Here is a 72089-nt window from a genome sequence, read left to right as displayed (position 1 = left end):
GTATTCATCACATTTTGATGAGAAAAAATCTCAGCAGTACCCATCATTTGTTTGGCACTCATCATGCTTCCTAGAACTTGTATGAATTGAGCTGCTGTGACACCATATCATGCATGCCCCTTTCAGGATAAACAAAGGACTATGTGTTAGTCTCGGCGTAGCTCTCACTCAGTGCAGAACCCTGCTTGGTCTGCTGTTCACTTTCTTGTGTGTGTGTGTTTTTTTTTTCTCTATTGGTCATAACAGTGAACAGAAAATAAAATTAGTTAGAACCACAATAGAGCAGAAAAAGGAGATAATAGAAAAATACGAGAGTGGTATCCGTGAGTCTGATTCTCGCAACAAAGTACCAAATGGCAAGCACAACCATCTCTACAACTGTGAAAATTAAAAGGGCCATCAAAGTAGCTGATGTTGCTAAAGGAGTGAAAGCTGGGATGAGCACTTATTCATGGAGCGGATGATCAAAGTGTTTGGCCCATCTGTGAAGACATATTTACAGAAAAAGATTTCTCTCTGAAGGCTCTGCTTGTTTTGGACAATGCTGTTGCTCACCCTCCAGGCTTGGAGGACGACTTGTTGGAGGCATTTAACTTCATCACTTTGAGGTTCTTGAACTCTAACACAACTTCTCTAATGCAGCCCATGGACCATCAGGTCATCTCTGATTTAAAAAAAACTGTACACTAAGGCACTTTTCCAGAAGTGCTTTGAAGTGACCTTAGATACAGAGTTGACCTTGTGAGAATTCTGGAAGAGCCACTTTCATACCCTACATGGCATAAATATTATTGATAAGGCCTGGAAGGATATGTTTTACAGGACCATGAACTGTGCCTGGAAGAATTTGTGGCCAGAAGCTGTTACTCAGAGGGACCTTGTAGGCTTTGAGACTAAGTTTATAGGCCTACAAGTATTGTAGAAGATATTGTGACTCATGGGCAGTTTATGGACCTGGAGGTCAATGCTGATGTTGTGGAGGAGTTAATTGAGGAGCATAAAAAGGAGCTCAGCAAGGATGTGCTGCAGGAGTTTCAGAGGGAGCAGCAACAGATAGTGGCTGAGAAACTGTCTTCAATGAGGAGGAGGTACCTGTAAGAGAGGATGTTGTGAGTCTCAAGCAGGGTTCAGTGGTAATAAGAGACAGAAAACAGAAAGAGAAAGATATCCTGAAGGGTAGTTGCCCAAAGCTTTTATGGAAGGAGACTCTCCTTCCAAACAATAACATTTCTCCTCTTCAACACCTACCTCACCACCATCTGTTTAGGCCATCAACTCCTCTCAGTACAGGTAACGTTAAGTTAAATTTATTTACTTTAACCTAATTATTGCTTTTTTATTTATGTTTATTAAATTATACTGTTTACTAGTAAAATACAACTCCATTAATGCACATAAAGTCTTATAAAATGTGGATTTTCTGGGGGTCTGGAACAGATTAATTCATGTTACATTTTTCCACTCATCATGCCTTCTACAATGAATTGATGACAAGTATATCAGTATCTGATAACATTTGGGATATGTACAGTATATATATATTTCCTAAATCTCACTTTTTTAAATCCCTAACAATAAATAATACCTCATGATGAAATTGTTCATTTTTCTTAATTATACTAAGTAGTTATCAAAGCACAATGCTGGTGTTTGTTTGATTATTGTGTGATGCAGAGAAAGATCTGGAAAATTTTGGAGATCTTATCTTGCTACTTAAAATGGAAGATGTTTGATCATAAAACACTTCAGATCAGGAGAACAAACCCTTTCAGATGATTTCTTGCAACTGTGCACCATGCATTATTTAAATATGCTGTCTTCTCTGCCTTGAATGCCCAGAGGGGGCTGGGCGGTCTCGTGGCCTGGAACCCCTGCAGATTTTATTTTTTCTCTCCAGCCGTCTGGAGTTTTTTTTTTTTGTGTTTTCTGTCCTCCCTGGCCATCGGACCTTACTCTTATTCTATGCTAGTTAGTGTTGTCTTATTCTAATTCTTACTTTGTGTTTTATTTCTCTTTTCTTCATTATGTAAAGCACTTTGAGCTACATTATTTGCATGAAAATGTGCTATATAAATAAATGTTGTTGTTGTTGTTGTTGTTTTCCTACCAATTCAGCCCATTCCATATAGTAGAGGGGGAAGGCATGTAACTGGATTACATAGTCCAAAGTCATAGGACTCATCCATGTTTCTGAGAAACACAAAATGCAGCTGTTCCTGACGGCTTTCACTAAAATCATCAAGTTGTTTATACTGTGGCTAAATATTGGCTAGGATAAACATTGGTTGGAAGTTTTTCTTCACCTTGACGTGTCTCCATTGTCCCCATTTCATATTTTTCTTCATCCAGTTATTTCCAGTTGAGTTATATCAGTTGGGTTAGCTTAATATTCCTGGATCCTGAATACTTGTACTAATATTTTAAATGTTTTGGAAAACATATAATAGCTGTGCAAACTGACTGCACAAACCATGTAAACAGCAAGATTTTATATAAGGACCAACACCGAATATGTTGCATCTGAGGTAGATAGATAGATCTTTATTGTCATTGTCACTTTTACAAAGGAACAACGAAATTGAAGTGGATGATGGCAAGATAAACTCACTAGTGTAACGATATGAAAAAGTGAGAAATTCTCTAATCTAGACCCCACTGAAGATTTTTGCTGTGACAGAATCTATATCTATACAAAAAAAAAAACAATAAAGAGGAAAAGTCTGTTTTTCTCCTGTGTTTATTTGAGAAGCTGAACAGACAAAGGAAAATGAAGCCATAACCTCAGTTCCTCTAATTGACATTTTGATAGCCAGGAACTCCCAGCTGCCCACTCTATAATTCTGATCAATGGGTGAAAGCCTACAGAGAATTTAATTGAACATCTTCTGGGGGTCCAAATACAAAGAAAATACCCATCAGAAGAATCCATGTTAACTGAAAAATTAGCTCATGATTAGATTATGCTAAACAAGGAACTCACATGAGGAAGCCTTGAAGACAACTAAAGATACTGTATATTGGCTTTATTGCAGTAGAGATTTTATGATAGATAGATAGACAGACAGACAGACAGACAGACAGACAGACAGACAGACAGACAGACAGACAGACAGATAGATAGATAGATAGATAGATAGATAGATAGATAGATAGATAGATAGATAGATAGATAGATAGATAGATAGATAGATAGATAGATACTTTATTAATCCCAAGGGGAAATTCACAAAAGAAAAGAAGCCTTTTTTCAAAGAAGGAGGCTAAATGTTTAGCGAGCAATAACTAATAACAATAATAATAAGCCTATGAACCGTCCTATTTATTTCTGTAATGTGGAAACCCACTAGGATGTTACTGCTGTTACATTTTTTTTGACCAATAGGGAGCTCGTAGGGCAAACATCATAAATAAGACTGAGCTCTCACAAAACTTACATTTTCTATACTTTGTATAACAAAAATTATATTGAAAATTACTAAGTATTTTAATATTAGGGCAAATTTTTGTTTAATGATTTAAAAAACAATCCAAATATAATTGATGTGATTTTTTATTTCATATGTATTAAAACATAGCCGGGCAGCACGGTGGCATAGTGGGTAGCACTGCTGCCTCACAGTTAGGAGACCCGGGTTCGCTTCCCAGGTCCTCCCTGTGTGGAGTTTGCATGTTCTCCCCGTGTCTGCATGGGTTTCCTCCGGGTACTCCAGTTCCCCACCCCCCACAGTCCAAAGACATGCAGGTTAGGTGCATTGGTGATTCTAAATTGTCCATAGTGTGTGCTTGGTGTGTGTGTGCGCGCCCTGCAGTGGGCTGCACCCTGCCCAGGGTTTGTTTCCTGCCTTGCACCCAGTGTTAGCTGGGATTGGCTCCAGCAGACCCCCGTGACCCTGTAGTTAGGATATAGCGGGTTGGATAATGGATGGATGGATGGATAAAACATAGCCAATTTCAGGTGTGTACATTGACCACAATAATTAATGAAAATTCTTAAATATTTAAGCATTTTGAAATATTTACTTTTGCCAAGAATTCTTTAATGGTTGATCACATCAAAAATCTGTTCCCTATTTTCTGAATGTTCATTTTATGACAAACATAAAAGGTCCAATTCAATTTTTGCCTCAGACAAACAATATTTGAGAAAATGACCCATTTGTGATGACATCCTTGCTTGAGCTGGAGTCACAAAAGTCTTGGCAGGAGTGGGACGGGCTAGATACTTCATGGAGCTTCCAGGAGCGCTGCTTAGGAAGGAGAAGGGTGTGTGTGCCACTCAACCTTCATTATGAATGTGGTACATTCTGTACAGTATCAAAATTACTACTGAACTATTGAGATCATTGTTTTTACTGTTCTACAAATTGTTTTTCTCTGCAAAACTACTTCTGTTTCTCATTTCACTAATTTTTTGAAGGCTTAATAAGCTCAGAAGCACTGGATGCTAAATACTAAAAAATGCATATCTTTCTGCCACAATAAGGAAGTCACAAGTGTCAGATCTGATTTTTATTTATTTTATGATTTTACACGCATACCAAACATTTTACCAAAAAGACAGCTTTAAATATATATATGTAAATATGAAACTTTTTTACTCATTCAATGGGCATCTATTTTATAAAAGGCTTGATTTATGGCTGTTCATAATTTATGTGTGCACTACTACAATTACTTAGGATTACTGTCATTACTAATTCATTTTAAACAATTAAAATATTTGTATTTGATACTGGTTGATATTTATTAACCATGTAAAAGTGTAACTCAACAATTTTTAATGGAAGTGGTTGTTTTTGTCATGATTAGTACAGTATTATTAAGTGAACAAAGTTTGGTGAAATAACATTTAAAGGAGGTAATGTTTCATTAATAATGCACTGTTTATATAAAGCCTTTGGATAGATAGATAGATAGATAGATAGATAGATAGATAGATAGATAGATAGATAGATAGATAGATAGATAGATAGATAGATAGATAATTATTTTAAGAAAAATGTAAGTGTTACAGCAGCTTACAGTACACACAAACTTACACAAAATGTGCTCAAGATTAAAGTGTTCACATGTAATCAAAATGGCAGAAAAAATACTCTAGAGGTTTTACAGTGAATGGGATTATTTTGCTTTTGATCTTTCTTTTCTTTCTTCTTTGTTCTTTATATAGTTGCTTCCATTTAGTAGCTATCTTTGAATGGCTGCAGCCATGTTATTTACAATTACTATGTCCACTGCCACTAATGTGACATTGCTTTTCCTGCCCACCACTTGCACACTCCATAACTGTTGAATCGTCCTAGAACATTTGCTGGTGGCATGTCTCAGGAATACACATTTGATGAGTGTAGGGCTTCTGTTGCTGACTATCTGTATCCTCACAAACTTTATTATCAGCAAGACATTAAGGGAAAAGACGCCATAATTGACCTTAGTTTCTCTCCGATCACTAAGGGCTGTGTGGTGATGATGGCTTTGGAGAAGTTAAAAAATAGGATCCTCATATAGCTGGCTGCCCTATTTAGATGCATCAGATAAATAATGAAATCATCTATTTCATAGATAATTGCGTGGGATCTAATGCTGTGTTCACTGTCACATACGTGCGAATAGGAGGCAGCTGGAGGGCGTAAAGAATAATGGTAACACATCTGCCCAGGGGGTGGCAGGGTACACTAACTCTCTTTCTAAGTCCCCTGCAGACCTTTCCCGGGAAATCCCACAAGGAACCACTGCCTCAGCTCAGGACACGTCATGTCCGGCCCCGAGGACGACATCACTTCCGGTCCTGGACCCGAAGACAACATCACTTCCCCCAGACATCCTATAAAGCCTCACTCTCTTCCTCTGGAATTCAGTTCTGTTTTGGATTCAGTCTTGTAAACTACTCTGGTCTTACAATTCTTTACTTTTGCAGCCAGGAATATATTATACGCGTGGCTGCCCCAAACCTTTCCATTGTCTGAAGTCTCGTCTTGTTACATCACCTTTGGTCTGATATGGTTGAGAACTAGTCTTCCAGTGTTTCCATAATATTTAATATTAAGACTAAGTCTACAATCATTCAGAATTCTGGAGCTGCAGATGGGGTATAGAGATTAGACATTAACAAGTAAGCCCGCGATTCGCTAGCGAATCAGAAATCCTAGAATGGCAATAAGTTTCTGTTCCGTCCGATATGTGGATGGATGACATATCATGGAGGGCGGGTGCGTCTGGGGAAATGTCATTTAATCCAATAAGCATCTGTACTAAAGCGGTTTCGTTATGTGGAGACGTGAGTCTGTTGCCTTCGCTGACACCGGCTGATTGAACAGGTTGTGTTGTTTGGGGGCCACCTACTGATTCTGGGAAGCCGCTGCGTCTGACTGTGGGGCGAGCGCCACAGCGCAATATGCACCTTGGTGGGAAGCCGCTGCGTGAAGACATATCATGGAGGGTATGTGCGGTGGTGTGGGCGGTCGCATCCGGGCGGCTGTACAACCTGGTGTGCACGCTTTACCTCAGGTGTAGTTCACAGGTCGTAGTCTCGTTTCTGTGTTTTCTTTGGTTTGAGCCGCGACTCCTTTCGCAAGCGCGTTGTAGGCCCGCGCGTTGTCACAGTTGGTTTGAGCCGTGACTCCTTTCGCAAGCACGTTGTAGGCGCGCGCGTTGTCACAGCATGGACCTTTGGTTTGAGCCGTGACTCCTTTCGCAAGCGCATTGTAGGCACGCGCGTTGTCACAGTTGGTGTGTGCCGTGACTCCTTTCGCAAGCGCGTTGTCACAGCATGGACCTTTGGGGTTTCCGTACATCCGGTGAGCCCTGTGCCCTGCGCCCATCCGGTTTACAACCTTCGGTTAGTAATATGGATGACACTGCAGTGTGGGTTGATCAGCTAGAAGTGTTGCAGAACTGAGAAAAAGCTGATACATGTAGCTCTGAGAAAACAGTGATGACTAGCATGATCCTGATGGAGAGAAGTAAAGAAGACTTTGTCGAAAATATTTTTCAACACATTAGATTGTCAAGGTTTACATTAGCAAATGGTTGAAAATCATTTTCAACACATTAGCCTGTCAAGATTTTCATTTGTAGATGATCTACCCTGGTGCTTATAGCCAGATTAAATTAAATTAATTCCATACACCTACTTCTGTACATACTTTAACCTCTCATCATCAATCTCCTAATTGTCCTAGTATTCAGCGTCTAGCTGCCCTGTTAGTTTTATAATGGAACAAGCTGTGCTCTGACCCTCCTTAGGGTGGTACTACTGTTGAACACTGTGCGTCCTTAACATTAGCATGCAACAGGACTAAAGTTTAATTACCTTTACTTGAGTGCTTAACAATATGAAAAAGAGAGAGGCTGTTATTTGCTATGTCTGCAACATGTAGAGGTGACAATAACTGAATACTGTATATAACATTACATATGACGAAACTTGAAGCTCCATGGATCTTGGAGAGAGCATATCCTTGAACTCTTCTAAAGGAATCAAGAAAGAGTGAAGCATTACAGAGGCGTGAAGACGTAGTGTAGTATGATTTTTGTGTGGAGAAAACACAGTAATGTACTCAATGGGGTTTTTGATATGGAAAATATGCAGCATACCCCATTTTTGCACTTCTACATGGTGATAAGTGGCATACATACAGTAGAATTGAGGCATACATAGAATTAACTTTACAAATGTGACACAAATTACGTGCATCATTCAGCAGAAGAAATCCATCCATCCATTGTCCAACCTGCTGAATCTGAACACAGGGTCACGGGGGTCTGCTGGAGCCAATCCCAGCCAACATAGGGCGCAAGGCAGGGAACCAATCCCGGGCAGGGCGCCAACCCACCGCAGGACAAACACACACAAACACCCACACACCAAGCACACACTAGGGCCAATTTAGAATCGCCAATCAACCTAACCTGCATGTCTTTGGACTGTGGGAGGAAACCAGAGTGCCCGGAAGAAACCCACGCAAACTCCACGCAGGGAAAACCTGGGAAGCGAACCTGGGTCTCCTAACTGCGAGGCAGCAGCGCTACCACTGCGCCACCGTGCCGCCCGCAGAAGAAATGAACAGAGTTAATCATGAAAGTTTTAAAGAGGCATTAGGAAGTATTATTCTTTGTTTTCAACAGCAAAAAAAAAAACAAACTCAAAACGTTTCTATACTCATATTAGTAAGTTTCATATTTCGCAAATGGGGAATTGCCAGCAAAATGTATTTTAGTGTCAGTTTCATTAAACACTATGCAAATTGAAGCTCATATGAAAATCATGTGCATTGTAATGCTTCAATATGAAGTGTCAGGAAACACATAATGGCCACAACTATTCAACAAAATAGGGTGCAAAGGAAAAAAAAGAAACAGAAAACAAGCAAAAATTCTAAAATCATGACAGAGGCAAGGTTTATATCTTGTCTTCTGTACTCCAAGTTTCACTCTGTATGTGTGGTTTTTAATTCACCGAGAATTGCAGTTTTTTTTCAAATACAAATACACCTTCAGTTTTCTGTAACAAGATCAAATGTTCCATTGCGTAAGCAGAACATTTGTTGCCACAGAGATAAAACTAACTAATGAACAAATAATGAGCAGACCACCATGGCCAGATAAAATAAAACTCTCTACAGAGTTCCACTGCATCAAGCAACCACTAAACACAGAATGGTAGTCAATAATTTTTCTTTAAGTTATAATATGAGAATTCGTTAGACAAAAATCCGTCATGCCATGTTTGATTAATATTAACTGGCTATGTGAACAGTATTGATAGTCTTTGCCTATTAAAATTATTAGAGTGGCTTTGGTAGGCAGGAGTTCATTTCTTTTGTTATTTCAGAGTAAAACAGAGGTACAGTCATGGGCTGATGGGGTTCTTTTAACTAGCTGAAGGGTATCTAAAAACAGAATTCTCAAGAATAAAGCACACATCACGTCTCACCCAAATAAGATTACCCAGCTAAAAAAGGGCCTGTTCAATAGGAAAATCTAAATTTGTGACCAGATTAAATCTTTTTTTCAGAGAGCCACCTGTAAATCACAGTCATTAATGACTATAGGTTTCAGGCTGAGTGTGCAATTCAAAATCATACTAACCAACTCAGCAAAAACTGCGCTGTATATAAGAAGTGATAAGAATCCAGAAAAGGAATGAGTCATTTTGTGGAGGATGGCATAAAGAGTGAGCTGGAATCCACTATGCATTTCTAAAGTGAAAGCACTGCTTGGTAAAATGGAAACTATCATACTGTGGGTTGTGGGTAGTGGTGTTCTTTTTGAAATTGAACTATTCTGTCATACTACCCATATGCTATTGACCGTTGAGGATTAGGTATTACACACACGTTTGGTCTAAATGCATAACCAGCAAATATCCAGCAAGACAGTCTGACAAGACTGTCTGGTCAAGAGTGGTAACCATGTCTATCAACCAAAATATTTGTGAAAGAATTCTAGAAAAATAGAACACTTTACAAGTCTGAGAAAAACTAGATAGATAGATAGATAGATAGATAGATAGATAGATAGATAGATAGATAGATAGATAGATAGATAGATAGATAGATAGATAGATAGATAGATAGATACTTTATTAATCCCAATGGGAAATTCACAGTGAATAATGATTCACAAATTTCTACTTGAGTTACTCAAAATAGCCTAACAAATTACTGAATAGGCTATAAATGAATGTGTTATAATTTCTACTACCAAACAGGAAACAGTTCCCTGAGGAAGTTATGACAATGGACATGCACAGGAGCAACATTTGCCAGTACCCTCCTCTGAAGACGTGATCTCCTGACTTCCTGCCTGTTAATGAAATTTTCAGCTAGTAAGGATCCAGACAGCAAGCTGGGGGTCCAACTGCATTAAAAAAATCTCAAAATAAATGTTCCTTTTAATATAACAAGAAACATGCAAAACAGGAGTCACTTTTAATTAACGTTTTAGTCAATTAAAGATCTGGTTCTGCTATGGGGATTCATATTGGGGATTTTAGTATGGTTTCTGCTGAACTGAAAAATGTAATAAAGGAATATGGTAAGTTTAACAGGGTAAATTGTGTGCCCCCAACTGTTCTCTAGTAAACGACAGAAAGTAACTCTTGTAACTAAGGGCATATCTTGTTAAATGTATTATATTCTATTCATGCAATAGGAAAACAGTAAAAATTTCTTGGTCTTCAGTTATGTTTGGATTGAAGCTTCCCTCTGTCATTAAGGCCAGTACTGTTACATTCCATTGTATTATCATGCCACAAGGTGTTGAAGCTGAACACGCGACATAGTCTAACACATTATGAAATGCTTTCTCTCTCCCTCTCTCCTTCGCACAAGGTGTACTGGAGGCCATGTCTTTTCTCGGCCTCCCTGCTTCAATACTAAACATCTCCTTCCATGTGAATCCAATGACCATTTCTATACCACGTCTATTGTCTGCACATTCATGTTGCTGGCTCCGTCTTACATGACTCACTCATGCTCAGAGGACACACCATCTGGACTCACTTTCTCCAGCACTGTGAACCGGTGCAAGCGAGGAACCATCCCAAGACTTGCCAGTGGCGTATGCTCAGGTTGATGGATTTAAGCAGAGGAGCAGGGCTCATAAGCTCTGTTCTTTAAATTACCTCTTTCTTTTTCTCACCCATCTACACACACACACACACACCCTCAGTATGACTTCTCAAGATGGCTGTGTCCCTTCTGACAGCAGGTATAGAAGGACCCTTCTCCTAGGATCCCACCATATTCTTTATGCTAAAAACAACAATTTTTTAAAACAAATGTTGTTGCAGTAATAGAACTGTGCTTTTCTCTGGAACCAGACTGACAAATACTCAGGACAGAGTAAACTGAAAGAAATAATTTAAGCTGATTATTCACTAAAGATTCTAGAATTCCCGATAGACATGACAATTTGGAAATTGCCTTTATAATTATAGAGCTCACATGTTCCACCTTCTTTATGTAGAGTAGTCATGTCAACATACGTATTAATTTTAGGAAATATACCAGCTTATGTTAATAAAGTGCAACACAGGATGATTGGTTCCTTACCCAGTTGGGAGGCTCCACGTGAACAGACAAGCAACCCGGCCAAGAGAGAGAGAGAAAGGTGCCACACCAGAATGAGACTCTGCTGGTGGATGAACGGAAATCCCAGCCAAAGTAGAAGATTTCTTACCTAGATGGGATGCCTCAGGCAGATGGACAGACATCCTCTCCAGACATATTTGTAGTACCTTCCTTACGCAGGAAGAAAGGGAAGAACAGGGAGGGACTGGCTTTAAGGGATTTTTGTTCCCCCAGGACACTAGATGGTAGCAGCACTGGGTATCGGTACCCATTCGGACAACAGCAGGGACTGCTGGGAATTGTAGTCTGATAACACAGCCCTGCTGAGGTCCGTGGGTGCCACAAGAGGGCACTGCAGGGAGATGCATTGCCTGTTATTTGTGAAGTGCTTCCAACGGGCAAAAGCCCTGGCACCAGAAATACTCCTGGTTCCTCAGTAAAAGGACAGGTGATTTGTAGCTGGGAGGCAGGAAGGCAACACTTGACTGGAGGAGAGCAGTGCAATAGAGAGATAAGGAGGAGAAAGAGAAGAAGAAATGACTTGGTTTGTGCTTGTTATTACAGGATATTTGTAATAAACACCTTTTATTTGAACCCGGGACTGGAACCCCCTAGCCATCACAATAGAAAGAATACATATATGCTGTAAGATATTAGACAGACTACAATAAAGATGGGGCACCCAGTGACCCTGTATAATGAAAAAGCCAGAAAATAAGCAATAATTGCTAGGAATGTCTTTTCAGAAGGGCGTTAGATATCAAGACATTACTGAGCTTGTATTGGGCTATAAATTGGTGTTTTAAAGGACAGGAGATTTCCGTGAGTTGCTTTTAGGAAAAACACATGTAAATAATAAATGTACAGTAAAAGCCAAGAGTTGAATGGCCAAAAGGCACCCTTTGTTTGAGACTGGAATGATAAGTGGACAGGCACATTTCCTGAATAATTCTGTTACAGGTTATTGTTGATGGCTATCTACAAGACATAAATATTTGCCTGTCCTGCAAATGAGTCATTTATTTTGAAGATCAGACCGCTTTTATTGGTATCTCATCAATATACAATATTGTGATACAGAACGGCCTGCTTCCTTTCTGGGAACATTGGTTTCGAATCAGCATACAGTTGTATATGTACTTCTTGATAGCTGACAACAATGCTATTGTTTAATCAAAGAAAATGTGTTTCACTATTTTTCAGCATAGGAAATTGGTATGTACAATTGTTTAACTGATTGTTGTGTTGCTCTAGGCAGAGACTGAAGCAGTTACTGTATATACTGTACCTCTAGGTAAATCAGAATAAAGTGAAGTATGGTCAGAGATTCCTAGCTGGTGCCTGCTTCTTTTATGCTTTTGGCACCATATCACTGTGGCTACTTCCTATAGCTATATTGGCTTGCATGTAGCCCAGGTTCCCCTAGGCCTGAGGCCAGTAACAAGTTCAGTATGAAGAGGAAATAATGATAGAAGACTTGTGGTTAATAGTATTAACTGCCTTCCACATTCGGACAATTCTGGATGGACCACCCTTCCATCATGGGAACGCTCACACTTTACTCATTCACACTTATGACAATTTAAAAATGCATGAATATGGGTTATTCACAGGAACAGATTATTCTCCTTACACCAACGTCTTAAAATGAAATCCTTTTAGGTTATTTTAAAAGGGCAGAATGATGTGGCCGGAATTTACATGGTTACCTCATGGTACTAAGGACCCATTTTATAATCATCTTCTGGTCACCTTCTCCATGTTCTCTTTCTGTATGCATTGTTGTCCTTAGGAGGCCTCTTACGTCACTCTGTCACAAAATGGGAAACCACCTTAAATAGAGCATCAGTTCATCTTATGGCACAAATGGGCATGCATACACATTTAACCTAAGAAATAAATCTATGGGACGTGGAGAAAAATGGGAGTACCCAAAGGAAAAGATCTATGTACAGAGAGGGAGCATGGGAAAAAAAACACTTGCGGTATAACCATGCTGCCTCCTGACAGCCTAGAGGAATCACCAATATTCTAAAGCTTCTCTTTTTCATTGCTTCCTACTGGCAAATTGAACCAGGACATGTTGCCCTATACCTCCCTATGCCTTACCACAATGGCATACTGAGGTGCACTGATTACCAGTTTCTCAATCACTGTGTGACATTGAATTAATTACTTAACCAGTCTCTGCTCCAAGTGAACCACAGTTGTGCACTTGTAAACCACCTTGAGATGATGTTTACTATAGAAAGGAGCAATACAAAATTGTAGTTGTTTATATCTAATTTACAATGGTGCAGTGTGATAGTGCTGCTACCTCACAGTCACAGAGTCCTGGTTTCAAATCAGTGGTTGGACTCTCTTATCTTAAAGACATGTATGTTATGTTGATCAATAACTCTAAAATGGTTCAATCTGGATTTGTCCATCAGTGTGCCTTTTAATAGCCTGTTACCCCAGCTAGTCTTGTAATCAATGCTTCCAGGATGGGCAACTCAACTGGATCTAGAAAGAGGCAGGTCTGGGTAATGCCCATCCAAATTTATGCTCTGCCACCCAATGGGTTCAAAATATTCTGCAGCATTTGAAAATGCCAAACACATTTATTTATGTTCTTGTCACAGTTTCCTAATTTCTGATTGTCTGAATGAACAGAATAAATAACGGTGCTGCCTTGACCCTCCAACGTCATTTTGTGGAGCATTTGTTGGGGCCTGCTATTTGGAGGAGAATATTTGTGCATTCTTAATAAAGCTTTTTTTTCTTAAAATGTCTGTTAATGTTGCTGTAATTCGTTTTTGTGTTCGGCTGAATATTTACTTCAAGTTTTAATGTTATTGTAGCTCACTAGGCCACTATTTAAAATTACACATTTACAAAAGTTATTAGTGCTCAGTTTAAACAAAATTACCTGATTTGAGTCCATGCTGGGCATCCCTTAAAGAAGCCATAAACACCATGCACTGATTTTTGGTTCCCAAATCAAAGCTTGTTACCAGCAATTCAGGAACTGCTGCTGTTAGCTCTAACATCCAGGCTTCAGGACCAATGCCTTCATGTCAAGCGGACAGTTCAAGCAGTAATGTTACACCTTCCCTGCCCATTTTGCACCAACACAGTGCAGGCAATGGTGTACCTCTTGTAACTGGAAATTATGTAAGTGATCTGAATAATAGCGAACCATCCCAACCAATACTATCAGTCACTCTCTGGTCACAAGCTGTTACTGTGCTGTTGTATAGTCAATTGTATGCAAAGGTGCCCACTCAAAATCTCTTATTGCCCCCAACCCCTTCCCATCTCCCATCGTGAGCAGTCTAGATCCAGGCTTGATGGGCGACAGTTTCCTTTGACACTGAAGTAAGCAGGTTAAAAGATTGTCAAGGCATGTGTGGAGGTTGCCTATTCTTCTTATGTATACATAAGGTTTTTCTGGTTTACTTTCCACAAGCATTTGGTTGACAACTCTAAACTTCTCTGACATTAAGAGCACGGGGACACAGTTGGAAACTTGTTATGGGCAAATTTTGAAAAAACATTAAAGTTTTTTCTTCACACAGAGAACCACAGACACCTGGCATAAGCTAACAAGTAGTGTGGTAGACAGTAGGACTTGATGTTAAGCCGAATTAAATGTTCCTATCTCGATTGTTCTAGTCTTCTAATTTGTTTTGTTAAAAGCTCCACCAAATTAGTTAAGGTGGACAGGCTGGTAGGAGGCTTAATCCTAATGCCAATTTGGTTAAGAATATGTATTATTAAATTATAGAATTTGTTTTCCTGCACAGTCGACTAATACAAAAAGACCCAAATATTAATATACAAGACACAATGTCAAAAGAGCTGCTTTATTCAAAAATTGTAACTTTAACTATAATACAAATTTTGTTGCATTATTTACAAGACAAAAAAATAGTTTTCTATTTTGTATGAGCTTAAAGCGACATTTGATGTTTAACTTTTGAAGCAGATATTCGTTGTTACACAAATGCTTTTAAACAGTTGTGTAACTTTCACAATTTCTGTTTCACACTCCACTTAGTACATTCAGCCATGGCGACAACATACATGCTAATATATTGTTCTGCTTATTAGGACAGCTTGCCAACAGGAACTTTTTCTTCCTTCTAAAACAGATCAAATGAAGTGCCACTTAGTTCCTGTTTTTAACAAAGTAACTGAAGTCAGAATGATAAAAGCAAAAGAGTACTTGAAGTAATGCAAAAACAAGAATTTTCATTTTGCACATATGGGTACACAAAGTCTCACATTGTTCTCCACAAATGCTCCATCCAACTAGATGGCACTTTCCAGTCCTTTCACATTTTTTTAAAAGTACAGTTCGCACTGCTCTGCTCCCCAACTGAAGACGTCGAGCTCCTAAATGGTGGATTCTTTTTTTTTTAATGTTGGAGATAATCCATTCTGTTCCTCATCTGCTTCTGCTTGGGAAAGAGATCTCGCTGAGAACAGGCTTTCTCGAAAGTGTTGTGTTGTGATGAGGTCACTATTTGAAACTGGAAGTCCAAATAATTTTCTGAACTTCCTTCTGAAATCCTTTGATGCAAAATAGTAAATAAAGGGATCGAGGCAACTGTTCACACAGCTGAACGAGAGTGATAATTTGTAAGCTGCATAGTAGGACTTCTCATAGTAAATTTTGTTAATAATATGAAGAAAAAAAATGATATTATTAGGAGCAAAACAGGTAACAAAAACTAAAACCACCAATATTGCTAGCGAAATGGCTCTTCTTTTATGTATAGAGCGTGTGTCCCTTTCTTTAAGCAGACAGACTATAATTGCTATGTAGCAGGATACTGTTATAATGAAAGGAATCAGAAAGAGGATAAAAACTAACACAAACAGGAAAGCTGCCCAGTGTTGCATTGTTGGTAACATATCTTTTTTGAGTACATCAAAGCAGGTGGTAATATTAAGTTCTTTAACCCTGTATGTCAAATCAGTGCTTTCCATAGGATACAGAACTCCCAAGACTAAGGCCCACATCGCAAGGCATGCCCCTATTGCATAGTGCTTTCTTCTGCAGTCATATTTCATCGGATGTACAATGCCAAAATAGCGCTCAGCACTGATAGCCATCATGGTCAAAATGGAGCAGTACATATTGGAGTAAAACATTACTGATACTACACTGCACAGTGTCTCCCCATAATTCCAGTCATAGCCTTTTATATGATAGATAACTTGGAATGGTAGGAATGAGCCAAGTGCCAAATCAGTGATGCTCAGGTTGATCATAAAGATGATGGTTGGAGTTTTGGGTTTGGTATAAAACACCAGTAAAACCATTGACAGGATATTGCCAGGAAAGCTTATCAGTATAACCAGAATATAGATGACAGAAAGAGTGTTGCTGAGAGTTCTGTTGGTGAACATTTCCAAAGTTGCGTTATCCAGTTGTGTGACATTGGAAATCATGGTGGAATGGTGAGGCAACTGAAAATACAGAAAAGGGCATGATGTTAGTAATCTTGACAGATTTTGGTTTATTTTAAAAGGTCTGCTATGAATAAGACATACAAGCTGAACTAAGTGAAAATACAGTTCCAAGTTCACAGTTTTATGAAGAGAAAAGAAAAATAAACATTTGATGTTAGTGCCTTGCAACCAAAATCCTAAAATTCTAAAATCTAATCTAATTTTTTTTTTTTTACTAGTTATTTAAATATAACAAAACACAACCCGATAAAGTGAAAATAAGATAGCAAGGAAAAGGAGTTGTTTACAAATCACTCAACACTGAACAGACTGAGATAATCAGTCCTCTTAAAACTGCATTCACTGCTTTCCCATAGAAATCTCTGGGGAAGAATTTGAATCTAAGAATGTATCAATTTATGTGTAAATTAATTTATAAAGTTTAAACCAGCTAGCATTAATGGATTAAGTGGCCAATTGTAAGTTGCTTTTATTTAGAAAATGACAACGTAAAAAAATGTAAGATAATAACGAGCAATAAAACTCAAAAAAGTTTGCCAATCCTATCCACCTAATTTCCCCCAAAATAATATAATGTTGATTTCTGAAGTATTATGGATAGTGTTACTGTCTGACAGCACCAGGAAGCATCACACTGACTGATGGCATGTTCTCTCCGCATTCCAGAATTATTGAAATTGTTGCCTTAAAATTGGCCTAGGATTGGTAAGTGTCCATGTCTATACACTCCATAATGGACTGGCATTTGGTGCTTTCACATTAATGTTGAAAAAAAACGGATTGAGGAAACAACTGGAATGATTATGGCTATCTTACAGTGTTAATATATTGGCACTTGTTTTACTGGTATCAGTCAGAAATAGACAGGTTTTGCCAGCAAATAAGACGTTCAGGAAGTATACAAGCAAGAGAAGGTCATTCACTCCATTTGGCTTCTGGCTGGCCCCAGAGTTTCATTCATGTAATTATTGAAAAGTTGCATGAACAGCATAGCAAGGTGTTTGTAAAGCATGTATTTTATGTTTTACTAACATGCAACTCTACACATTTTCTATCTTAAGTGCAAATGTAAGCAATGGGTACCACATTAGAAGATTTCCAGTCGGAGGAATATCAGACTTGACAAATGCAGATCTAGCTGCCCGAGTTTGCCAGATTACACAACTGGAAAGAGCAGAGAATAACAAACTAGGTGACTCCATGACATTCCCAAAGTATCACAAGCTCATCCCTTTTTCTGACAGCCAGTAAGATGCTGCTCGACAGAACTGGTAGTGTACAAATGCTTTCCAGATACTGTGAGTTCAACGACAAATTTTGCTATTTTTTCATCTTTTCCATTCTGTCGTGGTATTTAAGACTTGACACATTAAACAGATAAGCAACTCTTCTATTTGTGAGATCCAAAATACCTGCATTCCCTTATATGATTTGTGGTTCCTGCTGAGTGCCCATTGATTCTTAACTCTCACCATACACACAGCATGCCCCAGAATTTGGGGAGAATCTCAGACTTGTTGGATTGAGTAATGGATGTCAGACTACATGACTGTTACTAACAGGAGTGGGCCGCAACTGCCCTTGACTCTCATGATTTATGTCTGCGACTAAAAATTGCTGGAAAAATCATAAAATGTAAGAATTAAGAATTTCGGTACGGTACTGTACTTTGAACATGTGACAATGAAGAACCTATAAACTAGGTTGGTTATTACTGGTATTCTCCAGTATAGTCACTAAATGAGCTTAAAACATAGATGCCATAGAACAATCTGTACAGTTTGCTTAAAGTGACTTTGCGCTTTATTTTTTAACCTTAAAGAGCACCCTAAAGAGACACAGTAAATGATAGAAAAGCACTTGGTATGATTTGCATGGTAGGGTCCCTTTAACAAACAAGTCAGTTTTAGAAATCTTTTAATTTGCTGGTCAGCCACATTATGTGTCAGCAATGGTTGGTATGAGATGACTGTTAGAGGAAACAAGGCCAACGGCAGGTCAGAACAGTCAAATCTAGAAACTAGAAACTGCACCATGGTACATGCACTTAGTTGGGTGCATGTGGGTACATTTTTGGCATTGAGAACTGACACAGTAATCATTAAAGCATAAAACAGCACTGAATGAGACATTTGCTGGTTTAGAAGGGATGGGCTGCAAATTGCAAATGGTTGCACACAAAACACCACAAGAATTTTTCCCTGAACAAATCATAGCTTTTACACTAATAAGAGACATGGCATGGTGGTACAGTGGCTAGCAAGGCTGGCTCATAGCTCCATTATGGTTTAAGCTTTTTGACATGGGGTTTCTCCTGATATGTGTCAGTTTCCTTCAACATTCCAAAGGCAAGCTGGGTGGCATCTGTAAGCAGGCCTGAATGAGTGAAATGTCAGAGTGTTCTGCCATGAGTGTCTAATTATGATTAACTCGATTCAGATGAACTGTCTGAATAGGAGTAACTGTCTTCTGAAAATTACTTCATGTAGAGAATTAATTTAACAAAACACTTTCAATAATAATGTAAATGAAAACAATGGGTGAACACAGGCTGGTCTTAAATGTAAAATTCAACAAAATGTCTGATTTGATTATTTGGAAAAATAGAGGTTGGGAACATGCACTGATACAGTGCGTTGCCATACCCACCACACGATGAACCACCTCAGGATCTCAAATTAAGACAACTGTGTAATGGGTGACACCTCAGCACCACACTAGTTTGGATGAAATGGAACTGCAGTGTGAGGTTTTTTACAGTGGCTGGAGTGCCTATCCCGCCACCAACCCCCCCAAATTTTCCCTGCAAGTTGGAGGACCTGCTTGTGGGGCTGGATGTGGGTTAATGTCATACTGAGGGCTGAGCAATTGCAGTTTAAGGGCCCTTTTGAAGGGCCCAACAGAGTGGAATCACTTCTGGCATTTACGGGATTCAAACCTGCAACCTTTCCGATTGCCAGGGCAGAATCCTAGCCTCAGAGCCACCATTCTGCTAAGTGGAAAGATAACAGAGGTGTTATTTTTTTTTATATGTATTGTTCTCAATTTTAAACTTTTTTTGCAATCTAAACAAGAATATATTACAGAAGTACAGAGCAAACCATGTGTGAAGGAAAATATTGCATAACTGTGCCCAAAAGTGTGACTGTGAAACTGTTCCCTGTTGTCAGGTACAGTTCAAATAAAATCACTGGGTTAAATGCCAAGCATGCGTAGCTTGAATCTCTTAATACAGGGAGGTAGCATGACCTTTCTCTTTAATATCCTAGATACCCTATGTGAAAATGATTTGCCTTTGACAAATAAAGGTGACCACGCAATAACACAGTGTGTATTTACAGTTAGATCAGGCTGCATGGCAAGCATTTATTGGCAATGTTTTGGCATCTCTAATCATTAAACAGCCTTCTTGTAAAATGTAATGAAATAGAGATACTTCCCCAGAGGTGGTAGTAGGTAGAAAGTATATGATGGGCTGAGAGGCTTGGGAAGTCTTTGTGAACAGTAAAAATATACCATAAAAGGCTTGTAGTTATCAGTTTTCTGATATACAGGATCTAGCAGTGGCCATCCTAGATAAGACACTAGAGTGTTAAAAAAGTTCCAATAGTGATACTGTCAATAAACATACTTATAGATAGATAGATAGATAGATAGATAGATAGATAGATAGATAGATAGATAGATAGATAGATAGATAGATAGATAGATAGATAGATAGATAGATAGATAGATAGATAGATAGATAGATAGATAGATAGATAGATAGATACTTTTATGGTGCCGAAGGAGAAAAACTAACTCTTAATTAAATATTATCTATCTTACCCTCATTATAAGTTTAGGAAACAGATAGCTGTAAGTGAGAGATTTTGAGGCACCATTATTGGTCAGGTAAAGCTGGGTTAATTCACAGAAATTACTGATCATGCAACACATACTGAGTCAAAGATGCCTAAAGCTGTACCCTTACAACATCTGTTGGAGCTCATTCAAATAAAATATCATTATGAGAATGCAACAGAACATCAAAAACCATCATTTGTCAGTACTATCCAAAGACCCATCCCAGTAAAAACACATGTTCAATTACCAGATATCCCTTTGAAATTATTTAGCAAATAACAATGCTGAAAAACTACAATATGTCCAATGACTAAATAAATCAAAACAAGGACTAAAAGACAGTGTAGGGTATGGACACCATATTAATGCATCTAACTACATCTGTTAGTTCTGATCCATACAAAAAGAAAGTGAACAAAACATGGGCAGCATGTGATGACAGACATAAGGCATTTAGGGCTTTGTGCTTTCTTTGGACAGTGGCAGCCCATGATTTTCATACGAGTGCACATCACTTACTAGAGTTTGTTCTTGGCATGGGCAGAGATATTTATTTAATAATCACAAAGCAGAAACTTCAATAACTCAAATACTGATCATATCCATGAATGCATGACTGGATTAAGCAATTTTGGAATTGCCTAGAAATGAAGCACACAAAGTGGCACAAAGGTTAGCACCTGTTGTCTTATAGCCCTTGGAAATGAAGTCACATGCCAGACTTCTTCTTATTTGTGTGAAGTTAACTTATTCTTTGTGTGGATTATTTTCAGGGTACTTGGTTGTCCTGCAATACATCTCAAAGATGTTAATGTAAATAGTATCTCTAAATTGTTCCATTGCATTTTAGTATGGTGTGCTTTCTGTGATGGACTAGCATCCAGTCCAGGGTTTGTTCCTCTCTTGTGCCTCTATACTGCTGGACAAGATACAGTGCCCCCTCACCATGTGACCCTGAATTTAAATAAATAGTTTTGAAAACTGATGAATTATTGGATACAGAGGGTGTAATTACAATGGCAAGGTGAATCAGTACTCCATAATACAGAGTATCGCTAAATAAACATGCCATTTATTGTGTTAATTTACATCAATGTTGTCATATAAGTATTATCAATGATCTCAGTCTTGATCTGTTCATAGCCCTTTAGCCTGTCAGATTATACCACATCATAAGGAGACAGAACAAGTGAATCAGTAAGTATTTTTTAATGTCAGGTTGTATTTATTCACATACTTACCTTTATTTTGTCCTACTGCTTTTTGCAGGCAGCACTTAAAATTGCTGTTATTATGGCATTTCTGTTTATAATTGCTTTCTATTATAAGCATTCATAAGTGCATAAAATACATTGTTCTTAAGGCAGAAGAAAGTAAAGTAAAAAATAAAATAAATTTTAATGCTGTGTCCTCTCATATTCCAATGACCACTCTGCTATTGTCCCTTATTAAGTTACTATGGTTCAGGGACAATCTTTCCATCAAATAGTATTATTTTTTCTTCAAACACATACTTTAGCTGTTAGCTATAGTACAACTATTTAGTATAATAAATATGTGAATAATAAAAGCTTGCATTCTGCAAGCCATTTTGTTTTCCTTCTGGAATAGATAACCCAGTTATCACATTAGTAATGTAGGAAAAAGAGAAATTTATAAAATACTAATAGCATACTGCTCTTATGAATGAATATAATCAATTTAAACTGTCAGCTAAATAATGCTGCAGAAGCATGTTAGACTAATAAATGTGAAATAACAGAGAACAATGCAGGATAGACACAGATGGTGACAGTTTTTATGCAATCATTTAAAATCACTAAATATAGAAGACAGCAATACAAAATTCAAAATTTTTAACCCAAACATTCTATTATGATTCCAGACAATAAAACATAGCATAAATGCATATCTTAATACATAAGATATGTATTTGTGGACATGGTATGACGCATTTTACCATTGTGTGATTTTTTTAAGAAACATATTCTTTCAACAATATAGTATTTCACAAAGCTCAGTGGTGTTTTTATCTAAAAAGATGTAAATAATGAATAGGTTAATTGAATTGAATACTTGTAATAGAATATTGTTGAAAATATATGTAATTCCTAAAACTTTGTCAGCAATGTATGCTGCATGAGGTGGAAGAATGAGTAAGCAAATTATTTTATATATTGCTTACATAGTGCTTTTTCTTTTGAATTTATAGCCATTCATTACTCATCACTCCAAAACAACCCAACACACAAAATCTGCCCCATAAAAACAAATCAACTTATTACATGTAATGTGGACTGTAGTGTAGTGGCTAGCACTGCCCTTGACCCCAAAGACTTATAATAATAATAATAATAATAATTCATTACAGTTATATAGCGCTACTTATTGTTATATCTCAGCCTGGGTTCTTCCTCTGGCTGGGATTCATGTTCATGTTTAATGTCTCATTCATTTTTGACTCATTAATTTATGTGCTTAATGTCCATTCTTTATTTTTGGTTTTGTCTATGTTTCTAAGCAGCCTGTGTTATGTACCATGCGTTTTAGGGATGGTTTCCCATGAGGTGGAGCCACCTTGTAATCACCACCAGTAACTGCTCTCTACCCTATAAATTGGAGGGCCTTCCATAGTTCCTGATGGCTCATTTATGTTAGGGGGTGAAGTTGTTTCTAATCGGGGATTTGATGGTAATCCACCCTAAAGGGCAATTTTTTGGAAGTATTTATGGGACGTGTGCGCTTTTGGGACACCCAGTCTATGACACATATTTAGTAAATGACTCATCAAATTAAAAACACAATATTAAAGTATGTCTTAGGCATAATAAAAGTCTCTATTAATATACTGTATATGAAGGGCCTGAATTTCTATTGTGGTAGACAAAGGATTTCCCTTAAAGTAACAAATGGGGGAAGGGTTAAGGGATTTTATTGGTTTCAGGAACTACCTGATTCATTTTGACATGAGCATATACTGAATTTATTCACTTCCATTTTCCGACCAGTAGCTGAAAAATATGTTTACTGCTTAAAACGAATACTAAAAAACATTAGTGCTACATTATAGGTTTATTATTGTCAGCATACAGTGAAATTCTTACTTGTATGAACTAATCAACATGTAACACATCACCACTCTCTGATGATTTGATTAGTGAGTAGAACTACCTACCACCTTAACTTGAAATGTGCATCTTCCTTACCTTTAAAATCTCACAACAACTATTACACTATCTATCCTTGGGAGGCATAGTAAGTTATGTATTTATATGAAAAGCACTGTACAATAGATAGTAAAATACTTTGTATAAAAAATAGGCAGATAGACAGGAAAAGCACTATAAAATAAGCAATGAAAGGCTTTACATAAAAGGCAAACATGAATGAATATCAAGATAACTCAAACAATAACTAATTACACAAACTGTTTAAAGTTGCTTATTCAAGGACACACAAGTCAGGTTTTTCAGAAAATCTTTTTGTCAGATTTGTGATATTTGTTGTTGTGAGATTTATGTCTGCCTTGGTATACTGAGAAGACATTTGCCAGCTAATAAAACTTGTTGGAGAGTAATTTAATGAACCAATCAAATTCAGATTTCAAATATCACAAGCTATTGATGCTTTAGTTTTAAACAAATCTCAAGTGTTTTTTACATTTGTCCCAACTTTAGTACTGCGTTTGTGAAATCAAACTTTTCAATTTAAGATTAACCTATTATTTTAGAACTCCTGTAAACAACCTTTGTTTTGTTGTTTTGAAGGTACATCACGTAAGTATGAGGTGCCTTTTAGGACTTATTAATTCCTAACAGTATACAGTCTATATACTGAAGCTATACACTCAAATGCTTACACTCTATAGTACAGTGAAATGCATACATTATATACTGAGATGTTGTCTCACTTACTTTAATGTCCTAAAGTATCTATCTATCTATCTATCTATCTATCTATCTATCTATCTATCTATCTATCTATCTATCTATCTATCTATCTATCTATCTATCTATCTATCTATCTATCTATCTATCTATCTATCTATCTATCTATCTATCTATCTATCTATCTAAAGGGGAAAAGGCAGAGATAGTTTTTAAAAAAAGATTGGGAGATGAAAACTAAGTCTCAAAATGTGCAAAGGTCAAAACCAGAAATCTTTTCTGTCTGTCATTGCAACCGATTCACTAAACAAAGACAGAGTCAAAATACTGTTGCACAACCAAGATTATAATAATACAGACAGTCTCAAAAGTATATGGGTTTCAATCCAGTCTCAGAAATGTGCATGACCCCTGACCTTCATACCCACTATTCAGTGACATTACAGGTTGTGACCTCTGCTAGTCCTGCATAACAATGTGGCTAGTAACCATACACAAACTAAGTCTAAAATGGCGATACTTGCAAGAAACAAGAGTTAAATAATTTTAACAAGTTTAATTAGTGCCTTTAGCTCACAATAAACCTTAAATGTGAATTCTACATATTCCAAATCCCCCCTGAAAAACACAAAGGACATGAAATTAACGTAAACAAATCTATAACATGTTAAAGAAAAAAAAACAGGAATCATAACAATACATGATATACAAATACTTTTAATATTGAACATTTATTGACCACACACTAAAAGATTTATTACTCTCACATTTTGTCTCTCTGCATAACATTCAAAAATCTGTTCATTATTATTTTAGACATAGGTTCCATTAAAAAACTAATTTACATTCTGTTATATTTTATTATCATTGAATTTCATTCTGCAAAGTAATTCCTGGTCTCCTCACTGAAGGAGACGTGGCATTTCGTGGGGCATCTTGGGGTGGAATCCTTCCCGACAGTATCACACACAAGGCAAGAAACACGTTTAACTACATTCTGCTTGCATTCAGTGTGAATGATATACACTCAAAAATGAAGTCACTGCATTTCACTGTGGATTGCCTGCCTTTCACTTTTGACTGCTTACATTCCAACATGTTTCACTATAGAACGACACAAGTTTAATGTTTACTGATTTAATTTCTGCAATTAACTGTGTGTGTTTCTCTGAGATTATGTGTGGCCAATGTAAAAAACTAACTAAATTCTTTTTATTTTGGAATGAAAATATAGAGCAGACCATGTCATCACCACTGATCACTTGTACAGGTACAGAGAGTGCCACTTTGTTTGAAACTTGGCTCTATCATTACTTCATAAAACTACTGTTTTCCGCACACTTCAAAAAGACATGCAGGTTAAATTATCTGGTCACTCTAAATTAGTAAAATATGGATAAATGTCAATGTGTGTGACTGCGAGTTTTGCAGCTCATCCAAGGCAGCAGGGATTTGCACCCGATTCCAGCAATCCTGATCAAGATAAGCAGGTTAGACAATGGATGGGTGGTTGGGCAAAAACTGCAGTTATGTTCATTACAGTCACAAAATGAATGATATATAATCGTTCATTTGTCACAACTACATTGTATTAAAAAGCGATTAATCTCGTTATCATTTAAATTTACTCATTCAAATGTGTCATGCTACTGTTTAAAAAGATTATATATCATCTATTTCAAAGTAGGAGCAAATTGTGTACTTTCATTTCTAAATTATTTGCAAAGTGGAATAAAAATGTTAATAACAAAGGATTTTCCTGCTTTATTAATTTAAAATAATGCAAGATGTTTTAAAATAGCTCCAATAATTTCCTGAGTCTCACCAAGAAATTCAATTCTTGATAAGCAAACCTAATAAAATCATAACACAATAAAACAATAAAGGCATAAATCTTACTTAAATAAAAAGTCTCTGTAAAAATCAAACCACATTTACATCTAATCTAGTCTGTTGTACAGTGGTTAGCTTTGACATTTAGATATCAGATCACTGTGTGGAGTATATACTTTCTTATTGTGACTATGTGGGTTTTCTCTGAGCACAACAGTTTCCTTCATTTCCTAAAAATGTGCACGTTAAGTGAATTGGCAGTTCAAGGTCATTTCCATGTGAGTCTCCATGTATCCTTTGAAGGACTGGCATCCCATCCAGTGCTATTTTTTGCTTTGTTCCCTGTGACAATGCTCAGGATTAAGTGCATTTGGAAAAGGGGTTGGAAGATTTAAATGTTGTATGGCTGATTAGTTTTCTGTAAGATCATCAATCCAAATCTTGGTAGCTGTTTCAATTTTCATTACTGCCTTCACAGTTTTTGGTGCACCAACAGCTAAACCTTTGTGAATTTCATTCTCATTTCTTATAAATGTAGCAGACTATGAACTCCTTCAATTATATGTATGGCCCAAAGATAGAAAGGAATGTTTTTATACCATTCGTAAGTGATATTTTCACTGCCAAAGTCGTTACCTTCCTGGCTATTTTAGCTGTAGGCTTACCTGAATTTTAACTGTGAACACATTTATATCCCATACATAAAAAAGGCACAGGTAATTAAATCCCAGAAACACTAAAAAATGCTGAACACTACCGAATGCAGGCACCCACAGTGCTAATTGGATGCTTGCCAGAATAATGGGGATAAGGCATGGACTTCGGAACCGGGGGCACTTGGGTCCGGGCTCCTTTAACTTTTTATACATTGTGTTGTATTGTATATAACCTATGGAGCATGATTTGCAGAGGTGTTGGTCAATATATAAGAGTTGCACTTACACGTGGCAATAAATCTCAATTGAACTAATTACACTACATGAAATATTAAGTCAAATCAATACCTTACATTTTTAATGCCAATGGTCATATGAATGGACTAACTAAGTTTGCAGTGCCCAACAACAATAGGCATTACTGTTGGATGTGCACATTATAAGAAAAATACAGAGGTAATGAAAACCATCAGAAAGCCATAGAGGTCTCAATAATGCTGATTATACAATATATAAGCTGCTGTTGTTGAGGAAAGGTATGGAGACAGAGAGTAATTGTGGACAGCATGTTTGAATGAGTAAATCTAATTAATAGCTTTGTTTCTTGTTGATAAAATTGTATTATGTCTATACTGTACAATGAATCAATTCTACTTTTAGCTTCTTCAGCTTATGTAGCTTATCAGCTTCAGTATGATTCATAGCATTTTAAAAGGACATTGAATGAGAGTACTTTGAGAGTACTAACTGGGGTGTTTTTAGAACTGCCTGTCTGAGGGGAGACTCCACAGTTGACTCGGAGGAGTATACTGCTGCTGTAACTGGGTTATCAGCACATGTACTGACATCATCGTTCTCACAAAACGCTGTAGGCTCTATCCTAATAATAAGCCGTGGATTAATGGGGAGGTGCGGTCTATGCTGTGTGCCCGCTCTGCTGCATTTGTCTCTGGTGATGAAGATAACTATAAAAGGACCAGATACGACGATAATCTATCAAACAAGCCAAGAGACAGTACAGACTGAAGCTGGAGGATTATTACATCACCTTGGATTCCTGGCACATGTGGCAAGGATTGCAGCATATTACTGACTATAAACAGAGGACACTGCAGGCTATAGAAAGCCAGGCCACACTGCCAGATGAGCTTAACGAGTTCTATGCTCGTTTCGAGGAGCTTAACACCCATTGCCATGGGGGGCTGCCATTCACTGGAGGCACATATGTATGTAAGGACACATATGTAAGAATGCTGTTTATTGACTATAGCTCAGCATTCAATACAGTTGTCCCATGGAAACTGTGCAATACATTTGTCTCCCCTGGACTGACATCATCCCTCTGCAGCTGGGTGCTGAATTTCCTTACAGACAGACCCCAGTCAGTCAGAGTCGGAAACCAAATATCATGTACAAGAACAATCAGCACTGGCTGCCCCCAAGGCTGTGTGCTGAGTCCGCTGCTCTACACCTTGTTTACCTATGACTGTGTGGCCTCTCAGAACAACATCGGCATCATTAAATTTACTGATGACACTACAGTCATAGGGTTGATTACTGGGGGGTGGAGGCACAATATAGGATAGGGGTGGCAGGACTCGTGGCCTGGTGTCAGGAAAACAAACGCTCCCTGAATACAGATAAAACCAAGGAGATAATTATTGACCCAAGGAAGAGGAAGCTGTAGCACACTCCCATTTACATCAGTGAGGCTGAGGTGGAGAGAGTAAAAATCTTCAAATTCCTTGGAACCCATATCAGCGAGGACCTGACTTGGTCTTACAATACATACAGTAACAACTCATTAACCAAGCACACAAAAGACTGTTCTTTCTGAGGAAGCTGAAGAAATTTGGGTACAATAGTGTTATCACCTGCTGTATTATTGTATGGCACGGTAACTGCTCCTTGCAGGAAAAGAAGGCACTCCAGCATGTAATTAAAATTGCACAGCACATCTCTGTAGCAACCTTCTCCTCCCTACAGGACATCTACACTAGTAGGGTCATTAGGAGGGCGCGCAACATAATTAAAGACAATACTCATCCTCAACACACACTTTTCACACTGCTTCCTTCAGGGAGGCGCTACAGGAGTGTGAAATCATACACCACAAGACTGACACATAGTTTTTTTCCACAAGCAATCAGACACTTCAACAATGCTAAAAGTTAAAGTCAATCCAAACCACAACTCATAGCCTCATAAATAGTATTGACTGCTGTGGTATGTCATCAGGCACTGTGCACCTTATTTTGTAATCTTTTAATTGTAAATTGCTATTTGTTTTTATACTTCTTTTGTCTTTCTATCTTTGTATATGAAGGTGAGCAAGCAAAGTAAGAATTTCATTACATGGTTTTAACATGTGTTTTTACTGTGTATATGACAATAAACTTCTTGTATCTTGATTGCTAAATAATCTTTATAATATTACTGAATAACAATCACCAGCTTCACACACTGACTCTTGTGATAGCGTATCCTGCAGCAATAATCATTTATTGTGCTATCTTTGGCAGCAGATACTTTTTGTGGTTGATGGTAATGGGGGACATTGATTCTGGGTTACCTGTGGAAAAAAGAATACAGGTAACACTCAAATCAGGATCCTTCTGGGCTATGGGATGAATCAATTTGTGAAAAATGTTTTACCTTCAGATAACATTTTTTAATACTGTAAACTATAATACAACAAAGACATTAACATTAGAGGCTGACTGGTTATTCTCAGTGCTTGAGAATGTAGAGAGGTGCATGCATTTGTTGAGCAACAGTGACTGTTTCTGCCTAGTACCCAAAGCTGCTGGGATTTCCTTTACCTTCAATTTAACCTGTAATGGAAAAGTATGTTCAGAAAATGAGTGGATGGTTTTATCATAGGAGAATGATGTATCTATAACAATTTAAAAATCACTACATCCATCACCTCATAACTGAATTAAAGCTCCTGTGTCTGACTTAAATACGCCACTTGTGGTACTATACATTTAAACTAGCTATCACCTGCTGTGAAAAATAATAACCAGTTTTTAAAGAATGAAATTATGAATTATCTAGCACAGACACCTATTGTTTTTGAAGTCATTTAGATAAATATTGATAAATCATCCATCCATTCATTTTCCAATCCGCTGAATCCGAACACAGTTTCACGGGGGTCTGCTGGAGCCAATCCCAGCCAACACAGGGCGCAAGGCAGGGAACCAATCCCAGGCAGGGCACCAACCCACCGCAGATTAATAAATCTAATAATATTTTAAAAAATACATTTACATAGATTCGTTTATAAAATTAAATGCATAATTATCTGTCTGCCATACAGTAAAGAATGCAAATTTCTTACATTTGTCTATTGAGGTATGCAGTAAATGAAAGTAATAAGTATAAAAATACTGTATGTAATTAGTACATTTTTATAGGTCTCTTCATTTGCTCTATGATGGCTCCCATGAGTTCTTATAGTCATAGCAGCTCAGGGAACCACCACAATTACAGTATATTCATATTCTGTCATTTTTTTCTGTATAGTCAATTCTGAAAGATCTTTCCTAGTTATATAAAAATCAATAAATCTGTAAAAGCAGCTATTATAAAGAAATGTCCTTGTGAGCCTAGAAAATGCTATAAAAGTTGATATAACTGAAAGTTTACTATTGGTTAAAATATAGGTTAATAAACATGAACTGAAGTAAAACATCACTTTACTGACAGTTTGTCGCTAGCTGATGGTTAGCATTGGTTAGATTTTACAAGAGGTTATAAGAATAGGTCCATGTGAGAGCAAGCTGAATATTTGACATATACAGCTTATGACCGTGCAATATATTTGAAAATTCCATTTCAATAAACCAGTAGCATGACTACCCTTCACTTTTGTGAAAAAAAAAAGTTTTTTGCACATTTTAAGGACTATTAAAAAAAACATTAAAATTGGCTGTATAGCTTAATAGAATGTAATGGAGCCTGATGCAGTGCAACATCTTTATATATAATACGCTACCATGGCTGTTCGTTTGTCTGTCCAGGATTTTAAATCACTTGTAGCTGGCAAACCGTTTGACCTATTGACCTGAAATTTAGTACACATATACTATGTGACTTCTACTATCCACTTTCAGGGTGATGATTGACCTCCAAGGTTATTCCTCTTTTTATTTTATTGTAGAATCTTCTCTCGACAGTGGCAGGGCGGCCGTGTGGTACATGCATATGGGCGCCGTTCTCATTTCCTACCACCATCACTTCCCCTACCTCTTCATATCTTAAGTCATTCTTGAGACAGACTGAAGACTTAAGTGCCAGCTTAAGTGAAAAATTAAAGAAAATGTACTAAGTAATTGCAACACAAACACTGACTTAATTAGTTTTAATGTGAAAAAATGCCAACGAAAGAATAGAAGGGGCCGCTATGGTGGAGAAAAGAAGAGCTGCTCAGGAAGCAGCAAGCGCATCAACCTCTGAGCACATGAATGCTAAACGTAGAGATAAGTGTATGAAAGCTATGGATGCTCAAGTCAAGTATATGTAGTGTGCCGTTACTGGTCTGTGTATATTTAAAAAAAAATTGTCACTCATGTGCAAATTAGTGGCAGCCAAAAGGCTCTGGTGATGATAATGTCTCACCAAATTGGGGATAGTGCTGTTTTCTAATGCCTTCTCTATTCCTCCCTCCACAGAACAGATGATTGAAAGCCATTCCACCATTGACGTCACTTCCATTTTCCACCCTCCTAGACCCTCCCCTTCCTGTCTGGAACTCATAAAAAAAAAATAGAATACGGCCATCTTTAATTCAATTGTATTCTGAACTCATGAAAAGACGCCCCCTCAGCGTTGCTGACAATTGTGTTGTTTTTTTTTTTTCCCTACAAATGATTTGGGGGCACTGATTCTTCATTGTAGTCTTTACTTTTAACCTGTACCTTGGAGCAATATGGTTGGTCAGTTTGGCTTTAGAGATGTGATCGACACACGAGGAGGAGAAATGGAATGGGAGCCACACGGAGAGAGTCGCCTTCAAGAACAGGAAGTATAAAACTACACAGGAGGCAAGGAAGGCACCTTGAAAATAATGACCATCTTAGAAGCAAGCTTTATGGAAATATGTTTGGGAAAGGGAGTGCTGATCAAGAGAGGTTCAGATCCACGAGAATACTAAGGAAAGGCACTGAAGGTACACATACAGAAAGAGACATCACATATTTTTAAATAATTCTATTACCTGTCTTTGACAGCACAGCTATTATATGTAATAGGATGTCTGAACAACACCCCCATCTTCTGGACATTTTCATGTAGTAGACTATAGGCAATATACAGCAACTGACTGTATTACATTTTTGAAAATTCTATTCTGAGGACCTTCCAATAGCATGGCTCCCCTTCACTTTTTCGAAAAAAAAATTCTGATGCATCATTTGCATGTTTTAAGAAGCATAAATAAAATCTAAATTGGCTGCTCTCTACCTCTTAGTCTTGTAGTTTTGGGGTATCTGTTTGGTGGGGCTGAATCCTGGTTTTTCATGTCCTATGAGCTCTGTGCCTCCCTACTGCCTGAATTTGCTTAAGTTAAGCACACAATATTAGGACATAGCACTGAAGCAGCACGGGTGCCATCGGCAGCATTCTGTATGCCTAGAATTCAAAGAAGTGTAGTTTTGCATTCTTTACTACTGTTTACAAGCTCATCAACTTCATATATATTTAGTTATAAAAACTGTATAATTAAGATAAACTTTTTAGGAAAAGGATGTGTTTTTGTGTATTTGTCAATCAAGAAAACCAAAGGAAGCTGCCTCACCTAATTCACTGAAGTAAAACTGCATTTTATACTTTTTGTTTAGGTAGTAAGTGATGTGGAAGTTAGGCTATGTGGAATCTTTGCAGAAAATGTAGAAGAAATCACTCAAGTATAAAACAAATAGGTTTTATGGTTATAGTCTAATTTTACAAATGGTTACAGTTTTTTCATATCCACGAATATGTCAGGGCCTCAGTTACAATGAAAAAATTTAAAAAGGAAATTAGAAATAAAAGCAGCAGCAATACTGTCTTAAAAACCAGATTATAAAACGCATAAGCATCAAGCCTATAATTTGTAACAGTTTTCCCTCAACCACAGTATGAGACAACACTACTTAACTCAAAACCAGTATGCAGCTGAGCTTTTTATTGCTATATTTTTTAAAAGTAAATGCATAATAAGCCAGTAAATTTTCAATTTAAATACTTATATAAAGTATTAATTCTCTTCAACATTTTGAATGTTTCCTGTTTCACCTTGTCCAATATGGAGATTCCCTTGAGTCCATTCTTTTTTAGGGTTTATAAATGTAACTATTTTTAACATTTTATTTTAGAGCTCACCAATAGTTGATTGCCCTATAGGGGTAGAGGGGTGGCTTCTGCACTCGGAAGGTTGCCAGTTCAAATCCTGTAAACGCCAGAAGTAACTCTACTCCATTGGGACCATGAGCAAGGCCCTTAACATGCAATTGCTTTGTCCTGGGTATGACGTTAATCTACATCCAGCCCTGCAAGCAAGTCCTCCAACTGGCATGGAAAACTTGGAGGTTGGTGGCAGGATTGGCACTCCAGCCACTGTAACAACCTCACACAGTTCCAATGTGGTGCTGAGGTGTCACCTGCTGCACTCAAGTTCCAATCCATGTGGTTTCTTGTGTGATGGGTGTGGCAACACGCTTTCAGTGTATGCTCCCAAACTCTCTCTTTCTCCTTTGTAACTGCGCTTTGAAAAGGTCACACTGAGATAGTTTTACATGTTTAAGACCACAAAAAGGAACAAATATTCAAGAGATCATTAATTAAAATGTTAAAACTATGTAGGATTCTGGGGTTGAAAATACTACATTGAAGACTTGCTTTCAACAACCCATCTACAACTACCATTGGAAATGTTTTTTTTTTATACTAAACAAGTTGCTTAATTCTTGGCATATTTGCTCTACGTAAGCATTTTTACATACATTGCACACTGTGAAAAAAATGGCTGCACCCAAAAGTGGTGATCCATTTTGTATGAAAATCAGCCATATCAACATGACCTGACCTGGTATGAAAATAGTAGGTATACATATCCATTATGCTCACTGCCACAATTAATGGCCCATGAATCATGATCAATCTGAAAGAAGGATTACTGGACTGCTTTGGATCATGGGGTCCTAGGACACTACTACTACTACTACAGTACACTAAGAGCACTTTGACAATGCCTTTGTCAGGTATGTGACAGAGAAGGTGAGCTTAACAGGAGCCAAGTTATTAGTCTTTATATGATTGGGTGGTCAAGGAAGGAACAGACCTGGGAAGAACACAGAAATACATAAAAAATTAATAATGCTTCAATAGGCCTGACTAAACAGCACCTACATCCATAACTTACTAAGCAGGGTGCACTGTCAATTTTTCCATATCCAAAGTACTATAATGACTCCCTCTTCCCTCTCAGTTTCTCTCTCTCTACATTGCTAAACTCCACATCTACCTGCAAAAGATGATTTACCCCAAGAGTTCCATGATTTCAGCCCATTAATAAACAACCTCAGACCTCTTTTTTGGCAATAGGGTTAAGTAGCCTTTGATGCTTGTCTGCTTTCCCTCTTTTGTTGTCAGCATTTTCTTGTTACTGCTGTCTGATGTTCTCTAGGATCCTGGCAGAACCTTGATGGCTTCCTTCAAGTCTGCCACAATTCTTTAATCATTGAGAAGTTCACAGAGAATTCATCTTAGGGACATCATTATCTATCTAAAAGGTCTACCATCCCTTGAGGGTGGTCTCCATTCACTTGAGTAGGTTGCTGTTTCTCTAAAAGACACTTGTTGGGTTGTTTCATTGTTCTGTGCCATCATCACAGATGGTCACAGTGGTTGCAGATGTCCTCCCTATATTAATATTATATTTAAAGTAAACACCTGATTTCAACTGAATTGGCGGAGTGGTGGCTCTGAGGCTAGGGATCTGCACTGGCAATCGGAAGGTTGCCGGTTCGGATCCTGTAAAATGCCAAAAGGGACTCTGCTCTGTTGGGCCCTTGAGCAAGGCCCTTAACCTGCAATTGCTAAGCGCTTTGAGTAGTGAGAAAAGCGCTATATAAATGCAAATAATTATTATTATTATGAATTTCTTGTTTCATCCAATATCTTACTTCATCTCCATATCAGTAATTTCAGAAGTGAATAGTAGTGTTACTATATTTTGCAAAATTTACTAATACTGGCCTGAATCTGTTATTCGAGCTCTGTGCGTCATCAGCATTAACAACTACATAGATAATGAACAACATACTACATAAAAATAATGTCACACCATAAAAATGAGATCTGCCCACTTATCCAGGCTGCTTATAATTGAATATGAAACTTAATTATAGGCTACATGGTGAAACCTAAATTGATTAGTTACTCTGCCCTTCAAACAGTAAAGAAATGTGATGAGAAACAGAGACTGATTTCTAGAATCAGATTATTATTCTCAATAAATCCTAATGCTATTCTGGAACAAAGGGATACTAAATAAATAAAGTACCATAAAAACATGCATAATATATAAGTCTAGTGTTGCGATAGATTGATTGTCTAGATTGAATAAATATATTAAAATTAGATTGATTTAAGAATATTATTTTAACTGTATCCACATCCCAAGCATTTTTGTTAAAGCTAATAGTCTAAACTCACACTAAATGCCACAGTTCACAGGCCACATTATGTTAGTGGCATATGAGCAGAAGTGGCAAGAGTGATGTGTGAAATGTGATTATTACAAAACAGGCTTACACAACTGAATGGAGATTATGTGTCTAAATATGACCTATTTTTATAGCCTTTGTTTTTGCAAACCCATCCTGCTTGCACATGTTTTACAACAAATTGTGAAGTCCAGATGGTACACAGCAATTAGTTTCAAGAAAAAATACAGTATTTTCAAAATTGGTGGGTCTGGGTGTCACACCGATGGGAAAGCCAAAATTCCTGGACCATAAAACTAATTAATTCTTATACAGCTGTCATTAGCATACATTATTAAAGTCAGGGCACCATAACTTATCAAACAGTTTACTGGGCTCATAGTTGGAATAAATTACAGAAACAAACAATGGATGTTTACATCAGAATATCAAAAAAGAAAAGAAGAAACTTATGCCCAAAATGGTTAGCTTTAAACATCTTCAGTACAGTCTTTTATTCACAAAAGTAAAATTAAAAGATACATGCTGCACATTCAGTAGGCCAATACCGTAGACTCTGTCACTAGCAGACATGAATGTAAGGGAAGACAGCTAATATGCATTAAGCACATAAATTCACTAAAGCAACAGAAACAGAAGCAGTCACACATTTAATATAATAAACAGTATCATAGGTATAGCATAGTACAAAAAGCCAAACAACTCAGACTAGATGGACTGACATCCCATCTGGGAATGGGGGTGATGTCTTACCTGGCCATAATGGATGGAGTACAGGAATGGAGGTGCAGTCTGTTCTGTTTATATTCTAGTTGGGATGATCAAGTAATAGATGAACAATTTGCCCCCCAGCATGAGAGGTAGCAGTGCTCCAACGGCTGGAGTCCAGTTTGGACACCCATAGTGCTGCCTTTGAGTTGGACAACTCTGTTGGGGTCTGTGAAAAATGGACATTGCTGTTTTGGGGAGTTTCTATATGACCCAGAAGGATGCCTGGCAGGCAATACAGAGGCACCAGAACTACTCCAGGGTGTAAGATAAAAGAGAGCATTTTTACTACATCGGGGGGTCAGAGTCGGGAGGAAGGTAGACAACACTCACATAGGAGACATAGTTGCATTATTGGTTATTTGTCTGATGATGGACCGATCTGATACCTGTGGCAAAGTGCTGTTATAAAATAAACAACATTTTTATTCATCTTGAAATCAAGTGCAGCTAAGTTGTGTCTGGTGTTTGGGGCTCTAGGGCGGTGGTCACAATAGTATGTATTGTTTGAAGGTGTTTAGTGTTTTTAGGAATACAGGCAGGTTTAGCGACTTATTTTACTCACTCCTTTGGTGGCTAAAACTGAACTGACAAGCTTGTGGAAAACACAACACTACCTTCTATACTAATAAGTCTATACTGCTGTTCACTTATGTCATATATCCCCAAAAAGACAAAATTCTCGTTGTTGCAGCACTATCCATTTAGCCACTGGATGAATCACTAGGTAAAAATCCTTTTGTGTTCTTTCTAATTTTTTTTTTATTGTTTTCACTTCCAATGTCTTGCTTCACCGCTCTATCAGTAATTTCAGAAATGAGTAACAGTGCTGCTTTATTTCGCAAAGGCATATTCCTACAATGCTTACAGAAAGACTGCGCAATCTTATAAAAGTACAGTATATGTAGATAAGAAAAAGTGTCTAATACCACTAAGACTTTATTGAGATCAGATCATTCCAACTGCATCTTCAAAGGATTCATTTGGACCTACTATTAAAAACTTATCAAAGACAGTCAATATCCCAAGCTCACTATAATACTGATATATATAGGAGAACAGAAAAAAGAAACTCACTACTTAAAAAGACCCATATTAAGTGTTGTTGGAGGTAAAGAGACAAAAATTTTGGAGCGTGTAAATAGATTTGTAAATGATTGCTAACACTGGCCTGAAGCTGTTATTCAAGCTCTATGTATCATCAACGCTAACTGCCACACAGATAATGAACAACACATTATATGAAAATAAAGGCACAACAAAAAAAAACCAGATATGGCCACTTATCCAGATGATTTTAAGATAAATAAAATATTAATTTTATAACAGCACCTTACTACAGTATCAAATCAGTCCAGCATCATGCAAATAACAAAAAAAAGCACCTTTTATCCTTCATCTCCTCCCTAGGTTTCACCGGCCATGTCACAGTCTACTTTTTCAGCAGCATATCATTTAAGAAAATATTTCTCTAACAAAATTACAGCATACAATTGTTACAACACACTTACTATTAATATAATTTTTGTACTATATGATTCTTTGCACTGTTAAAATATTTTAGTCATATCATATACACTTGCTAGGAAATGTTTCCAAGTTAACTGTCACTAGTGTAGCCACAGCTTGTTTCTTTGTTAGTTGTACACTTAAGTTTTATTTTTTTTTACTTTTTAATAGGCTCACAATCTTGTATTATTAATAGTGACTGAGGGTGAAAGGTCACTTATTTCTCACATTGTGAAGCACTGCCTAAAAACCTTTTCTACTCATTTGAGCAAAGGTTTATGGTAAATCACTGTAGTTTCAGTACTGATTTTAATTCAAACAATTCAAATGAAGTTTTCAACAAATCTTTTTACTCAGTTCTTGTTTTGAGTAATACAAGGTTACAGTGAAATCCTTTGCTTTTTGAATAACAGGAAATCATGTTTCATGATTTACGTGAAAAGTCATTAGTTCAACAAAAGAATGAGATGTTCTCTTAGACCTTTAAGTGAATAACAGATATGGCAAAGAAGGTTAATTGAGCAGATGAATTAATGGAGACTATTTCTGGTTGAAAATATCCACTTTACTATATGATCTTTTCAGACCTTTCAGATGGTTATGTCAATCTCACTTGAAAACATTGAACAGCCCTGAAAAAAGAAACATTTCCTGTGCTATATTTAAGCTTTTCGGGTCCTGATTTCACAAAGTGCACAACACAAGATGAACCAAGACCACGTACTGTGCTGCAAGGCATCAGTACCATTTGATACTTTTCACAGTAATGTACAATACTTTGGGTATTTTTTGGGTATGCTGTTGAAAAAGTGTTACTATTACTATTATATGTAAGGTTTACCGACTTAAAATACATATATTTATGGAAAATAGTACAATTGAACATAATGAGGGAAATGCTACAGCAATGGCAGAAAGACCTTTGTAAATAGATAGAACCTCCAGGGGAAAATGATGCTCACTAAATACACAGTGATATATATATATATATATATATATATATATATATATATATATATATATATATATATATATATAGATATAGATAGATAGATAGATAGATAGATAGATAGATAGATAGATAGATAGATAGATAGATAGATAGATAGATAGATAGATAGATAGATAGATAGATAGATAGATAGATATGTTATAGGAACGCAGTCTCCTAAAGTAAAAGAGTCTGCTCTGCCCTTCCTCATATAGTTCTTCTGTATTCCAAGACCTGTCATAGATGTGAATCCCTGAATATTGATCAGACATAGAGGTCTTTTAGTGTGGTGAAAATCAATAGCCAGTCCCTTGGTTTTGCTGATGTTAAGCAACAGACAATTCTTTATGCACCAAGAAACAAAGTTCTCCACCTGACTATATACTCTGTCTCATGCCCCCCTTATCAATATACCCTATAAGCGCGGATTTGATTGAAAATTTCCACAAGTGACACGATCTTGTAGTTGTAAGTTACCATGCAAACTTTCAAAGAAAAACAACCTCAGAAATTAACACTTTTTGTTGTGGTTGTAACCATATATATTAGAAGGTGGTATTGTGCTTCTCTGTACAAATACACATATTAAATATTTGAATTATATTTATCACTACACACTTGTGTTCAAAACAGATAAGGACAAAATACCATAGTGACCATGAAATGGTGATAAAAGACCATTATTTCAATTCTGTGACATTCCTAGTAACTCTAGCACGTATCCATAGTCTACCCACTGAAAATATAATATTTACTTGATTTTATAAGATCTAGTTTATTACTGTATCTCTATGCCATCTCAAATAAAGCAGTATAAGTTATATGTAATGGTTTCTATTACAAGGTTTTGTAATTTCATCTATTTTGTCTCTTTTAAATGGTCCTATTCCATGATTTAACATGCCATGCTGGTAACTGTCATGGCAATATATTGTAGTACAATTTAACATAAGAGTGATATAGGTAGATATTAGCTTGTCTCATTAAAATAATGTTTCTAACATATTCAATCAAACAGAGATATGTTCTAAATGTAAATTCGTTTACTATTCTTGTCAAATCATTTCCTTTATATATTGACCTTTATAGAGATATGCAAGTTTCTTTAAGTTAAAATATACTGTAAGTACGAATTAAACAAACAGCAAGTGTACTCTGGTTTAATGAAAAGGCAATGCTCAAAGCTATTTCTGTGAAAGCATATGTAGGAGTACCAAACTCAAGAACTGAAAACACTGAGTAATATCCAAAAGATCTAAATTACTCTGACAACACAAGGATAACTGTTATTAGTTAAAGGGGTAATGTTACTGGACTGTGCTTTGAGCTGACCACCTTAACAAGTCTGAGAATCATTAAACAAAGGAGAGCATTTCAGCTTATTACATGCAAGAAATATATGGTGTGAATCTCATAACCTAATATGATGTAAGTAAACTTTTCTCTTTAAAATTGGCTGAAAATAATTCATATTATAAAATTTCAGGGAAATAAATATCTATAATTGCTGTTTAAATCATACTCAAAATTTATAAAAACATCAATGTATTTAAAATCTTTGTAAAAATGGACTTATAGACTGTTGTACTAAGCTTTAGTGTTAACATTTTCACAGTAAGGAATGGGGTTCAGAAAGATGATGGATTAACAGATGAATGAATAGACAGACATAAATACAGCAACTCTTATAATTTGCCAGATTTATTCTATGTAAATCTAGGCCTATACAACTTTTAAGACAGTATTGTACGTGTCAGGAAAATTTCCGTATTGTCAACATCACATTGTAGGAAACCGAATAAAAAATTCACTGTTAACATCTTGATAAGTGTACATTTATCTTGCAACATCCTTCCTGCATTATGGAGAAGTAATTTGGCAACACTACTCATTAAAAATCAGTCTTAGAATTTGTCTTTGAATATACATCATCACATCCATTTTCTAAGAATTTGAATATTTAACTTTTTTCTAAAGACTACTTATAAAAAGTAATTACTTAGCATTAAAACAATATATATATAATTATATTTGGCATAGCACGCATGGTACATAAGACTGTTGCCTGCAGTAGAAACTTTACTTTTATCTATTTAAAGGTTTAACAAATAAGTAAAACTGGCAGAGGCTTCCAGAGCACATGTATAGAAATATCAAAGATGTGAAACCAGCAAATACTGACTTTATGAGTAAAGGTACTTTCAATAATAGAGAGATAAAAGTAGGTTGACTGAGGCATAAATAACACTCACAGAGGATCAAAAAAGTGTATAATCTTAATAGTTTGGTAAGTTTGGTAAGTAATCTTCTAAAAATAAAAACATACATTTTTGTAAATGGTAAAAAATAAACTGATGACTTCCTCAGCTTCTGCATATACTGTAATCTCACATGCTAGACTTATATTAACAGTATTACACAAATTCAGTTCTTTGTTTACTCTGCTGATATTTTCCACTTTGTGTGTTTAATTTAAATGTATTTTTCATTACAGACCTCCCAGAAGGTCCTTTAAAGCAAAATACTTACAATACTTAATCAATGCAAAAATAACATTATTACCAAATGTCTTTTCTTGCCCCGTTGCCTCCCTTTGATGTTTTCATATTAGTTCTTGTCTTTTTGCACATGTTAAACATTTTATACATATAAAGTGTTAAAGATGAAAAATAAGTAACAAGATAATAATAGGTGGACAATTTCCGTTGTTTTCTTTTACGTGCTGTTACTAAAAAGGACTGTACGCCCACCTGACTAACCAGTGTAAAAACACCTTGTTTCCGATTTCACAGCTAATACATTCTTCACTTATTAAGTACACCGAAATATTAAATTGTTGATTGGTAAGGCAGAAAACCAAGTCACTACCAATCATTTGTTTATACTATCGTTTTTCCTATATTAGTCATTTGGTATGCACCTATGGTGCTTAAAGATTTTTACATTGCAGATTTCTTTTCCCCGCATCAATCAATGCGATTTGTATCTTCATACTGAGACGGCTAATTACATGGTATTCTTGGAAGAATTCACGAATGGAGCTTTTTAAGTAGCTGTGTAAGTTTTTGAAATACCATGTGTTATATAATTGAACTGTTCTCCTTACCTGCATATAAGATAGAGCAGTTGGAACAAATAGATGTATGTTAAATGGATTTAAATCTTTTGCAAAATTGTACAGTATACAGTTTTGATATACGCATCTGTTTACACTTACTGATATGTTTGAATTAGTTACTTAATTACTATGCTACTGAAATGTGAAGCAGGAAAAACTGAACATATTTCTTTTGTCATATGTATTATTTTCACTTAACATTAAGAATAATTCTTATCTAGCTAAAAAATACTTCTTAATTATGCATCAATTTTTTACTAAAAATATTATTTTACCTACATTCCCCTGACTGATGTAGCTTGAATTTAGCATAAAAAATGTTACAGTAAGTTCATAAAATGCATTATAATTTTTCTGATTTTTTTGTATTACTATTAAAATGTAATGTAATGTTCCTTCACTTATATTTCCTGTCTGTTTGAAATATTGTTGATGAACAGTGTACCTGTTCAGTACGTTATATAAATTTGGCTTTGGATGTGACCCATGTGCATCATTTTCGTCATAGGCATATATGTTTGATCTGGAAGCAATAACTAATGAAGTTAACTTTTTGTTCCTTTATTTTAGTTTACTCACTTGTTAAAATTACTAACCCTTAACTACTTCTTTAAGTCTTAATCAACCACATTCACGGCTTTTCTTGCTTGTTTTTTGTAACAAATTTTCAACTAACAATGAAAAGCAAATACCAAAGGAGTCAGCAGCTCAGCAACTAACCTGGCTCTATTTGCACCTGTTCGTCACTAAGTATCTCTAATTGATAAAATATTTAGAAAGAAATAGAAAACAAAAAAGTAAGAAATTGATAAATTTCTAATTTGTTCATAGCCAAAAATCATTGGGATGATATCCTTGGAAGATAGAAGTCACCATTATGATAATAAGCTTACTGTACATGTTAGAATGAGAAGACTAACATGATCAAATTAAACAAGATCTGTTAACGGCAATGACCAACTTCTAATTAGGCAACTGGACTGGAATAAAAACTTGCAGCCACTGTGGCCTTCCATGACTTAAACTGAGAAAACTTGGTTTAAGTTATTACATTCCAGCCCAGAAGCATCTGTTCATATAAACAATATACCTTCAGACCATTTTACTCTAAAACGCAGAATCAGACAGGACTATCCAATGTCACTGAAGCTTTATACAGTTTCTAGTTTCTAGTTCTAGAGGCTACTTGCCTCTGCATACAACCAGAGTTTAAGAAGATTATAAAGGATAGAACTGATCATCTTTAAACTGAGGATAAGGTGCTCTACATTTTGTACTAAAACTCACCACTGGCACATATATTGAATATTTGGATACATTTTGTAAAAGAATTAACTTTTTAATGTTTCTAGTGAATGGTCTGGCATATCCCATTAAACTTAAGCACTTTCTTTGATTGTCTCAAAATGTTTAAATATCTCAAATTTATTTGATAGATGACTATATTTATTTAACTATACAGTATTTATTCAATATCACTATTAATTATGGGTGGCACGGTGGAACAGTGGTAGTGCTGCTGCCTCGCAGTAAGGAGACATGGGTTCGCTTCCCTGCGTGGAGTTTGCATGTTCTCCCTGTGTCTGCGTGGGTTTCCTCCAGGAGCTCTGGTTTCCTCCCACAGTCCAAAGACATGTAGGTTATGTGCATTGGCGATTCTAAATTGTGCTGTGCGTGTGTGTGCCCTGTGGTGGGCTGGCACTGTGTCCGGGGTTTCTTCCTCCCTTGCATTCTGTGTTGACTGGGATTGGCTCCAGCAGACCCTCATGACCCTGTGTTAGGATATAGCAGGTTGGAAAATGACTGACTATTTATTATAATCTGACGGAAAACAACAGTCAAGATGTTACTGATAGTCATCTCTCCGTATTGTTAAAATGAATATACAGTATATATATATAGTTTTTAGTGTATATCTTTTTTAGAGTATCCATATATATAGCATCAAAGCCTTCTTCTAAAAAATATGATATAATTGTTATACTAATTATATGAAATACAAAAAGTCCTAAATTAGAGATGGCTTACCAATTTTATTACTGGCTTGTGAATATATTTATTCCAATCCCTGATGGCATTATTCAGTGTAACAGCAGATAGGACAACATTAAGTCAAGAAAAATCAATTGTGATATCTAAAACTATAATGCTTGCTCATCCTGTTGTCTTGCTTCAATAAAAAAACTAGCCCACCATACATAACTAAATAGAAAAATAACATTATTTCACTGAAAGTTAGAAAAAAAAGGGAAAAAGGAAGTTACAAGTAAGAAAAAAAAGGAAATGGCTGAAATGTTTCTTTAGAATAACAGTTAAAACAGTGAATTATAAACAAAAAAATAAAAAATGGTAGCCCTGCACGTTTGTTTTACAAAACATGAATTAATAAATTAGCATTTAATATTTCTTGAATGTTGTATTTCAGGATTTCTATACTGTTAAAAGATGCAAAGTAATATAAATATAAAAACTTAAAATACTGTACCATCAATTACCAGCTCAGATTAATAGATTGATTAACAAATTACAAACAAAATAGAATTTTAAAAGTATTTAAAGTCCTGATTATTATTATATTCATATATAATATTTATTTTAAAAAGGCAGGAAAATTTTCAATGTTAGTCCTATTTAAATGTAGTTGAATAGAACATCATGGAAGTTATTAAACTGGGGTGTATACTGTGAATGTGTAATTCATACATATACAACATAGGCAAAATAGTAGAAAATAATAATAATAAATTATATACATTAAAGTATATTCTATAAAAATATTAATTACTATATTAATGCATATATCAAAGACAAACATATTTGGTGTCACAATGAGTTTATGCCTGAATTTGCCCTGTGATAGGTTGGCAAGATAGCAGATAATGATGTTTCAGAAGGAAGGCTGATGGATGGTATATATAATGAATTAATGTATTGATCGTAGGATTGCATTAAATATAAATAAAATAAAAATATGTTAACTTAATGATTATTTACCATCACTTAATATAGCAACATTTCAATCCATTACACAGAATAAAATAATGCTAGAGTAGCAGAATATATAAAATAAAGTGCTTTAAACAGAAACAGTTAGAAACAAACAGAAGGGCTAACAAAGGGTTAAAATAAACAGTACAAAACAAAAAAACCATTTACAGCTTACCTTAACTGGTGTACAGTACCCTAACTATCATACATGGGTATTCTGCCTGTTTTCTCTATACATAGATTTTCTCCTTCTGTCACTCTTGCTTTCTTGGCCACCTTCATTTTGGTAGGAGATGTCACCTTTTAATCTAAGTTCAACAAGCCCTGGCAAGGAGCAGCAAACAGTATCAGTGGTTTACCATCTAGTCACTTCATAGTGTTCTCTACATAAGAAGACTACATTTTTTTAAATACTGTGGTTAAGAAAACATTGTCTAAAGTAAGCAGTAGACATTTGAATCAGAGGTGAGAATTCAGAGTGAAAATGGACATGTTTGTTATCCCCTATTAAATTTGCATAAGCAATTACAAACATTAATAAATGTTAGTTTAGTTAGTAAACGTTGTTTAATATAAATAAAGAGACATTATGCTCAGGCAGGACATTGCACTGGTGAGACCAAATTTGCAGTATTACATGCAGTTCTGGTCCCCACGTTAGAAAGTTTGCAGAAAAGAGCATCCATTCATGGACTAAAGAATATGTCTTAAGCTAAGCAAATTAAACCTCATCCATCTTGAGCAAAGAAGGCTACATGGGGACCTAATTCAGATCTTCAAATTTCTCGAAGACAATGATAAAGCTAATCCAACAGAATTCTTAAATAGATAATCACATCCTCAAGGCCACTGGAGAAAATGAAGGAGAGGTACATTCAAGAAGGATTCATAGTTGCTCATCTTCATATAGTCTGTCATGGGAATGTGAAACAAACTACCAAATCATGTGGGAAATATGAAAGTATCTAGATGAAATATTGAAACAACACAGCTCTTAGCTACGTAAAAAAGTTTGATGTAGTGGATAGTCTTCTTGTCAAGCTTATAATGTTTTTATTTTAGTATTGTAAACATGATGTGGCCATTGACTGATAAAAATCTAGACAAATGGAAGTTGCCGGGGTAGGAACTAGCATTTTCTGACGATTTATCTGAATAATTGTACGTGGGTGTCAATGTAGGATTTCTGTTCACTCTACTTCAGTTAGCCATGGTTCCACAGACTCTCTGAGCCCTGCAATTTCCCTAAAGGAGCCAATCTGCCTGTCTGGTTCTAAACAAAGCTGAGCTCCACCGTTTATTTTTAGGCATTTTCTAGAGAAATGTAGTCAAGCATTTTTCTGGGTTCCAACAAACCTCCATTATTCTGTAGTACTCTCGACCCTAATAACTGAGGCTAACATATAACAATAAATCAAATTGGTAATTGAACTTTAATGTAAAATATTATTTGATCACAAGTGACAACATTTTCCATTCACTTATTTTATAATTCAGTTAAAGAGAGACAGGAAACAAAAACCTATCACTGTGGCAACACACAAGGCAGGAACAAGTATCCAATAGACTCCAATACAAAATCTCTATTTCATTTAAGAAAAGTGTAAATAAACATATGATAATCACATTTCTTATTAGCAGGTGCCATATACATAAAATTAGAAAATGATGCACCTAAAAGGAAAAAAGTTCTAAAACAACATTGTAGCTTTTACTATTTAAGATATTTGAACTAAGTAGATAACACTGGAATGGCTGAAAGGCCGAGAATGGTCAGAATACAACACATACATAAGAATACCATCAGCTGTTAGTCACTGTCTTCAGAAAAAACACTAAAACTGAACTGTAAACTGTTAAGGTCAAGCTGTTATTCAAAAGCAGTAATTACTATACCAAACAAAAATTTGTATGCACTCCTCTTTTTCCACTTTCACTCCTACATTTGTCTATTAAATAATAATCAGTGAAGTTTAGCTAGTGTAGTGGTTAACACTGCATCCTCACAGAGTCAGGGCTTCTGGATTTGGTTAAGTTAAATTAAAGTTTAAACAATCAACCCACTTACAGTCCATGTGACGTTCACTGTTCCTGCTTTGGTGTCCACTGGGTACTGAGCCTTCCTTTATTTGTGTATGTTTAGATAAATTAGTAAATCTAAATTGGCCTGATACAACTATAAATGGTTGTGTGCATGGGTTACCCAACAATGGACAGGTTTTCCATCCATATATGGTAACTGTCTTGTGCCCAATGCAGTTGTGATAGACTCCACATTGCTCTGCAATGAAATAAGCAAGATGAAAAAAATTAGTGGTTGAAAGAACAATATAATTAAAAGGGTCACCTTTAAAAAAAAAAACCATAATCAATTGGTTTCCTTCCTTTTTGATGATTACAAGCATGCAAGAATGCATCAAAAAAATACAGAACAACAGTGTCATTAATTAGCAGACTAGAAATGAGCACTCTTTTCAATATTTACTATTGTGCCTCCCTTATTACACTTATCCGAAGCTAAAAAAACAAACAGGGTAATCATAAATTACAATCACATTGACGGTTACACCACAATTTAGGCAGTGTATTGGTTAGTGATGCAGCCTCACGGCTCCTGAAGAGGGGTTCAAATCCGGTATGGATGCTTTCATGTTCTTCGGGTAACTGTGTGGGCTTTTCTCCTAAGATGTGCACCTTAGGATGTTTGGTAACTCCAAATGGGTGTAGTATGAGTGAAGGAAAGTATGCTTTGGTATGGACTTGTGTCACACCAAGAGCTGGTTAATGTCTTGTGTCCAGTGTTGCTGGGACTGGTTCTAGGTTTCTGCTGTCCTGAATTGATCTAAGAAGATTAAAAAATGAATAACAGGGTATAACAATTTAACTTAAGTGTGAGCCTAATGTCATAAAAATTAAATAGCTGTTTTCATAATCTGTTAGGGCCAAGTCATGTCATGCTTAGTTTTGCTGAATCACAACTCCAAATTTGTTTTGCACTGTGTAATTTGACAGTGTAAATGTCTGTGGGTTTCCTCCGGGTGCTCCGGTTTCCTCCCACAGTCCAAAGACATGCAGGTTAGGTGCACTGCCGATCCTAAATTATCCCTAGTGTGTGCTGTGGGTGTGTGTGTGTGCCCTGAGATGGGCTGGTGCCCTGCCTGGGGTTTGTTACCTGCCTTGCGCCCTGTGTTGGCTGGGATTGGCTCCATGACCCTGTAGTTAGGATATAGCGGGTTGGATAATGGATGGATGATTGATTTGAATTGTTTGTATTCTTTAATATTGTATTAGTGAAATGTTTACAAAAAAAAACATCAAACCCACTCTTATCTGTTCTATAGAGTCCAATGAAATATATGGTCTTGTTTTAATAATTTTACTCAGTTTATTATTAAAATACTTCATCTCTCTATAGGAGAAACTTTTTTGACCCTTTCACATTCAGATGGGTATGTCACACTTTTACTCTAACAACGTTTCCACATGTCTAGCTTTTTTTAGATGTGTTTGCATATGATGCAATAAGCACCTACTGTGATCGCCATGTGTGCCTGACTGTCTGTCTGCAAAACACAACTTGGATCCCAATGAGCCAATTTTGTTGAAATTTGGCATACTTGTTCCACAAGGAAGTTTGTAGAGAAAGTTCAATTTTTTTGATGAAACATAACAAATAGAGCACACTGTACAAGTTTTTGAAATTTCAAATATACAATTGTAAAATATTTGCAAATTTTCAAACTTGTCCCTCTTGAAACAGACAAATATTCTGTGTGACTACAATTATGGATTAGTTTGCCTTGAGAGAGGTCAACTTGACTTGTACAATTTGTATATTTTCCTCTTGCCTCTGATGGCAAAACAGATACGCATATCCTCCAAACAAGTCAAGTAAACATCAGGGCAGGAGGGGTGCACACCACAAGCCATTGGTTTACCAATTCACTTCTCCTGCAGCTTAAGATAAATTAATTAGAAAAAAACGATCTAGAAATGAATCTAAGTGGAAAAGAATTATGTAAGCAAACAGATTTCACTAATAACAACCTCAGAACTGCATTATCTGTCCATTATTATGATTCCATATTTCTCACACAGTATAATGATTTGACAAAGCTCCTGTCTCAATTTTAGTCCAAAGCAGCCAAAAATTTAAATTGAGAATTCAAAAGTGATTTAAATTCTCCACCAGGGTTTTTCTTTCATAAATATTCTGTTTAAGAAGTCTGAACTAAAATTAATCATACACCCTCCAAAACAAGAGCTAACAACAGGACATCAGTAGATTTTGCTCTTACCTGAGTTGTAATAAGCTATGTATGAAAGCAATTGAGCCACCAGAATCCTGCTTGGGCTCTGTTTTTAAATACATGATATTGTAAAGTACTGTTAAAATACATGTATTTATAATGTAGTCTACAAGTACATGTAATTACATTCTATTACTACCTAAATTATGCACTGTTACAAAAACATAAAAAGTTAATAACTGACTATTTGATGGAGTAACTAAAAAAAAAAATTTAATGTTTCGTCTTCCAAATTAGTGAACTGACTCCCCAAATTCAACATTCTCCAACTTTATTTACCCAGTTGGTTAATATAACTGAGACTGGGTCAGAAATGACCCTAAACAGAATATTTATAGAAAAGCAGTTATACAAAAATATGAGATCTGACAATTTCTTACTTCACATTTATGTAAACTTTGCGTGATTGTAGGAAAAACCATCACATTTCTGGATGAAAAGATGATATTCAGGGTACATTTACTATTGCTGAATTTCAAGACATTTCAAATTTACCCTAGACTGTATTTAGGGTTAATAATAAGATAATCCTGATTTGCAAATCAAATAGTATTACAGCCACAGTACTATAGTTGTCTTAATGTCAGCTACCCATAATACCACCAACTAACCATACATCTCTAGTTTGAAAGAAAAAAAAATTCTGAAAGATAACATGCTTTCAGAAAAAAAAATAGAATTGATTTGCATAAGATCACTGCACACACAAAACTACATTGACTTTATATGAAAAGGTCAATCACAGAACCAAAATCAGTGTTATGTGAAACCTGAAAATGACTGTCAACACTGTCATAGTATACCACATTATAAAAACCTGACCTCTGGAAAGAAATATTAACAATTTATCCTCCAGATGAAAACACTATGATCTGAGAAAAAGCTTTCAAATAGACTTTTGTACATTTTAAATAAATATTGGAGTGGCTTGAAGTAATAACTAAAAACAGATATAAGCATCAAAAATAATATTTTACAATTTACCCTCCAAGATGAATGTGATTTATTAAGGATTTTGTGTACTTCAGAATTAATCAAGATATCTTTTTTTCTTACAAACACTGCTAGGAATTGCCTATTCCAGTCTAAAACAACAAAATCTAAAGGAAAAAAAGATAACATGACTAAAGTAGCTAATCTTATTTACCTTTCATTATAACATCTCCCTGTATTTATAATATAATCACAGAAGCCTTAAGATAGTCCTCATAAACTTAAAAATGTCCACATGCACTGATATTTTTGTGTAATTTATGGGCCATTTAACTTTTTTTTAAATACTGCATATTATATTAAACAAAATTACATGTATATTAATTTGAGCCTGACTAACTGGAAGTAAAAAAATAATTTAAAAAAAATATGTTGTTTGACGGGTGGCATGGAAGCAGTGGTTAGCATGTATGCTTCATGGGTCCAGCATCAGATCCTTCATAGTGAGATGTCTGCAGGTTTATCCAGTTTTTTTTTCTCCAGGTATTCCAGTTTTACTCCCATATTCCCAAAGACAAAGATGGCAGTTACCTTGTCCAGAGGTGTTTCAACCCTGCACCCAATGCAGCTGGGATATAATAAAGTTTCCTCCCATGACCCTAAGATGGATTTAGTAGGTTTGATGATGTTATGTTGCTTTAGATGGCAGTGACTGTGTTGAGTTTGTATAAAGCAAATGTATATAAATTATGTATATTAAACTATACAACACATTTAAACTACTAGTTAAAATACGAGGGGTGTTCAATTATAAACAGGAATTTTCATGCTCTGTTCTTATAAATAGTGCGAGGTAGACCTGACTCATTGGACAAACACACTCATGTTTGAACTTGTCATTAGTTGTGCTAGCTGCTCTTTCCCCCCTTCCTGTTAGTTGTAATCAACATGTCGGAGCAGGAGGTACACAGGAGTGTTGTACAGTGCATTATTATTCAATTTTTGACAAATGAAGGAGTCATTCCATCCCAGATTTATTTGAGACTTAAAAAAACAGTTTGGGGATGAATGTCTCTTTCTCTCTCATTCTAGAGTATATGATTGGTACAAGTCATTCAGAGAGGGACTATCATCTCTTCGGTCCACTTAAGGAATTTTTAGGAGGAAAGAAATTCAAGCTGAATGAGGAGGTTATTGATGGTGTGCAAGAATTAGTCAACATGCAGTCAAAAGACTCGTACTCTTCGGGGATTAAGAAACTTCCTGAGCACTGGAACAAGGGTATTGCAATGGCTGGAGATTATATAGAAAAATAGCGTGTAAGTCGTTTCATTGTATTCAATAAATAAAGTGTAGCTCATAAATTCTTTTTTATATTTGAATACCCCTTGTATATTATTTTATATGTTGATCTGTAGCATTCTGAATAGAATAACAAGCACGTCAAACTGAAAAACTACAATTCTATTACGTCCACTGACGTATAGAAAATTTAAGCTACAAAACAGGCTGTTGTAAACAAAGCCAAGCCACACTTACTTTTTCAGGCATTTTGCAGAAGCATATAGTCAAGCATTTTCTATATTCCAACAGATCTAAGCTATTCTAAAATATTCTCTATCCCCATAGGGGCAAGCAATACATGCAGAACATTTTCAAATTGGTGATTGAACTTATCCATCCATCCATTTTCCAACCCGCTGAATCCGAACACAGGGTCACGGGGGTCTGCTGGAGCCAATCCCAGCCAAAACAGGGCACAAGGCAGGGAACCACTCCTGGGCAGGGTGCCAACCCACCGCAGGACACACACAAATACACCCACACACCAAGCACACACTAGGGCCAATTTGGAATCACCAATCCACCTAACCTGCATGTCTTTGGACTGTGGGAGGAAACCGGAGCGCCCGGAGGAAACCCACGCAGACACGGGGAGAACATGCAAACTTCACGGAGGGAGGACCCGGAAAGCGAACCCGGGTCTTCTAACTGCGAGGCAGCAGCGCTACCACTTCGCCACCATGCCGCCCCGTGATTGAACTTATAAAACTTATAAAAATATACTAACTACAGCATTTTTCATTAATTTCTTTTCTTATTCAGTTAAAGGAATAGAGGAAGCTAAACCCATCACTGGAACAACACACAAGGCTGGAACAAGCCTTTGATTAGACATTAGCACAACATTTCTGTTTTATTTAATACAAATATAAATAAATAAATAAATTTACATTAGTCACATAATCACAGAAAAGAAAGGATGAAGAATAAAACAAAATGTTATTTGCCAGGTATATACAGTATTCAAGCTAGGATAAGCATCTGGAAAAGAATAAAATTACACATAATTACGTCTTTTGCTCAATAACACCAAATCATCTAGAGTAAGACATCTCAAATGCATTCATTCATTATTCATTTGCGAACCCTGGGTTCTAGTGCGGCTGAAATATAGTTTTATCCTACTGTAAACTGCAGCTTGCTAGCAATATTCAATATGGCCACTTCTTTTTTCTTTTTTTTCCTTTGATATCTTTTGTAAGTGAGCACAGCCTTGAAACTATGCATTTCTGACTGAAAAAAGTTCCCTTTAATTAACTTTATTTATTGTGTTAATCAATTTATAGTATTGTTTTTTTTCTGTCCAGATCCTAAATGGATTAAATCAGTGAATGGTGAATTATTTGTGTCAACATTAGTATGTTTTCAGAATTTTAATTAGCAAAACAGGCTTTTTATTAAAAATAATCATATGCTCTCAGAGTCTATGTAGGATTTCTTCTGGGTACTCTGGCTTTCCTCTCACACCCCCAGAAATGTACAAATATGTTTACAGGCAGCTCCAAATTGGCCCAGTGTGAGTTTGTACATGTGTGGTCCTAGCAGTGGACAAGGATCCAGTTCAGGGTGTGTTTCTGTCTTGTGTCCAGTGCCAGACCATCACTAGCTTAAAAAGGAATAAGCAGGTTTGATCATTTTATAATACTACTACTATATTTATACTTTGTCAGTTCTTCAAAGTATATAGAAAATAGGGCTTCTATCAGAAATATAAGGAAGGGTATATTGAAGATTAAAATACACAACACAAATTAAAAATACCATAAGAGGTTCCACATACCCTACACATCTTGCAAAAGTAGTTTGTTGACTTGCGCCATGCTCACAATTTCCTTCTGTAACTCTTGAATACTCCTACACTGAGTTCAAAAAGTGTGTTGGGTGCTGCAAATGACATCACTGGTTGATTTTCCAGTTATACCAGAGAAAACACCAACCAAGGTGACAAGAGCTTTTAGTTTTTAAGACGACAGTATCTAAATTAAACTGTACCTTAATAAATTGATGGAGCAAAAGTTGAGAGAAAATGTATGATACTATGAACTGCTGTTTGGTGATTTGTATCTAGAAACTTGATCACATTAACCATATTTCTTTCCTAATTTTTCATTGGTTGCTCTCCTTTGGAACCTCTTAATCTGTGGAGGTATGAAAGTGTGCGTAGTTATGTGTATGATGTACCTGGTGTGCCGATCAGAACTGGTTCCTGCCTTAAACATGATGCTGCTAGAACAGCCTCCATGTGATACTGTAATGGAAATATCAGGTTAAATGACTAAAGTAGTACACTAAAAACATATGTTTAAATGAGAAAATTTACAGGTATGCAGGGATTTAGTTAAGAAAACATAAAATATGAATGTGCTGTTAATATATCATAAACGTATACATTTTGCTTTTTTGGGTATTCATTGAGAAGTCAAGCAAAATGACACCTTTTTTTTTGGCTAACTAAAAAGATTACAATATGCAAGCTTTCAAGGCAACTCAGGCCCCTTCTTCAGGCAAGTTGCCTTGAAAGCTTGCATAGTGTAATCTTTCTAGTTAGCCAATAAAAGGTGTCATTTTGCTTGACTTCTCACTACATTCATAATGGCTAACACAGTAAAACACCCTAGTACTACAGACATACAAGACACCGAAATGTGCAGCTACTACGAGGTATTCAATCTAATCTAAAAATCATGATAAAACTACAACTATATTACTACTAACTAATTACAAATATAAAAAGGAAGAATAGCATTTTTTATTGAGTATGAGCTTAATGTGACAAAAGTTTCTTATTTATTTATTGATATTGATATATACTATTACTGCCTTAACCATACTCAATAATTTTTGTTAAAAATATTTTTCTAATATCAGATCTCCAGCTAAGACCACCCACAACTGCATCTAAGTTTAAAAAACGAATCCAACCCTTAAAATGTAAATCCTGTAACAAATATATAGAACTGATTTGCAAAACCTACACTGAAGTAATCATATGCTCAAACCAGTGACATGTGAAATCTGGAAATGGCTGTTACTAACAATATAGAATGCAACTTTAAAAATCTGCCTGTTTCAAGCAATTATAACCACAATAGATCTTGAAGAAAACAAACTTATTTTCAGAACATGTTAAACATGTTAGTTACTGTATGCTTGTTTTTACTTTGGCATATTTGGTAATTCTTGATAAAAAAAAACGATGCAAACACTATAGCCAAAAACAGAATGTGCCTTCATTCACAATGAGTAATCAGTTCTATTAATGAGTCTATTAGTCAATGGTTTCTTTGTGAGACAAAGTGCTTGTTTCTCAAACTTTGCTTGCAAATGTTGTTGTTAGTAAAAATAAAAAGAAACAAAAAAGTATTACTGCTTAAAACATTGAAATCTAAAGGTAATAAAATACTAATTTATGTATTGACTCAATGATAAACAGTATGATTAACTTAGTCTCTGCTCTCCTTTTTAAATTTTACATACATTAAAGTACATTAACACCATTAGAAGCCTTACACATCTAAAAGACTTCAACATACTGTATAGTATGAAAAGGATTTTTCCATCCAGGATTTTCAAGGCTAGTTGCAGTTTGTTTGTTTGTTTGTTTATTTAAGAAAAGCAGAAACAGTTTTTTGAGTTAATTTACTATATGTTACTAATTTTTGCATATATGACAAAGGGCTGTGTGTTGGTTTTTACATGTTTAGGATTACAGAGAAGTCTCTGTCAGTCTTACATTGTGGGAAATAACCTTTAACTGATGAGTGGTGAACCTTCAAAAGATTGACTTGGGTATGAAAGGATTTTATGTAGCAATCAAAGATATATACAGAAAATATAGCTGTTGCCACTTGCTGAGCACAGCCTGACTGATGATCTGAATGCAACTGAAATATTTTCCAAGATATGTGATGGCATATGTGGAGTGTTCTCTGTTCATAATTATTAGGTTTGTATTGTTAAGCTAAAAAAATATAGCATATAACATTTAGCAGGATGAGTTTTGAACCAGTTCTATGTTACATTCTCTTACTTTTCACTTTTGTTCGCCCTCTAGGTAATGCATTTTATTCTTTCATGCTCTTGCTTGCTTAAATCATTGTTAATTTAATTGAAGAAGTAGCAGCACTGTAGTAACACAAAACCTCACATGAAAATTTATATACAGTATATTAAACACTATTTATGTATTGTTTCATTGGTTTCTTAGAAATATATATTTAACAAATATCTTTAAACTAACTACAAACATTCAAAGTCACTTGTTCACTAAATATTTAATAGCTTCCTGCAATACTGCAATCTACACAAACTAACACAGGGACTTTTTAATAAATCTTTAATGTAGTTTGGCATAGGTATTCTCACTACATAACATACCGTGTATATAGATACACTCTATAAATTATAGAAAGAGCTATTGAATAAAAGCTATAATTAGATGCTATGCAAAAAAAAACAAAAAACTTGGGAACACAGTGTGAAAAATAATTCAGTGTAATATATGGCATCAGTAAGGAATAAAAATATTTTTAAGGCCTCACAGAGCCTAATATCACAATCATATCCGTTTTGTTTTGATTTTGTACAATTCCTCCTTAAATATAATTCTGCATTCTGATTTTGCATGAAATCTTCTAAAATTGTATTTTTTGAGGTCTTGTTCTTCCACTTGCATTTCTTTTGGTAGAGAGATTTATATTTTGACTGGTCTATGCTATAGTGGGAAATGACCCTCGTTATATTTCATATTCATATATATTTCAGTCATATTCCATAAGTAAATACATAGGTTCCAAATATAAGTTTAAGTATTCAAAGATGAAAAAGGTGACACAAATGTACTAACATTACTGTAGAGACTTAAAAAAATGATATACAGTATCTACCTGGTGAACTATGCATGCAAATGTTTTCATAACAGCAATGCACAAATGTTATGTTAAACATTATGCAAAGAGGAGCTTAGCTAAAATGAAATGAAAATGGAGAGCACTGTAGCCCGGATGTCACTCTTTGCACAGCCAGAACAAGTTCTTCTACATTAATTTCCTTTCCAAGTTTGTTCTCCAAATCAGTAGTTTTGCAATTTGCAGTTTTATACAACAAAGTTCAATATTGACAATAGGGAAAAGTTAAATAGTAATTACAATATAAGACAGAATATGGCCATAATAAACTCAAAACATTGATCAAAGGATGAAGGGTGATTCATAATATTCAAAAAATATAAATATCCTGTAAACACCAGTGAATATGATGAAGGCAACATATGGTAGTTGCCAACAATAGATGGGTAATTTACAAATTGAACAAATTGTGGTTTAACCTTTATTTACTTCAGATATTCTGCATACCAATCTACAGTTGATGTTTGAACAGTAAATAATAGCACAGCTCAAGACTGACACTTTACATTGGATTACTTTGGGCACCTGCAATACATACACAGGGCACTGCAAAAAAGTTTTTTACAATTAAAAATGTTAATGTCAAAATTCTTGTAATGTAGTATTGTTAATGTACATATATGTCAGAAGAAAAAAGAAAACAGAAAACAGTATAATACTGATAAGGTTCTATAAATTAATAAAAAGCAGTAGTAGACAAGAAACGGAGGTGGTCAACACACTGCAAACTGCTTACAAAAGCCTCCACATCAGTTAGTATGTGCATGACGCCACAATCAGGTTCTGATTTTATGTATTAAAATTCTCAGTCCTTGGAAAAGTAACTTTCAGTAATAAACAGTGGACTGAATTTCTTAAAGGAAGTGGTGGAAAGAGTACTTAAAAATACATCAAGTAAAAGTATTATTACTAAAAGAATCTAAGTACACAACTTGGAAATTATTCAAGTAAAAGTAAAAAATAATGCCAGAAACAAGTTGCCCAAGTGAACTGTACATTTTTAAACTTTTCTTTAAATGTTTATATTTTGTACATCTACACATGTAAAATAACCTCCTGATTAGTGCACTGGAAAAGTATGAGCAGACATTAGTAACACTATTTCTTTAGTTTATATTACCACTGAGCACTTTCACACAACAAAACAATCTATAGTATATATCTATATATGATAATTAATATTACCATAATATAATTTGGATTCTAACGCAGACAGTTGTTTTTGAAATTACAGTGTAATTAGACTAAAGGTTGAAGGAGCTCTTTAGAATGTTGTTAGCTCGACAGTGAATTAAGTCAATAGTAAACTTACCAACAGGAAGACACAGTTCACTGCTGTTGCCTTGGCATCAGTAGTTTTTGTATATGTTTACTTTGCCTGGAGGTATGGAATGTACAACAGATGTATGTATTTTTTGCACTGACATGAGTGATTTTTACTGTACAGTGGAACCTCGAGATACGATCACCTCTGTATACGAGAAATTCAAAATACGAGGAAAGTATGAGCGAAAAATTCAGATCTAAATACGAGCATTGGCTCGCGTAACGAGCCAGGCTGTGGGTATAGCTCGCGGCTTAGCAAGGGGGCGTGGTAGCAGTTGCGAGCCGCGATCTGCGGTGTCTGCGTTTCTCACTTAAGTGCACAGGTGGGAAACTGCCCACATCCATGATTGTTCCTGTGGCTGATGGGCTGCAGCTGCCATGTCCTCCCCGCATATATAGAGAAGCGCGAGCCGGTTAAGGGGGAGAAAAAGTAAAAGAAAAGAGAGAGAGAGAGAGAGAGAGAGAGAGAGAGAGAGAGAGAGAGAGAGAGAGAGAGAGAGAGAGAGAGAGAGAGAGAGAGAGCGAGCGCGCGCGCGCGCGCGCACAAGCAGGCAGGCAGGCAGGCACGCGGGCGGGCGAGTGAGTGCAGGCTCGCGTGTAGCTGAACAGGCGAGCCAAACAGCTGAAGCAGGACGGTGTAGAGAAGGTCAGCTGCATTAAGAGTGTCTCGCCTGTTGCAGAGCCCGCAGGTGAGACGCTAACAGAGAAGAAGCACCGGGGATTGTCATCTGTTTTTTAAAGACGGCATCCTTTTGACGTTTTAAATTCGTGTTAAAGGATTGTTATTCTTGTGTATTTTAAACCTCCACTTCACAACTGTTTTAAGGATTATTTATTTAAAGATTTATTGAATGCTCTACTGCACTTTGGACACCTGTTTTGATTCTTTTAATAATCAGTTATTATTTACCAGTGTTATTTATTAAAGGTAGACTACAGTATATATAATTTATCAGTGTTATTTGTTAGGAAAATTGATTTTTATGTTAATATATTTGGGGTGCAGAACGGATTAACTGGATTTCCATTATTTTCAATGGGGAAGTTTGTTCTAGATACGAGAAATTCGCTATACAAGCTCAGTGCTGGAACGAATTAAACTCGTATCTAGAGGTTCCACTTGTATTTTGTTTTTTGGGTGGAAGCCTCCTGTTTGAAACACAAGATACCTGTCATCGAATTTTAATAGCAGTTTATTTTATTTTGAAAACAGATTCTAATTTTCAAATATCTCAATGTATTAAAAGGACACAAACTACAAGTTAAAAAAGCATATTGACCCATAAATGTTACTGACCAATGAAGTCAGCCATTATCAGTTATAAAGTACAATCTCAGGTGGTTACACAATGAGCAGTGGTAAACTCAGTTAATTTAAATGTTCAACACACTTGAATCTAATCTGTGAAAAAAGCAGTCTGCTTACAAACATCACCGCATCAGTTAATATGTGCTCACTAATTTGCAACACCAAGTGCCACTCTACAAAGTAAAGTAAAATGTTTGCAGTGCTGCAATGACCTCAACACTTTCGCACGTACATAATTATTCATTTATTCTTGCTCTCAATACTCAAGTGTTCTGATTATGAAACTGCTCACACAGACACCTCGTTCTGAAAGACACGCTTCGCTTTTAAGCAGACTACATGGAACTGGAGTAAAATAAGCTTATCTCTAACAATATACAAATCTGAAGCATAAAAGCTCCTAGTTCTGTTTACAACATTCAAATCTGACCGGTATGGGGATTTTGTTATACTCCACTTCAGATTTGACTTATTTTAGCTCTGAAAGGGCAGAAAAGACTTCTCCAAGGATACTGAATTTGGAGTAGACAACAAACAGATGCTACCTAGTGAGGCCTGAGGCCGCCAGACTTAACTGTTTCATCAGATGCTATCTGCTGGCACTACAGAGCATGAGCCATCACATCGGGTGAAACAGCAGCTTGTGGTAAGTTCAATTTCTCTCCTCCACATGGGGATATTTAATGTTAACACAGTTAAATTTGCACTTTTACAGAAATTCTATTAGAAAGATAGAAAAATGACACATAAAAGTAACACAGTAAATGTTAAACTCTGTTAATAACTGGATTTGAATATTTAGTTAACCATCAGTGTAGAAATGAGAATCTATTCATTTCATGAACCATATAAATTTAATATTTGATAAAGTGTTATTGTTTATTTCATGATCCTGATTGCATCTGTGTATTTAGTTTAATATCCATTAATGATTCGTGTCATTTCAAACCACATATCCTATACAAAAATTGTAATAAATTTCATATTCAAATTTTGCCTTTTTGATATGTGTCACCTTGTATAATGTGCTGGTTCTCATTGAATATGATAATCTATTTAGTGTTCAGACCTCAATCCGGGTGGTTTGCTGTGTTGGGTACAGCAACGTGCTGTAATCAGCGCAAGCTCCCAACCTCCTCCTCCTAAATAAATGAGTACTCTACTTAAGAATGAATAGAACTGAACTAAAAGCATACTTACAGTATGCACATCTTTTTCTCTTGCAATGAATATTGACAAAGTATATCCATTTTCTAAGCATTTCACAGATTTTAGAAACCTGAAACCTATTCTGGTGTCTTGAAGTACTGCACAAGGCATGACAAAAACTCTGACTTGAACACTATGCCATTGCAGGTCACTCTTAAACACCCACCCACACTTACTCATAGCAGAACAAAGAGAAGAACTCAATTATGCATCCATCAATTTTAAAAATCCACTCATTTCAGTCATAGGCACTGGGAACCATGCCTGTCTCAACAGCACTGGGAGTATGGCAAAACAACCCTGGATGGGGATGCTAGGCCACTACTGGATACGTTTACATACACTTTCTAAAAGATTAATTAACCTAACATGTGTCTTTAGGATGTCGGGAGAGATCTATGTTGACACAGGGATAACATTTAATTCACATACAGTTAGTACTTTGTATTGAGTTTTAAATTCTGAATTCTTGAGATACGAGGCTAAAGCATTAACCACCATGCTGCCTCATTCCCTAACATGCATATTTTTACAAAAATTCATCCACCTGTCAATTTTCTGAACCTGTTACTTTAAAGTAGGTCAAAAAATTAATACCTGGAGGAAAACCACATACTAATTCTACTAGAAAGCGTCCGGGCCAACAATCAAACCCAGGCATGTGGAGGTCTCTGTTGCAACTCATTTAAATTCTTCCCATTTACTATCAGAATGTGTGTATCCTTTAATGCTTTTCCCAGGTATTTACTGCCCTGTACTTTATTATTGGTGACAGTACCTTGAGGCAACATGGTGGAGATAATTGGATTCAATCCCAGCTTATTCAATGGGAATGTAGACAATGCAAATTTATATTGCATCTAAATGGGCGTTTTTTGGGTTTACTCCTCACTTTCCAAAGACATGCATGTCGGGTTATTTATTACTCTCAAGGCGCATGTGTCTTATGATGAATATACAGCAATGCTGCCATAAGTCATTAAATTGGTTCAAAATTCCTTGTGTTGTACTTCTGCAACCTGTGATTTTATTATTGTGGGCTTTGTCAGGCAGCTTGTGATTAGCTTTGTGAAAGATGATGTCTCTTTTGTCTTGCTGAATTACATTGCTGTTATTTCGACTCTAGCCTATTTTTGAAACACGTTTGCTTTTTGTTACTTATGACTCCTACTGTAACTATTCAGTTTTCATTTAATCATCTGGGTGTTGGCATAGTTAGGAAGGCGCAATATTAAATTGATTAAATGCCTATTTTCTGTCATTCTTGATAGACTTGCTACACTATCAAGTACATTATAATTCCAAATTATGACAGTTGTTTACTACATGCTAATGAAGGCTGTGGTCGCATTATGCCACTCATCAGTAGCTCTCACATTGAACATGACGATCCAGTTAGCTTATATTGACCTATCAGACAGGGCTTGATAATGTCTGCTTTTCGTTATCTAACTAACAGCAGTATGGATTTTTTTTTTTTGTCTGTCTTGTACTGAACAGCTCTCGAGATGATCCACTTACCTTACTCGGCAGTAACACGACGATGAGCACTGGATCGTCACAGCTACACAAAGTCATCTAGGGTGTGCACTGTCTGTGCGAATTAAGACAGAATTATATTTGTACTCACTAACAAGTTACATCCTCCACCCTGAACGGTCTAACGCTTTTCTAAACTATGTCTCGACCGCAAAAAAAGTGCCACACTGTTCATCTCCTGAACTTCTGGGTGTGTGATAACAAACGAGGACGAGCATCTTTGTGGTAGACGGCGACACGCGATGCACCACTAGTGACGTCTAGCGTCTCAGACGGGTTATTTATACACAAAGAGCGGACTGACTACCTCTTGACAGTAGTCCACTTAAAGCCCTTAAAGAATGTGTCAGTCACGATACACACTTAAGTCGGAGTTTGGCACCTGATGAAACGAACCAATATGCTGTTCTTGCTTAAAATTAAGTCAACGGCAGAGTAAACTTCCTGATTTTTTAACGCCACGTGGATAGAACATGTTCTAAAAAGGAAACACTACACACAGAGTACATTCGTCTAGGTGGGCAACTTAAAAGAGTCATAATACTGTAACTGTATGAACTGAACAACGCTCGAAGTGCACTTGGCTGCCTATAGCTGTGGCAGCGGACGCTGAAACTGCGATGCCCACTTAAGTAGCCTGCTATATACAGTAGCGCACGTGGGTTATCATTTTCGCTTTCACTGGGAAGGGGGCTTTTTGAAGTTGAAGTTTTCAATAGAAAGGATCGTGATTACAGCTGTAGGCAAGCCCGGATTAACAGCCCCCCACAGTTCCTTCTTTTATCAATGCAGCGCGCGAACAACCGGTTAAATTAACGCTGCGTTTTATTTCCCACTCTTGAATTTCTTTCATGGTGTTGGGGGGTTGGGGATAAAAAGCCCCTGGGAGTGCGTCTGGAAGGAGCTAATGGTAGATCCGCCCCTCAGGGCAGGTTCATAAAAGTGAACGTTAAGCAAATGTCCGCTAGCTCTCCACGTGTGAAAGCAGTGTCAACAGTCCATTCCAGTCCTTATACATACCAGTGAGCAGAAATGAAATCGATCCTCTTGTACTGCACCAATATTTTTTGCGACAATAGGTTACAGTGGTTCTGTACAATTTGGGGTGGGGGTTAAACCAGCAAAGAGGTTTTCCACACCACTCCGTTTATTCGCCAAATCACACTGTAATGCGTTCTTCTACAGCCCGCACATCATATAAAGCGCCTTTTATAATCGATCTCTCACATGCGCCTCGCAAAAAATCTCTTCACTTTATCCTGGATTAAGACGGTATCATCTCGCGTATTTATTTCTCACCTCCTTTAGAAAGACTCACTAAGATGAGAGATTTCTCCCTCTTGCAACATAGCGCTTGATTTAAGTACACATCTTTAACGCATTGCCTGAACTGCACTTGCGCGGCCCAAAACCCCGTTCAGCTCTATTGCCCACAGGTGCTGTAAAACAAATCAGGCATGTCCTTACTGTAACAGTTCACTTACCTGCGGCGAGGCGTAGGCTGCAGGCAGGTTTTGCCACTGTTCGTTTCTTTACAGTTTTGAGATCAGGAAATGATGATACTGGTCGGCTTCAACGGACGTCTCTCAGGAAAGTTTGCGTCATGTGCTGTTGTTTTACTCTTGAGGGTTCCTGCTTTGTTTTGACCAGTTTCTCTTTTTTTCATCGTGAGTATCAAAAAGTGACAACACGAGACGTCAATCGACCGCTGGTAGTGGAGCAGCAAACTCTGCAAGTCCCGCTTTTAAATAATATTACAGCATACTCCTAGGTACTAGGGTATTGTACCGTGTTAGCCATTATGAATGTAGTGAAAAGTCAAGCAAAATGACATCTTTTATGGCCTAACTAAAAAGATTACAATATGCAAATGTTCGAGGCAACTCAGGCCCCTTCTTCAGTTGCCTCGAAAGCTTGCATATTGTAATCTTTTTAGTTACCCAATAAAAGGTGTCATTTTGCTTGACTTTTCACAGCATACTCCTAGTAAACAACTGCACGTATTTTGTTGTCTTAAAAGTTTTCTGTGATACTATCTTGTCCCATTTACTGTGCACTGACATGATTCATAATGTATTGCAATCAAGATAATTGCCTTATAACTTAGGACAGTTTAGTAGCACATAATAATCTGATTATATCAATAGCAGAATAACCCTTGTGGTGCATAGTAAATCAAATCATGCCCTATCTTTGTGATAAATGTTGAACAATGTCATGTGCTACATTACTGATGAACATTACTTGTGCTATGCACAAGCTACCAAGTGTTACCACTAGACCATGCACACTTTTATGGTGAATGTTATGTAGTAAAGTGTAATTAGAATTCAAAAGTGTCATTATGCTGTATGGTTTTCATGCAAAATCAATATACAGTTTACTAAAATGGACTTACCAAACTTCATTGTGGAGGACCATTGCTCCAGCTGACTATTCTTTTTTCATCTTTTTTTAACATACAAGCATATTTCTATTGTCACTTTTTTAACCCCTTTCTGTAAAGTCACAGGCAGGCCTTAATGTATAATTGAAGTTTATAAGAAATGTACAGACGCAGTACAGAAAATTGATTTCTTTAGATAGATAGATAGATAGATAGATAGATAGATAGATAGATAGATAGATAGATAGATAGATAGATACTTTATTAATCCCAAGGGGAAATTCACATACTCCAGCAGCAGCATACTGATACAAAAAACAATATTAAATTAAAGAGTAATAAAAATGCAGGTAAAATCAGACAATAACTTTGAATAATGTTAATGTTTACCCCCCCGGGTGGAATTGAAGAGTCGCATAGTTTGGGGGAGGAACGATCTCTTCAGTCTGTCAGTGTAGCTGCTCCTCTGTCTGGTGTTGACACTGTTTAGTGGATGCAGTGGATTCTCCATAATTGATAGGAGCCTGCTGAGTGCCCATCGCTCTGCCACGGATGTCAGACTGTCCAGCTCCATGCCTACAACAGAGCTTGCTTTCCTCACCAGTTTGTCCAGGCGTGAGGTGTCCTTCTTCTTAATGCTGCCTCCCCAGCACACCACCGCGTAGAAGAGGGCGCTTGCCACAACCGTCTGATAGAACATTTAGTGCGCCTCTGCCATTAGTTTACATTATTTTATGTATAACTGCCTGGAAGTTCTTGTGCTTTGTTGCACAATATTTTTATTTCACCTTTGCATTCACCTATTTTATGAATCTGCTCTGTACAATTCACAATTAAAGAAGTTGAGGAAAGAAACCTTGAATATGAATATGATATGGCATCTCATAGTAGGCAACTCTGACAGAAACCAACACTCACTAATGCATCCAATTTGGAGGCACTGAATATCATGAAAAACTACCTGCTCTGAAATGTGGGAAAGCCAAATGAAAAAAAGCCATGGAGACCATGAAAGTGTGCAATCCCCCCAGATAGTGACAGTGGATGGGGTGCCAGTCCACCATGCACATGTCCACACTGGGCCAATGTACACTTATCAGTAAGCATAATGCAGGTGTATGGATGGAAAGCAGAGTACCCAGAGAAAAGCTAATACAGACACATGGTGATCATGTAAACTCCACAAAGTAATTCTGAGATTGAACCCTAGTATTCTCTGACTATGACATAGCAAAATAAACCACTGTGCTATCCTTTTAACTCTTCAGGTTTGTACAATTACACAGTGGCCAGCACTACTGTCTCCCACATTCATAGTCTTGGACTGAAATCTCTGCCTGGTCTCAATATCTTCTTAATGTGTCTATTCTGGATTTCTACACACACTGTACTTTCATCCTTAACCCAAAATCATACTTGTTAGGATGACTGGCAACTCTAAAGTTTTTTTTTTTGCATAGGGGTGTGTGAGTCAGCGTGGCATGTGAAGCGCTGGTGGTCCTTCTAGCAGTGTTTTTAGCTTGCCTTCTTTGCAGCTAACAGCTATTATGTTATGGAATAAGCAGGGAGAATAAATGAATAATTTAAATTATTTACAGTGCTCTAGCCTTGTATAGTACACAGTAATGCACTATATAAGAATATATTGATTTTAAAAAGTCTTTTAAACAAAATTCAAGCCAGGTCAAAAAAAAAAACTGTGATCTGCCACCTTCGTGCTTTAATAGTAAATGTTTTAAAATAAATAAAAGAAGAAAATATTAACAGATAATCTAATATGTTTAAGTGAGTAGGTTGTACAAATTATCAGTAAATTCCATAGAAAAGTGAAAGAAATCCTGATATACTTCAATATACAGTCTATAAAACAATAAAATTTCCAGTATTAGGCATTTGTGTCCGGGTGTAGTGTTGTCCAGTGCTCACAAGAGGGCCTGGAGTATCTGAAGAACACAGGCAAAAAAAAAAGGGGATGTAAGGGCTAGCATATACTGTGAGCACAGGTTCCTAAATTTGCAACGTCATTGAAACGGACGGACTTACCATTGTCTGTGCTCATTTTACTATACCGGCATTTCGCTGTGCTAGTATATACAGTATATAAAACAACAAAACATCCAACATTTGGCATCTGTGCCATGGTGTAATGTTGCATGGTGTCCACAAGAGGGCTGTTTAATAAACGGGTATTTTGATGTGCTAGTATATGCAGTATATGAAACAACAAAACATCCAGCATTTGGCATCTGTGCCCAGGTGTAATGTTGTCTGGTGTTTACAAGAAGGCTGCAATGTCCAATGAACAAATGCAACAAGAAGCATGAAGGAAGACAAATGTAAGGGTTAGAATATCTGATGATCAAAGGAAAAAAGACATGCAAACAAAGATGGAAGTGCTAGCATGTCTTAGGAAACAGAGGTTCTTAAATGCACAATGTGATTGAAACATGGACTTACCGTTGTACAATTGTGCCCATTTTGCTAAACAGGCTTTTCATTGTGCTAATAGCTACAGTTTATAACCCAATAAAACGTAAAGCATTTGGTGTCCATGCACAGGTGTAAAGTTGTCTGGTGTCCACAAGAGGGCTGCGATGTCTGATGAACAAAGGCAACAAGAAGTGCAAAGAAAGTCAAATGTAAAGGCTAGAATGTCCGACGATAATAGGCAAAAAGACACACAAAGAAAGAGGGACGTATGGGCTAACATATCGGGTGAACAAAGGTTCCTACATGCACAAAATATTCGAAACAGACAGACTTACCATTGTGTTTACTAAACAGGCATTTTGCTATACTAATATAGGAAGAAATTAACAGCAACATGCTCAATTGAGCTGCAGATCAGTTTACAGGGAGGATGTAGCCTATTATTAGGACCAATTTAAATGAAAATGAGTAGTTACATCAGTCCTGCATGACAGTTTGGGTACCACTACACTTTTACGATGCCACATATCAACTCAAACCCATAGTGAAAATAGAAGTGAGAATTTATAGACTCTGTGTGTGTAGCCTTTTATGCGCAGTAAAAAACACTGTGTGCTCTGTAATTGGTTTGTAACTCCGTTAGTCATCGATCAGTTTTCTGAAACCCCTTATTCTAAATTGAGGCTCCTTAAGATCAAGATCAGACAATACTTATCAGTTCTATGGTGCAAAGTGATACATTCAAAGCCATGTTCACAGCATGCTGGTAGTAAGGTCAAAAAGCCATAGAGTACCAAACTATCACACTCTAAAAGTTATAATGCAAAGAAAAAATTGGGAAAAAGGCCGATCTGTTACTTCGATGCATTGCACACTCGATGTCACGGACAATTAAGAGTTGCCAAATAGCATAGCTTGAACTTCCTTGGGATATGGGATGAAACAGAGTATGCTAAGAAAATCTATGTGTACACTGAAAGAAAGCATAAAATGCAAACCAACAGCAGTCAGACCAGAAGTAACTGTGAGGACACAGTGCTAACAACTGTGCCCTTTTAAAATTGATTTATTAAAAATCAAATTATGAGTCAAACAATAAATGAATATGCTTTATAATAAGGTGTTGAGAACCTTGACCTTTATCATATACCTGTGATTTATGGCTTTCATTCTGGTCAAGTAGTTAATCAGTAAAAGACTGTTTGCATTATCTGGGTGGACAGTGTAAGGAAACTGTTTGTATCCTGAGATATTTTTAGATAGATAGATAGATAGATAGATAGATAGATAGATAGATAGATAGATAGATAGATAGATAGATAGATAGATAGATAGATAGATAGATAGATACTTTATTAATCCCCAAGGGGAAATTCACATACTCCAGCAGCAGCATACTGATAAAAATAATGTTAATTAAAGAGCAATAAAAGCACAGTGCAATTTAAAAAGTGGAATGTGGAGAGTGCAAGGCAGGTACAATAGTCAATAATCTTGTATAGTGTTAACGATCCCCCACATCCCCTAAATCCCCCCCCCCCCCCCAGGGTGGAATTGAAGAGTTGAATAGTGTGGGGGAGGAAGGAGGAACGATCTCCTCAGTCTGTCAGTGGAGCAGGACAGTAACAGAAGTCTGTCGCTGAAGCTGCTCCTCTGTCTGGAGATGATACTGTTCAGTGGATGCAGTGGATTCTCCATGATTGACAGGAGCCTGCTCAGCACCCGTCGCTCCGCCACACATGTCAGACTGTCCAGCTCTGTGCCTACAATAGAGCCTGCCTTCCTCACCAGTTTGTCCAGATGTGAGGCGTCCCTCTTCTTTATGCTGCCTCCCCAGCACACCACTGTGTAGAAGAGGGCGCTTGTCACAACCATCTGATAGAACATCTGCAGCATCTTATTGCAGATGTTGAAGGACGCCAGCCCACTAAGGAAGTATAGTCGGCTCTGTCCTCTCTTGCACAGAGCATCAGTATTGGCAGTTCAGTCCAATTTATCATCCAGCTGCACTTCCAGGTATTTATAGGTCTGTACCCTCTGCACACAGTCACCTCTGTGAAACTAGAAACACCCAACAGAGTTTATTTTGTTTTTTATTTTACAAAGAAAGGGATTATCATTTCCGTATTTTTACTCTCTAATTCTTTTGAAACAATACATTTCAAGTTACAAAGCACAAGCATGTATTTTTTTTTTTAGAAAACTAGGGGGCTCCACCCCCTGCTCGCTTCGCTCGCCAACCCCTGTGTTTGGTTAATCCATCCATCCATCATCCAACCTGCTATATCCTAACTACAGGGTCACTGGGGTCTACTGGAGCCAATCCCAACCAACACAGGGCGCAAGGCAGGAAACAAACCCCGGGCAGGGCACTAGCCAATCGCAGGGCTCGCACACACAACAAGCACACACTAGGGACAATTTAAAATCGTCAATCCACCCAACCTGCATGTTTTTGGACTGTGGGAAGAAGCACCTGGAGGAAAGCCACGCAGACACGGGGAGAACATGCACGCTCCACGCAGGGAGGACCAGGGAAGCAAACCCAGGTCTCCTAACTGCGAGGCAGCAGCGCTACCCACTGCACCACCGTGCTGCTGTTTGGTTAATCGGATATACAATTTTAAAAGCTTTTTTTTTTTTTGGAATTGTTTCAGTTTCATTAGTTGCACTTTTTACTTTAAAGGTTTATTAAAAACAATATATGGAGTTACCTTTTTTTCAAGATTGCATTGAATTTTGAATCTTTTCTTGGAAATACATTGTGACAACGCAACGTATAATCGCCCTTGAGTGAATATTGTTTCTGTTTCTCTAATAGATAATCTGACGTTCTCTAATGGTTGATCCTTTAATTTCTTAATTGTCGTAGCAAAAGCTATTCTCACGGTAAACTGTAAACATTTTAATACAAATGGCATATCAGGATCTCCTTTGGTGTCTAATGTTATTCGCGGAATATATACATCACCTTACTTGTTGCCTGTTAAAATTTGCATTGCTTCTCCGTCATCATAAATATACACCTGTCCGAATTGTGTATTCTTTGAAATTAAACTTGTCGTTGCTTTAACTGTTGTGGGACAACCTTGCTTTGTCCTGCTATTTTTTCAATTACACCTGGCTCTGATGATTAATCACCTTTTGTTTGCGCTAATGAGATCTTTACTATCTTTTTTTTTGATACTGTAGCAACTGACATAATAAAGTGTCACAAAAGTTTTACTTGAACAATCGCCGACTTCGTAACCCAAACACAACTGTCTAGCACCCTCTCCAACCCCTCCTCCCCGGGGTCTCACCTCCCCCTTACCACATCAATCAGTACCCCGCTATCAGTCTTCCGTGCTGTACTCCGCTCCCCTCAATCTGACCTAGCAGTCACTTAAAACAAAAAAGGCTTCAACCTGCTGGCGAGCTGCCAAAAGCAATCCAACAACTGCTTAGTTAGAGGTCTGTGGACTTGTTTTAAATGATGGCTCACTGACTTATCTTGCGTGACGTTGTAAAAACAATAATTGTCCTTTATTTCCGGCCCGGGCATGGTTAAATCTCTTTCTTGCAGGACGTATAATGCTGCTCCCGTTTATGAAGTTCTAATCTTTTAATTCTGAGCCCTATTGGATGTGCTTTGTTTTCAATTCCACTTGTTCTGGGCTGATTATCACTTTCCTTATTTTCTAAACTTGCACCTAGATTATTGCTTTTCTTTTTAGCATTTTTTTCTCTCCACCACATTTGGGTCTCTTTTCTCCACGCTTTTCTTTCGTCTTCGTTTAGTCGTCGACGTTTCATTTCTACCCTATTCATTTCATTTCTACCATATTGACCTTATACACTTTATATGCACTGAGAGCCATGGAGCTGTGTGTGCTCCGTGACTGCCTTTACACTACTAATTTTTTTTTCTGCCCGTGGTCTTATCTTGTACGTAGGGCGTGTCTTGCACCGTGGCAAGTGTCTTTGGTCTCGTGGGTCTTTAAAATTGTCTTCCGAGAGGATCACGTATCGTAGCCTTGCATTTGCTTTCCATTCCAGGATTTTCTTTTATATAGAGAGAGATAAAATCAAAGTATTAACATTTTTAATGTCCAAGGGAGATAACCTCCTATCTTCATTTTTCTGAAAATCTTAACTTATCTCATAATCTAACTCCAATTTTCCTGGTGAGGGTCATAGCTTTTTCTGAAACTATTATCTATTACATTAAACTTTACTCCTGATGCTTCTAGGATAATCCTGCTTTGGAATAAGCAGGTCCAGTGAATGGCTGGATTTGTATAATACTGTTATTGTTATAACAGGCCTACTTTTATTTTTTTAACAATGTACAATTTATAAGTTTATAGTGCATGCCTGATCACTGGTGGATTATTCATCAACAAACATTTAAGCATTCTTCAAAATGTGTCCATAGTTTATTTTTTTATTAGATACATTTTAAATTTGTTATTCTTCAATATAGTCCTCATTTATAAAAGCAGCCTACAGGCTTCTGAATGCAAGTGAAATCTGTTATGCACCACTTTTCTACCACGTCATCACCTGCAAACTGGTACCTCTGAACATATCCTTGTGGTGTTGAAAGAGAATAAAATGTATGAAGTCTGGACAGTGGTCAGTGTGTCGAGTGCTGGCTGCCTATTTAATTTTCTTTAAAATCGAACAGCCATGTGAGGGCCCATATTGTCATGCAGAAAAACAACACCCTTCTCATTTTTGTTTATATAGCTGACCTCAGTTAATTCTTTAACAATCTTTAACACCTTCTGCCCCAAAAATTAGACAACACTTTTCAGTTCTTTGGTGCAAATTGATAAACTGAAAGCCATGTTCGCATATTGGTAGCAACTTGCAAGCTGCCAGTAAGGTCACAAGCCATAGAATACTAAATCACCACACTATAAACTAATAATGCAACATTTCAGTGAGCTACCATACAAAAATGGGGTACAAAACAGAACAGGGATTTTTAAAATCATTTTTGTTTATATATCACATATTGTGTAACATTAAAATTGACACAGTCCCAACAGTGCAGCATCTTCATGTACCTTTAAGGGAATGAGAATGTCATTGAAACGATGACAAAGGATTGAAGCAAAATCTCAGATTTCAGTCAAAAGAGAGTATGCAAGGTTCAGACTGAAGTGAGCTACTATTGTCTAACTTTGCTGTCTGCTTTCCATCAACTTTAGAGAAATATCAGTTATCTACAACTGTTCTCAGTGAGAGATCCTGTCAGGTGTGTGCCCCCACCTTAAGACTTAAGATGAGGTGGGATGAGAAGATGTGCAACATACCTCATACCATGTTATGAACAGATGAATTTGCGGTATTTTAATGTGAGTTGATTGAAATAGTTGACCTGGTAAGGACAATGTAAAGAAAGAAGAAGTTAAATGTAAGAAGTGTTGGGTGTTCCACTCTCTAAAAACCCTGTTTATTGTTATTGATGTAGTACTGAAAACTGTGGATTGGAGAATGTGGGTCTAGTCATGCATTGCTGCAGCTATTAATAAGAATTGCTTCTGTGAACCTCCTTCAA

General features: G+C 36.5%; 1 protein-coding gene across 2 annotated transcripts; it reads right to left on the bottom strand.

The window, feature by feature from the left end:
* Window positions 1-14909: 14909 nt before the first annotated feature.
* LOC114650389 (P2Y purinoceptor 8) lies at window positions 14910-63366 on the bottom strand. Of its 2 annotated transcripts, none has more exons than XM_028799982.2 (2): window positions 63210-63366; window positions 14910-16535 (listed from the first exon to the last, which is right to left on the bottom strand). In XM_028799982.2, exon 2 carries the CDS (start codon window positions 16515-16517, stop codon window positions 15456-15458), a length of 1062 nt encoding a protein of 353 aa, XP_028655815.1. In that variant the 5' UTR covers window positions 16518-16535; window positions 63210-63366; the 3' UTR covers window positions 14910-15455. The 2 variants fall into 2 exon arrangements, with proteins under 2 accessions (XP_028655815.1, XP_028655814.1); XM_028799981.2 differs by lacking the exon at window positions 63210-63366 and adding an exon at window positions 61708-61888.
* Window positions 63367-72089: the final 8723 nt, after the last annotated feature.

Source organism: Erpetoichthys calabaricus, chromosome 4 (assembly GCF_900747795.2).
Source record: "Erpetoichthys calabaricus chromosome 4, fErpCal1.3, whole genome shotgun sequence".
In the NCBI taxonomy this organism is placed as follows: domain Eukaryota; kingdom Metazoa; phylum Chordata; class Cladistia; order Polypteriformes; family Polypteridae; genus Erpetoichthys; species Erpetoichthys calabaricus.
This window is presented reverse-complemented; position numbering and strand designations above follow the sequence as displayed.

What these genes read in the sequence shown, in the direction of transcription:
- LOC114650389 (XM_028799981.2), bottom strand. Translation starts at nt 61,764, where the DNA reads ATGACTTTGTGTAGCTGTGACGATCCAGTGCTCATCGTCGTGTTACTG. An exon ending in TCGTGTTACTGCCGAGTAAG is followed by an intron (nt 16,536 to 61,707) that starts GTAAGTGGATCA and finishes CTGTATTTTCAG; the next exon opens with TTGCCTCACCATTCCACCAT.